The 71,755-nt window shown below is 36.1% G+C and overlaps 6 protein-coding genes, 2 long non-coding RNA genes and 1 other non-coding gene across 14 annotated transcripts; 6 read left to right on the forward strand and 3 right to left on the reverse strand.

Annotated features, from left to right (window-relative positions):
* Positions 1-7,847: 7,847 nt before the first annotated feature.
* On the forward strand, positions 7,848-8,822 carry LOC147557135 (uncharacterized). Its single transcript, XM_086658759.1, has one exon. The coding sequence runs from the start codon at positions 7,848-7,850 to the stop codon at positions 8,820-8,822; it is 975 nt and encodes a 324-aa protein (XP_086514885.1).
* Positions 8,823-9,541: 719 nt separating this feature from the next.
* Positions 9,542-10,120, forward strand: LOC147557136 (uncharacterized). Its single transcript, XM_086658760.1, has one exon. The coding sequence runs from the start codon at positions 9,542-9,544 to the stop codon at positions 10,118-10,120; it is 579 nt and encodes a 192-aa protein (XP_086514886.1).
* Positions 10,121-14,105: 3,985 nt separating this feature from the next.
* LOC147557137 (uncharacterized) lies at positions 14,106-22,459 on the forward strand. Of its 6 annotated transcripts, XR_015233864.1 has the most exons (14): positions 14,106-14,752; positions 14,882-15,665; positions 16,085-16,201; positions 16,575-16,747; positions 17,344-17,471; positions 18,785-18,869; positions 19,460-19,658; positions 19,836-19,948; positions 20,726-20,766; positions 20,859-20,945; positions 21,038-21,142; positions 21,228-21,481; positions 21,641-21,720; positions 22,214-22,459. It is a non-coding gene; the product is annotated as an uncharacterized LOC147557137 (long non-coding RNA). The 6 variants fall into 6 exon arrangements; XR_015233865.1 differs by lacking the exons at positions 14,106-14,752; positions 14,882-15,665; positions 16,085-16,201 and having other exon boundaries at positions 18,330-18,869; XR_015233866.1 differs by lacking the exons at positions 14,106-14,752; positions 14,882-15,665; positions 16,085-16,201 and having other exon boundaries at positions 21,644-21,720; positions 22,214-22,348.
* LOC147557138 (small nucleolar RNA Z101) lies at positions 16,957-17,047 on the forward strand. Its single transcript, XR_015235497.1, has one exon. It is a non-coding gene; the product is annotated as a small nucleolar RNA Z101 (small nucleolar RNA).
* Positions 22,460-26,984: 4,525 nt separating the features above from the next.
* LOC147557139 (uncharacterized) lies at positions 26,985-27,659 on the forward strand. The gene has a single exon (XM_086658761.1). It carries the CDS (start codon positions 26,985-26,987, stop codon positions 27,657-27,659), a length of 675 nt encoding a protein of 224 aa, XP_086514887.1.
* Positions 27,660-33,050: 5,391 nt separating this feature from the next.
* LOC147557140 (uncharacterized) lies at positions 33,051-35,638 on the reverse strand. Its single transcript, XR_015233870.1, has 3 exons — positions 35,482-35,638; positions 34,424-34,490; positions 33,051-33,391 (listed from the first exon to the last, which is right to left on the reverse strand). It is a non-coding gene; the product is annotated as an uncharacterized LOC147557140 (long non-coding RNA).
* A 3,236-nt stretch (positions 35,639-38,874) lies between these two features.
* On the forward strand, positions 38,875-41,135 carry LOC147557141 (protein trichome birefringence-like 42). Its single transcript, XM_086658130.1, has 5 exons — positions 38,875-39,743; positions 39,846-40,020; positions 40,106-40,290; positions 40,363-40,521; positions 40,608-41,135. Exons 1-5 carry the CDS (start codon positions 39,253-39,255, stop codon positions 40,939-40,941), a joined length of 1,344 nt encoding a protein of 447 aa, XP_086514256.1. The 5' UTR covers positions 38,875-39,252; the 3' UTR covers positions 40,942-41,135.
* Positions 41,031-44,984, reverse strand: LOC147557142 (uncharacterized). Its single transcript, XM_086658131.1, has 5 exons — positions 44,637-44,984; positions 43,380-43,501; positions 42,419-43,235; positions 41,983-42,146; positions 41,031-41,575 (listed from the first exon to the last, which is right to left on the reverse strand). Exons 2-5 carry the CDS (start codon positions 43,482-43,484, stop codon positions 41,375-41,377), a joined length of 1,287 nt encoding a protein of 428 aa, XP_086514257.1. The 5' UTR covers positions 43,485-43,501; positions 44,637-44,984; the 3' UTR covers positions 41,031-41,374.
* A 21,261-nt stretch (positions 44,985-66,245) lies between these two features.
* LOC147557143 (U-box domain-containing protein 45-like) lies at positions 66,246-69,378 on the reverse strand. Its single transcript, XM_086658132.1, has 3 exons — positions 69,164-69,378; positions 68,810-69,132; positions 66,246-67,238 (listed from the first exon to the last, which is right to left on the reverse strand). The coding sequence occupies exons 1-3, from the start codon at positions 69,245-69,247 to the stop codon at positions 66,389-66,391; spliced, it is 1,257 nt and encodes a 418-aa protein (XP_086514258.1). The 5' UTR covers positions 69,248-69,378; the 3' UTR covers positions 66,246-66,388.
* Between the last annotated feature and the right edge of the window lie 2,377 nt (positions 69,379-71,755).

Raw genomic sequence — 71,755 nt, forward strand, 5'->3', positions numbered from 1 at the left:
TTTTAAAGGTGTCCCATAATAGTGTTATGGGAGCTTCCCTCAAGACAAAATTTGTGAGGAAATGAGGCGCCTATAACACTTCTTGAAGTTGCGTATAAAACTTTCTTTTGTTAAAATGGGGGGCGGGGAGGGGGGGGGGGAGCTAGAAATATAGAAGTCTTGATAACTTCTAACTTCCCCTATTTTAAACTCTTAATTGATAGGTTTAAAAATCCTTTCACAGAGAAGCTTTAACTTCATACAGCGAAATTAGGGTTCCAGAGAGTATCTTCAGAACGAACCCAAGTGATTCTCAGTTCTCCCTCTACCAACAACGATATCAATCGTTGGATATTTTCCATTATAATGAACGTTATTGTTAGCATTAATATCACTTTCCAAATCAACCGTTGGATTAGCCATTATAACAACCGTTGAGCGATATTGTTAGTATTAATATCATTTTTTAGATCAACCGTCGGATCAGCCATATAATTCGTATTAATATCAGTCTTTATATAAATACTTAACTATTTAGGCCCCTAGAGCAACATTTGACGATGCCCAGAGCAATATTTCAGGGCGCCCAAAGTAGTATGTAGCTAAATTATTGATTTCGCCCAAATCCCTGACGCAGATATCTCACCCATTCCTTCTCCCCTCAATTTCTAACGTATATCTCTTTCATTCCTTCTTCCCTCAATCTCTAACGTATTTCTCCCAAATTAATTTTGGGAATTAGTAATCCCTTAATTCAATCATCCGATCGTTACAGAATTAAATTTAGGAAGTATTCATCCCTTGGTTCAATCATCCAAGTCCCTATAAAATAACTCACTCATCATCTAATTGGTATACTTTGATTCAGAGCTGCTTTCTTAAGGTGAGTTCCTCACTTCCTCTCTGCCTTTTTTTTTATTAGGTTTATGTTTGAAGAAGAAACCCCATGCTTTCTTTTGGTATTGTTTGTAGGTTTGAAGAAGAAATCCCATGTTTTTTGTACATGTAATTTGCCTGTGTAAAACATATAGTAGTAGTAATATGTATATATATATATATAGGTTAGTTCCTCACTATAGCATTTCGATAGATGTGTAAAACAGATAGGTGTGTATATATATAGGTGAGTTCTTCACTTCTTCTGTGTCTTTTTTTATTAGGTTTGATAGGTTTTTCTATTATATAGATTGTTAAGTTTATAGAAGAAACCCCATACTTTCTTATGATATTGTTTTCTAATATAAGCAGGTTTGATATGTTTTTTTTTAGTTTAGTTACACAGTTGATGTTTTTTTATAGGTTTGGAGAAGAATAACCCCATGCTTTCTTATGGTATTGTTTATAGGTTTGAATAAGAAGTCAGTAGTAATATGTATGTATCATTAATGAACATCATATGCAAAGAGGACGAAGACTGGTCTAGTTAGTTGTAGATATATATAGGTTAGTTCCTCACTATAGCATTTCGATTTCAAGAGAGACAGATAGATGTGTATATATAGTATACCATTTCGATTACAATAGAGACATATAGATGTGTATATATATAGGTGACTTCCTCACTTCCTCTCTGTCCTTTTTTAATTAGTAGTAGTAATATGTATGTATCATTAATAAAAATCATGTACAAAGAGGAGGAAGACTGATCTAATTAGTTGTAAATATATATAGGTTAGTTCCTCACTATAACATTTCGATTACAGGAGAGACAGAGAGATGTGTATATATAGTATATCATTTCGATTACAAGAGAAACATATAGATGTGTATATATCAGGGTCGTGGCTGAGAATTCGGAGGCCCAGTGCCAAAAAATTTTTTGGGCCCCTTATATAATCAAATGTAAAATAATGTATTCTAAAAGGAAAATAACAAACAAATTCAAAATAATTTAACCATAAAGAGATAATAAATTATTTCTTTATCAAATAACAATGTATTTGTTTTCACATGAAAACTTTTCTCCTTGCATTTTTTGAAGCGAAATCATCGATTAAACCTTCGTAATCAATTTTGTCTAAGAATCTACTTTCAATGCTAAGCAAGGCTAATCCATTTAGTCTGTCTTGCAACATGCTTGATCTCAAGTATGATTTTAAAAGCTTTAACTTAGAGAAACTCCTTTCTGCTGATGCAACTGTAACTGGTAAAGTTAATAATATTCTATAAGCAATGGTACTAGCTGGAAAAAATTCATCTTCTTCAAAAAATCTAATACCTCATTGCCTTTTGTAATTTCTACGGGTAAAATTGCTTGTAAGAGTTTTAATTCCACAAGTAAATCATCTACTTCCACATCAGAATGGTCCCCTTTCTTCAACCTATTTGAAAGATTATGACAACAAGCTTTTAAGTCATCTACATTATACCTGGATAATTTTTCCGGTCTCATCAAAAATCCAAAATTTTTCTCATATTCTTGATATTGCTCAAATCTCTTCTCCAATGAACCAATAGCTTGATCTACTAATAAAATAAAATAATAAACTCTAAAATTTTCCTCATCCGATCCCGAAATCAATTGTGATGAGCCATCACCAGTCTCATCAAAATGTCTTTTTCGACGAATTTCACACTTCTCGGAAAAAACTGGGTCAATTTGCAGTTCAGTAGCCATTCTCTTAGCTTCAACCATGTCTTCTTGAAATCCAGTTTCTCTACGCATCTTTAGATAAACAATCAAACCGTTTATCAATTCTATAGCAACATCAATGTGTATATGTCCTTTGTCTGCAAACGTTTGCTAACCTTGTTAACTGCCACTAATAACTTGCACCAAATAGTAAGACTTAGTAAAGATTCGAAATTACCAAGTTCAAATCTTGCTATTGATCTTGCTTCAGTTTTTGTTTTTAGTACATTGTCACTCTCTGCTAGTAGAAGTAAAGCTTCTCTTATTTGTAGAGGGTGCGTTATGATCGTTTTAATACTATCAACACGGCTCTCCCACCGTTTAATCGACAATGATTTCAGTGTAAATCCTTTCAGATTATCTTTTAAAATCTGCCAACATTTTGTGGAATTTGCGAACAAAGAATAAATTCGTTGCACTACTCGAAATAAATCTTTAGCTTTACCATCACAACTAGTTATATCACACAGAGTTAAGTTCAGACTATGACAACCACATGCGGTGTAGAATGCTCGCGGATTCATATCTAAAAGTCTTTTTTGTACTCCTTGTTTGCACCCTTTCATATTCGATCCGTTGTCATATCCTTGACCTCGTACATCATCAATCTCAAGATCAAAACTCTTTAACCCTGATTGTAATTCTTGAAAGAGTCCAGATCCAGATGTATCATTAACAATTAAAAATTGCACAAAATATTCTTCTATTTTGACTGGGCTAGCAGACATATCAACATACCTCAAAATCAAAGTCATTTGTTCTTGGTGATTGCTATCAGGAGTGCAATCAAGTAAAACAGAAAAAATACTTAGCTTCTCTAACCTTTTTAAGGATCGCACCTCTAACTTTAGAAGATAATAGTTGTATCAACTCATTTTGAATAACATTACTAAGATAATGATATCGAATCTCACTGTTTTGAATTCGACGTAGATGTTCTTTCATCAATGGATCATGTTCTGCCAACATCTCAACAAGTGCCACAAAATTTCCATTGTTCTTTTGACCAATTTTGTGGTTGGTTCCATGAAATGCAAGATTAAACTTTGAAAGGTATTTTACTATTGAAATCAACCTTTGTAATAGTAGTCTCCAATGTTCTTTTTCTTTCTTAGTGGAATCTTGTACAACTTGATCAATAGTACGATTCTTTTGAAATCGAAGCTGCAATCCAATCCAGGTGGCCATATTAGCTACATGGTCACTGCTAACTTCATGTTCTTTAAGCCTCTCAGTAAGATGTCTCCAGTCTCCATAACCATCATTTGCTAACTGGTTTTTTGATGTTTTTTTCTTAAACAATTTGCAGCAAAAGCAAACACTCTATCAACATCTTTTGAGTACATAAGCCAAACTCTATCATGTTTCTCTCCATTGGATAATTGTTTATTGTAAAATTCTAACGAAAATCGTCTATTTGCCTTATCTTTGGGACCTTTTTTTATTGATAGGTCTCTAATTGGACCTTTTTCAGCCAGGAGATCTCTTAATTTTCCATCAATAGTATCCCAAATTCTTGGATCATAGATATTATCTGGAATTTCAGTAGTTGGTTCATCAACGAAGTCATTTAAATCATTATTAAGAATACCACAATCAACCACATTTTCAGCAATTCCCCCGTGAACCGTATCATGGTCATCATCACTTTCGTTTTCTGCACGGACTTCAGTTGATTCTTCATTATTTTTCTCAGTTACTAACTCTTTAATTGGGATATCACCATCACTCTCTTCGTGAACAATGATATTTTCAGAACCCCCCCCCCCCCCCCCATGAACCACATCATAATCATCATTACTTTTGTTCTCCACACGGACTTCAGTTGATGGTTCATTATTTCTCTCAACTTCTAACTCTTCAGTCGGAATTGGTTGTTCTTTAATAATGAATTCATCGAGAGCTCCTCTTTGTGATTGAATAAATTTTTCTTCTTTTTTCTCCTCCTGCCTCTTCAAATTACCGGATTTGTATTTTTTTGGTGTCATTAAATTCAAAAAGAGAAAAAGAAATCTAAAGCCACACCCAAATTCAAATTCACCGAACTTAAATTCTAATGATGTTGTTTCTTCTTTTTTATAATGACTATGTAGGAATTTGTAGATTGGAGAAGACTATTGAATTTCAAGATGAACAATAGCTATTGTATATAGTATAAACTTATTATTTTTTTTTAATATAGAAGAATAAATTAGGGATTTAAGTTAAAAGAATTTATAAATTAGAAATAGTAGGGAAACATAAAAAAACGCGTAACATAAAAGAAGGAATCTACACAAAAAAAAAACATAAAAGAAGGAGGATTTTGATCAAACTTAGGTCTCTGCAGTGCTCTATATACTAAAAAAGAAACCATTAAACTAAAAAAGAAACAAATCTCTACATCTATATTTAATAGGTACTTCTAAAGGTGAGAGAGAGAAATAAATTTTGAAATTACATTTTGTCTTTTCAAGTTTTTAATTGGTCAGAGATTAGTACATCAAGATCTAAATTCGTGGGCCCCAACACCTCTACCTTCAATATGTATTTCTAAAAGTAAGAGAGAGAACCATCTCTTTTAATCCTACCTCTAGCTTTTCCTATCACCATATCTACCCCATTCCGTCAGAAGTCTATACAGACTTTGGAATCCGTGAGCCCCATTGATTGGGGGGCCAGTGCGGGCACCCCGCCCGCACTGGGGAAAACACGACCCTGGTATATATATATATATATATATATATTGGTGAGTTCCTCACTTCCTCACTGTCCTTTATTTATTAGGTTTGATAGGTTTTTCTATAATAAAGATTGTTAGGTTTGATGTAGTAACCCCATTCTTTCTTATGGTATTGTTTATAGGTTTGAAGAAATCCCATTTTTTTGTTATACATGTAATTGCCAGTGTAAAACATATAGTAGTGGTAATATGGAAGACTGATCTAATTAGCTGAAACTTTTTCATGCGAACCTCCTCATCATGTGCTCCTCATTTGCAAAATATATACTGAAGCATTTGTATTACAAGAAGACAGAGAGATGTGTATGAGATGTGTATATATATATATGTATATAATTTGGAAAAAGATAACTATATACATTTATCATCTCCTCTTACTAATATAATCAACATTAGCTTCTTAGAGATTAAAACTTTTTGCTCATGATGTGCATAATAACCTAAATACTCAACATGAACATCTCTCTGTCCTTTTTTTTACACGTTTTTTATTAGATTAGATGATTTCTAATAGTTTTGAAGAACAACACCCATGTTTTTTAAGGTATTGTTTATAGTTTTGAAGAAGAAACCCTCATGTTTTTTTTAAGGTATTGTTTATAGTTTTGAAGAAGAAACTCCATGTCTTTTATGGCATTGTTTCTAGTTTTGAACAAGAAATCCCAAATCTTTTAAGGCGTTGTTTATAGTTTTGAAGAAGAAACCCTATGTTTTTTTATCATATTGATATGTTTTTTTATTATATAGATAAGATTGTTAGGTTTGAATGAAGAAACCTCATGTTTCTCATGTTTTTAAGGTATTGTTTATAGGTTGGGATAAGAAACTCCATGTTTTTTAAAAGTATTGATAGGTTTTTTTTGTTATAGATTATCGTACATGTAAATAATATATACATTGTTTCGGCTGTATGAGCTCTGGGATACTAATAACATTTGTCTGTATTTTCAGTCTTTGAAGAGGATTCAAGTAAACACTTCTGCTGTGCCGATATACTGAGGTAACGTTCAAGATGGGTTTGGAGTGATACTTATAATAACATCGGTGCACGATATTTAATAGTAATACAGTATGATATAGTGAAATCAGGTGGAGAGGGGATGACCACATACTGTAATTGGCCTTTGTAGGACATATTGTAGTAGTAATATGTATTTGTCATTAGTGAACATCATGTGCCAAGAGGAGGAAGACTGATCTAATTAGTTAAAGCTTATTCATTCAAACCTCCTCATCATGTGCTCCTCCTTTGAAAAGTATATACAATAGCATTTCGATTACAAGAAATGCATAGAGATGTGTATATACATATATATATATATATATATATATAATTTGGCAGAAAATAACATGCATATAAACCATTTTGTGTTAAGCATCCATTCCTTTGCTTTATTTAATCAACCAGGAGGCAGTAGAGCTAACTATATACATATAAATAGTTGAAGCTTATTCAAACAAACCTCCTCATCGTGTGTTCCTCCTTTGAAAAGTACATACCATAGCATTTTGATTACAAGAGATACAAAGAGATGTGTATATACATGTAATTTGGCAGAAGACAACATTCATATAGACCATTTTGTTTTAAGCATCCATTCATTCCTTTGCTTTATTTAATCAACCAGGAGACAGTAGAGCTAACTATATACATTAACCATCACCTCCTCCTAATATACTCAACAATAGCTTCCTACAGATGTTATAATATATTTCCAGGCCCGTGTAAGGCCCAATGCGGGCAGGGCGCCCTCACTGGGCCCCTCAACGGATGGGGCCTACAAAAAAATTGGTTACTTTAATGTAAACTGAACGATCCGATTTACATTTCTATTAAAAGTAACATGCATGGTAATAAATTAGAGAGAGAAAGCGGGATAATCAATGGAGAAGTTTGTGTAATCAATGGGGCCCACAATAGTACACATTCCCTTCAATTGAGTTTGAAATTGGTTAAAGTTTTTGTTTCTTACATTTAAAACCTACCATTAATAGTAAAGAAATTTATGCTTTTCAATGTTAAATTCTCTCTCCTCCTTTCTGATTGCTAAATTTCCCTTCAATTTTCCATTAACCGCCATACCAATCGTTTTCTCTCTCTACTTTGGTAACTTTCTTTATATTTATTTTCATCTTAATCTCTCCAACATATATTGTTTGTAAAATCTAAATCTCTTTTATTAAATTCTTAATTTAGTTCTTTTAGATTAGAAAAAGGACTGAAGTTTATACTCTATAAATATGGGTTTTTACGACTTTGAGATTCAATAGTCTTCGTCTTCATTCTTCAATTTTACTTGTACTTATATACATGGCACCAAAAAAATATAAATCTGGAAATTTGAAAAGGCATGAGAAAGAAAAAGAAGAAAAATAATTCAATCACAAAGGGGAGTTCTTGATAAATTCATTATTAGAGAACAACCAATTCCGTCTGAAGTGTTAGTAGTTGAAGAAACAAATGAAGCATCAACTGAAGTCCGTGTAGAGAACGAAAGTAACAATGATCATGATATGATTCATGGGGACAGTTATGAAAATATCGTTGTTGATGAAGAGAGTGATGGCGATATTCCAACTGAAGAATTAGTAGTTGAGGAAAATAATGAAGAATCAACTGAAGTTCGCGGAGAAAACGAAAGTAATGATGATGATATTCCTAATCATGATTTCAATGACTTCGTTGATAAACCAACTGATGAAATTCCGGATAATATCTATGATCCAAGAATTTGGGATAGTCTTGATGGAAAATTGAGAGATCTGCTAGCTGAAAAAGGTCCTGTTAGAGACCTATCAATCAAGAAAGGTCTTAAAGATAAGGCAAATAAACGTTTTTCATCAGAATTTTACACAAGGCAATTATCAAACGGAGAGAAAAACGATAGAGTTTGGCTTGTGTACTCAAAAGATATTGATAGAGTGTTCTGCTTTTGTTGCAAATTGTTTAAGAAAAAATTATCAAAAAATCAGTTAGCAAATGATGGTTATGGAGACTGGAGACATCTTACTGAGAGGCTTAAAGAACATGAACTTAGTAGTGACCACATAGCTAACATGGCCACCTGGATTGGGTTGCAGCTTAGATTTCAAAAAAATCGTACTATTGATCAAGTTGTACAAGACTCAATTCAGAAAGAAAAAGAACATTGGAAATTATTGTTACAAAGGTTGATTTCAATAGTAAAGTACCTTTCAAAATATAATCTTGTATTTTGTGGAACCAACCACAAAATTGGTCAAGAGTCTAACGGAAATTTTGTGGGTCTTGTTGAGATGTTGGCAGAACATGATCCATTGATGAAAGAACATCTCCGTCGAATTCAAAATAGTGAAATTCGAAATCATTATCTTAGTAATGTTATTCAAAATGGGTTAATAGAACTATTATCTTCTAAAGTTAGAGGTGCAATCCTTAAAAAGATTAGAGAAGCTAAGTATTTTTCTGTTATACTCGATTGCACACCTGATATCAATCACCAAGAATAAATGACTTTGATTTTGAGGTGCGTGGATATGTCTGCTAGCTTAGTAAAATTAGAAGAATATTTTGTACAATTTTTAGTTGTTAATGATACATCTTGATATGGACTCTTCGAAGAATTACTATCAGCGTGAAAGAGTTTTGATCTTGAGATTGATGATGTAAGAGGTCAAGGATATGACAATGGATCAAATATGAAAGGGTGCAAACAAGGTGTACAAAAAAGACTTTTAAATATAAATCCGCGAGCATTCTACACTGCGTGTGGTTGTCATAGTTTGAACTTAACTCTGTGCGATATAGCAAGTTGTCACGGTAAAGCTAAAGATCTATTTGGAGTACTGCAACGAATTTATTCTTTCTTCGCGAATTCCACAAAACGTTGGCAAATTTTAAAGATAATTTAAAAGGAGTTACTCTAAAACCGTTGTCGACTACACGGTGGGAGAGTCGTGTTGATAGTCTTAAGGCAATCATAACGCAACCTCTACAAACCAGAGAAGCTTTACTTCAACTAGGAGAAAATGAGAATGACCCAAAAACAAGTAGTGAAGCAAAATCAATTGCAAGATTTGAACTTGGTAATTTCGAATTCTTACTAAGTCTTACTATTTGGTACAAGTTATTAGTAGCGGTTAATAAGGTTAGCAAGCGCTTGTAGGCAAAGGACATACATATTGACATTGCTATAGAATTAATAAAAGGATTGATTGTGTATCTGAAGATGTATAGAGAAACTGGATTTGAAGTGGCCATGGTTAATGCTGAGAAAATGGCTATTGAAATGCAAATTGACCCAGATTTTTCTAAGAGGCGTGAAATTCGTCGAAAAAGACATTTTGATGATACTGGTGACGGATCATCGCAATTGGTTTCACATTCAGGTAAAGAAAATTTTAGAATTCATTATTTCACTTTATTAGTAGATCAAGCTATTGGCTCATTGGAGAGGAGATTCGAGCAATATCAAGACTATGAGAAAAATTTTGGCTTTTTGTTGAGACCTGAAAAGCTACGCGAGTATCATGTAGATGACTTAAAAGCTTGTCGTCATAATCTTTCAAATAGTTTGAAGAGCGGAGAACATTCTGATGTTGAAGCAGATGACTTATTTGTGGAGTTGAAACTCTTACAAGCAATTTTGCCAGAAGAAATTACCAAAGCTAATGAAGTATTAAATTTTTTGAAGAAGATGAATTGTTTTCCAGCTAGTAGCATCGCTTACAGAATTTTATTAACTATACCCGTTACAGTTCCATCTGCAGAAAGGAGTTTCTCAAAGTTAAAGCTTTTAAAGTCATAATCAAGCATGTTGCAAGACAGACTTAATGAATTAGCTTTGCTTAGCATTGAAAGTGGCTTCCTAGACACAATTGATTACGAAGGTTTAATCGATGATTTCGCTTCAAAAAATGCAAAGAGAAAAAATTTCAAGTGAAAATTGTTCTTTTAAATGCTTTGAAAAATATATTGAAATTCGAGTAATAAACAATCCATTATCTTATTGTGGTCAAATTATTTTGAATTTATTTGTTATATGTTTTCTATAAAAAAAAAAATACGTTTCGTTATACAAGGGGCCCCAACAAAAATTTGGCATTGGGCCCCGAAATTCTCAGCCACGGCCCTGTATATTTCTCCCGTCACTGAGATCACAGTTAATATTTATATTTGGTCGAACAACGTTAAAAATGGTATTTAGCTGTTGATTTTTAAAATTCTATGTATGCATATTGGTTGCTAATACTATATGTATATCTTTTCACACCTTCACATTGTTTTTTCCTCTTTATTTTAAAAAAGTAACGTTCTTTTGTCTCACAAACACTCTTCATCTTCCATGTAAAGGTATTGTTTCTTGTGGGCATCTTCGACAATTAATATTTCGACGCCACCAAGATGCTTTCAAACGAGCTTAAAAACATTTCAAACAAGTTTCCTTTTGTCAGTAACGAAGCCAATGGACCACATGGAAAGAGGAAAAAAGATGAATTTGAAACACAAGACACGTCTTTACCGTCTGTTAATTGGTCGTCCCCGACTTTGTCATCGGTGGCATCATCACCATCCACTAATGTGCCAACATCACCATCCATTAATAGACCACCATCCCCTGAATTATCGTCTTCGTCTTCATCATCAGTGAACCACACTTCACCTCTGCATGTTGTTAAGCCACCACCACAACACTCACACCGACCTCCAACCTATAACTACTTTCGTTGGCCGCCTTGCCCAAAATGTCACGCATCGTGTCATGATATCCGAAGCTTCAAGGACGTGAGTATGACGTACATGGTGATATGTTGTAAGAAATGCCAACGAAAGTACACAGTAATAAGTCGCAATGTGAAGACTAATAAACTAAGCTACTCTCCTGCACCACTATCATCTTCAGATTAACCATGGCATTTTCCTCTAACTCACACCCGACACTTCATTTTGTAGTCTTTTCCTTACTTTAGTCAACAAGGAAAACAATAATCTTATGTGTTTTTTGTTTAAATAAAACGTGGTTGTTGGTAGAAAATTCTCATTCGTTTCATCTAACTAACTTAAGTTTCTACCCTTCATGCTCTTACTTTCTAACGATAAAATTTTGAGTGGATTTTTTCAATATTATAATATTTTTTTGACTAACTATTACATTGAAGATACCATCATTTTTTGATGTTGTTGATTTTTCCTTCCCAATGTGTACTTTATGTGATGGTTGCCGATCATCCGCCATATAAATTAAAATTGTATTTGCAAACACTAAAAAATAAAATTTGATTTTATCCCTTTTGTTAAATGTTGTTTCAACCACTTACTAAGAATATATTCATAATTCATAATCCATATAACAAAACAGAGTTTCTTAGTGATGACTGGGACAAAATAAATGCAGCTGATTGGATAAAAAATTAATTAAGTTCGGTATAATTATTGAACAAAAATAATAGTATTAACTAGGTTCATAAATATTAATTAGACTTAATGAAATATATTTAGTGTAATTTAAGTTGGAAGATTTCTAAAAACGCTCCATATAATTGTTGTATTCGCCCTATTTCTACTCCGAAGCTCCCATTGATTCCTTGCATAGGGGCAGCGGTAGCAATATTTTAGGGCATTTTTGGTATTTCTTATTAAGTTATTCCACTGGACGCACCGTCTCTTTATCTCCCTTTAACACCTCCTTTATTCCTAAAAAAAACATACCTTATGTCTCTCCTTATTCCTCTGTTGATCTTCCTTGGAAAAATAACGTATTTCACTGGGTTCTCTTTCTCATCTCATCCATCTTACATTATGTGTTTCACTCGAATCTCCTACTATTTATTTTTAATTCTTTCAAATTAATCACCATAACAGACGTCCCTTAATATTTCTTTGACGGTTATTTCTCTTTTCCTTGTTTTTTTTTGTTGTAACAACTCTTCTCTCTCTTAAAAAGACTTTAATGTTTAAATATCTTATTTAATTTAGCAGTCTGAAACCTTTAATTGTCCACTTTTTACCACCACCAGTTACAGAAGAATAAGCTATTTCTTTGAATCATTGCATTGTTGGTGCTCATCCATCACTATATAAAATGGAGTTTGGCTTCAGAGTTCCACTACTCTTCTTCCATAATTTGCAGTCACGAAAATATATTTCGGTTTAATTGGTTTGTCTCCACGAGAGTTAACATTAGGTTGGAGACTGATTGGTTTAGTTATTTAGTATACAGAAGATGGCAAGGGAGTTCTCTGTTTGAAGCCACAATTATCATTTCTTCATGTTGGAGTCAAATGTTGATTGGTGGTTTACAGTTTTATTAGTTTTTGTATTTTTATTTTCTTTTTTTTGTGGTTAAGCATACATGTTTATTTGGTTATTCTGGCTGGTTAGGCGTCATCTTTGAGACATATTGTTTGAGTAAGATGTGGGCCTCTACTTTGCTTGGTAAAATAATAAGCTTTTCTTGTGGTTGTGTTCCTTTTTCATATTCTAACAAATAACGTCGTGAGTTCCCAAAAGATTTGCCATTTTGGTGTTGTTTTTGTATTTTAAGTCATTTTCATTCTTGTCCGTTACCTAAATTCCAATTTCAAAGTGAAAACTTATAAACTATATACAAGGCGTACCCATTTTTAAGAATCGAGGTATGCCATTCTAGCATATTTGGGTTCCTTTTACTCGAATTCTAAAGAGGAGGTTAGATTAGAAAAGCAATTAAATTACTTGACATTCCAAAAGAGACAAAGGTAAGAAAGTGTTCTCCAACCAATAATGCCGCTGAATTTTCATTCTTTCTTTTCTGTAATCTACTATCTTTCGTATACAATATCATCTGATGAGGTATCATCTAATTCGTCTTGTACTTTTATTGGTCACAATTGAGTGAATACAAGAGTGTTATGTTAATAAGGAGAAAATGTGATCTAAACTACGATATCATGATGTTTATCCCAATAAGCAATATATACTATCATATTGTGTATAAGGGACCAGGAAAAGGTTGGCACATTAAAGTACGAGAATGAAGTTACCAAAAAAAGTGTAAAAGAACGATTCGTCAGGGCTCCAACTTCAAACATGGAAGGGATGCAACTATATTTGTGCGCAAATATATCTATATGGGTGAAGATAGTACGAATATGGTGTTCAAAGTCTCAAACGAGTTTGGAATCAAGTTCTTGACTCAAGTTTAAATTTATAGCAAATTCCATTTTCAATAAAATCGTTTTCATTTATGTTTTCTAATTACAAAACATGTATCCCCCGTTTTATTTTCAAGAATCTTGTGTGGGCATAGAATTAAAATGCTTTAATGCATATCACGCAACTTTTCTTCTAATTGCCCTATTTCAAAAATTCTCTGTTGTTTTTCTCTTAATCCTCCCACTAATCATTTTCATATTATATAGTATCGCGCGATCGTTACGTTATTATTAATACCCTGCAATCTTTACGTTGTTATATGGTACTTATATCTTCAATTACTTTTTAACATTTTGTTTTCTTTTGTCGACGATAAACTCCGGAAGAAAGGAGATTTTGTTTTCCTTCAAGCATAACTATAATCACACAATAAATTGGATTCTCACCGTGCCGGAGGCACGGGTTATACCTAGTATATAACAAAACAGAGTGGGTTTTGATGATTAGGACAAAATAAATGCACCATGCTGCTTACTTGGACAACCATGTGGACATCTGACTAGTACGAAGTAAACGAGGAGGATGCTACCCTCTAATCTAAGGTGGATCCTAATCCTTGATGTAATCCAACACCCCATCTACTGCCGCACCTTCTGCATATGAGCTGAAACCAACGCCAAAACCCCTCATCTCACTTCGTGCCCGATGGTGTTCCTCCGTGAACCTGCTGCTTCTTCATTATGTCTTCCATTTATTCTTCTTATGTATTTGTCTCTTCTCATCCAGTTACTCTTTGCATCCTTATATCAGAATCTTCAGGATGAATTCAAAAAGCCGGAATCAACAACCACTATTCCTTATGAAGAGTTAAGGAAACTGGAATCAACAAAGAAGATAAGGGTAAAAAACTTATGAAACAGTTACAAATCCTTTTTCTGCTTTACTTTTTTCTTCATCTTCTTATATTCCTTAATTCCCTCCCCATTTCTCATGTGTTCTTCTTAAGTGGTGGTGGTGAAAATTTATATAAAGATATAAATTTTATTTTCCCATTTGTCATTTTAACATCCAATTTGGATTTTGCTTCCTGCACCAAAGCTTATTATAATTTACCCATCCTATGAGAATCTGAAATTGGTGTCAAGATGTTTGATAAAATGCCTCAACTAGAACATGGGAAAAAGAGGAAGGTGTTTTGAAGGAAAAAGAAATAATTGTAGCAGTATTACTCAAGATGATTAAAGCGTTCCTGAAGGTGATATTACGAGAACCAATACAGATCCTAATCCTGTAACTTGAGATCAAAGTAAATAACATTGATCTTTTGTTTTGTTTATTGGTTGGCTAATGATCAAATTCTGGTTGCATTCTTAAAATTTACAAAATATATGTTTATCTCACATGTAAATCAAATTTTCTTTGATTCCAATTTCAGAGTTTACTGATGGTCTTCAAGCACTGGCGGCGATAAATTTAAAAAAATGGTTTTCATTTTTTTTCGAACAGTAAAAGAATATTGTGTTCTCTCCATCATTTTATTATTTTGTCAAGGTAGTAATTTGTTTTTTTCCCTTAGTCAATATTGTTATCTCTCTCCTTCTTTCTTGAGGTACAAATTGATTGGTCTAAGATGATACTAAGCATTCCATCCCATTATGAACTATGAGCCCCATGAAATCCTTCAGTTTGTTAGATCTTCTTGTTGGTTTTGTCATTTCTTCTGAGGTCTCTAAAAAACGATCACCCTATTTAGATTTCTCAATCCTCCCCTTCTGATGGTATTCATCCATAAGCACCAATCATTTTCCAATTGTAGTGTCTCTATCAGTTTCATTCAGTCTCATCGCCAAAACCCTTCTCTCTTCTCTTGAACTCTAATTAAAAGAAAACTATGTTAATTGAATCTGCAAAGTCAATCCTTCCTTTTTGATGGTCTTCCTCCAAAAATTCTCCGCTTCATTATCTCTTTCATCATCGCCTCTCTTCCCACCTCTGCATAAAACATCGATGCTTTCATTTTCAAAAGTGAGATCAAGCTACCCAATCGTGCAATTTCGACAGAGTTCTCAACACGTATGACCCTTCAGTTAAGTAAATTTTTCCTATTTATTTTTACCTTACATTGATTTTGCAACTTTCATTTCCTAATTTTATCTGAATGATATTAGATATTTTGCTTTGATATGGAACTTTGATTCTTCACTAGGCTTGAAATTAAGGTACAATATTGTTGGCAACTTTCTTTTAGTTCATGGTATATTTGTGGATGACATTCAATCTCCCTTTCAATGAAACGATAAACTTCCCTATATGTCAACCATTGCTCCTTTCCTGGAAAGCTGCACATCTCTCTTTTTATTTGCTATTGCATTGGGTTAGTTAACTCTGCAATTTTCATCTTCTTCTTTGCATTGGGTTAGTTCCTCTTCTGTTTTTTTTTTCCGTTTATTCATTTGTTAATTCTTGCTTATGGCTAGGGTAGAAGTGAAATTATATCATAATCTCTTAACTTTTACCTGATTTAGTTCATTTCTTTATGTTTTGAGAGTTCCTAAAATTAGGGTTCCTGGAATCTCTTAACTTTTACCTGATTTAGTTCATTTATTTGATACATCTATGCTAACAAATTTGTTATCAGCATTGAGCAATGACAGAGTGTTAGAAACCGAAAATGGGTCTCCTTGATGAGTTGCGACTGGAATACTTTCAGGAGCTCTTTTCTCAGTTGCAGTTATCGAATCTTCTAATCTACTTCGTATGTAAATTTTTCTTTTCTTTTCTTTTTTTTTTACATTTGCTGATGAATTATAGAATTCGATCTCCATACTTGAAATCTTTGTGAAGCTCTTTAATATTCAGATAAGTTAATGTTATTGTGGGAGATAATTGGTCTGGATACGCTTAATCCAGTTAAATGTCGGGTATTCAGAGAGTAGAACATTTCAAATCTATCAATAACCATCAAAAGAGGATTTATGAACTCGACGTCAGTCTGTGGTTCCTTGAGAACGAGCTAATAGTCGGATCTATCGTGTATCTATTAGTATCAAATACTCCTTTCATGGTATTACTCTAAGTTGCATCATAAATTACTAATAGTTCTTTTGCTGCTCTTTTCATGGTTGCAGGTACTACTTGTGGCACAATCTTTACACCCGCTACATTTTTTAGGGGTTCAAGTCCAGCTGTTGGAATGAATGAATGGACCTTGGAGGAGGTATAACAATGACATATGATTCCTTTCTGAACAAATTTAGAGAGGAGATAACATACCATAAGGACATGTGAAGAAATAGCTCAGGTATCTTTTGCTTACTCTAGGGATATATATCATTGAAAATCCTCGGAATGTTTATATGATGATACTGCAAATCAGGTGTTGTAGCTTGAGAAGATCTTATTCGATGAATATAAAACAAGCAATTGTAGAGGTGATCTTTTATGTAATCCCGAAGTACGCTTTCGCCTCGTGATCTGCTATATGTTTAAGATGTTGATTGTTTTATGAATTTAGGGCAGATGAGGAAATCTAACTTCTTAATGGGTAGTTTGCTGCTGAAATTTTATTTATGCTAACACATTGGTGATATGATTGCTCTCTTTCGTCTTCACTTTCCTTTGTTCTTTTTCTGTTTTAGCATGTGGGTTTGAATTGAAACAGAGAATGAAAACATGATTTGATTAATTTCCATATATTGTTTGATCGCCGAAAAGATGGCTACTTTGTATTACTGAAAACTGTGAGGTGAGTGAGGTCAACCATTAAAAGTTGACCAACATGCTCAGTCATATATATTTTATTACATGTCCAATCCTTGAACTATTAGATTGCATCACTTTGTGCTTAATATATTCATAAATTTTCTTTCATCATCCCCTGAAATGTCATTTTGCTAGGGTTGAATATCAATCAAGACACAATACCGGCGCGTCTTCATCTAAGCAGCTGATTGCAACGCTATCACTTCATGTGCACTCTGTCTACTATCGAGATGGGATATAGAACATCTCGTCATCGCACTTAGGTACTAATAACCAAAAGGTTCTTATAACATCATATCATTTTATTCTGTTGAAATCCTTATTGACCATTCACACACACGTATTTTTTCTTAGTTCCGCTCAATCTTAGAATTATGAAACTCAATACCTAATGCATTTACTGTGCATCAGTTGTTGGATTTATGTACCTTAGAATCTTAACTATAAAATTATCTTCAAGTTTGTTCTTTTATACTTGGGTTAGTTCATCTAATACCTGACTAGGTGTGCTTTTACAATGGTTGAGATTCTAATTGGTTCATGTTATTTATGTCTTCAAAAGATGAACTTGTATGTACTCATTGTGGATTGGCATATAAATTCCCTAACTTCACAAATAGATGGCTTGAGTATATCATGGGTCTCATAGTTTGATTTAGTTTTTAGTTTGATTTTTCCAGTATTTTTGGATTTTCTATTAAACTTGGGTGTGGTTCAATTCTGTGTCACTTTCTTTGTTTCGTATAAATCATTTCTCTTTTTTTTAATCAAGTGAAGAAATTGATTTCGTATTATTTTGGGCCTATTTTTTTTCGTGAAGCATATGTTTGAAGCCTAATTAAGCAAAGGTAAAAAAAAACAATATGTTCTCAATTACATACGGAGTCATTGTAACTGTAGAAACCAACCTTCAGCACTGAGTCAAGAGTTACAAATTTCAATAAAAAAAAAGTCACAAGGTACAATATTGTCTCAGACTCTCACAGGAAGGATAAATGATAAAGGCATTTTCAAAAGAAACAAGAATAACTGAAGTTGTATCTGGCCTGATGTTAGTATTCTCCTTACATATCCTTTTAGCATTCCTATATCTCTTACTCTAATGGTTCACAACTTTGTAGGTTCAAGGCATGCACTAAAACATCCTGTAAATGTTCAAAGCATTTTTTTTCGTTGAAAAGGGCATTTTTGTTTCCTTTGTAAGAGATGCGCGTAATAGGATGGGGAAGAAAGAGGTCTACCAGCAAATTGCTGCTATATATCTTGGTTTCGTTTGGTTATCGTCAACATCGACTTTGTGAGGAGATGCCTTGCCATCTTCTTGTTGATATTTTCTCAAAGAATACTGGTTGAGATCAAAGAAGACTCTAATTTAATTTATCTTGTTTTGCTACTATTTTCTCATTAATTCCTTTACTATGTTTCTAATGTATCAACTATCACCTTTTCCTTAAACACAACTATGAGAACAAATGGATTTTAATAGACTGTGTACAGCTATAATGGCCTTTTCCGTGCCCTTAGGGCACGGGTTATACCTAGTTCATATACGAATCACTAACTTTATGTTCTTTAGTTTGTTGCAGTGTTTTATATCATAAACAAAGTTGGTATTCTAGAGAGCTACCTTTTACAACATTCAGACACATTTCAAGCTTGAGGTACGGTAATTATCTTTCTCATCCTGACCACTATAGATAAGGAATATATAAATGTTAGATACATTTTTACTACCGTTTCCAATTTTTAATCATTTTCATATCAGTTTTTTAACCAACACAAACCATAAGTTTACTCTGTTAGAATACCTCTATATTAGTCCCACGTCTCAATAACATATCTCATAATGACATACACTACAAAAATCCGGCCCTTTTGTAACGCCTATTTGTAACGGCTGTGACGTAAGCCGTTACAAATAAGTCAGATATAACGGCTGTCAGCTTGCCGTTATAAAACTTGGCTTATATATAACGGCTCGTCCCTTAGGTAGCCATTATAAAAAACCCAATTGAGTTGGCGCGGAAGTTGACGCGTACATTTTTGTTATTGTAACGGCCTTCGTAAAATAACTCCGTTACAAAAAAGTTTTAAAAGTACAACCCTGGGACTTTGTGTTATAACGGATACCAAGCCGTTACAATATCGTGTAGTTGTAACGGGCTTTCTATTTTCTGGCCGTTATAACATCTTTAAGCCCTAATTTCTAAAATCAGGAACTGTTCCCTCTCTTTCCCGTTCGTTTTTGCAGAGAGAGAGAGAAAGCGAGAGAGAGAAAGAACAACTGCAAGGAGGAATCGATCCCACCACACCAGCAAGGAGGAATCGATCCCACCACACCAGCAAGGAGGAATCGATCCCACCACACCAGCAAGGAGGAATCGATCCCACCACACCAGCAAGGAGGAGTGAGAACAAGGATTTCTCGTGAGTTTTTACTGTCGATTCTGGTGAGTTTGAACTATCTCTCTCAAGAATTTCTGCAGGGCAACTAGGGTTTTATAATAAATAGATTAGATCTTATAGAATCAGTAAATCAGTAATGGCTTTTGATATGCTAGTTGTTGATGATCGGATCCCTCAATCAGTTATTTTATTTCTAACACTGATTATTCTTTGATTTTTAGGGATTTCTGATAGGGAGACTTCTCAAATCTACACCAAACCAGCAAGAAGGGGGTTTGATCTCTTTGTCTCTCTTCGGGTTCTTCACTTTCTCTCCCAAGGATATGGTTGAGCTGTATGTAGCTGTTTCAAAGTTTTGGTTCTTTTTATTGTTCTATTTTCGAAGTCAGATATGACTATAGATTCTGAATAATTGATTCTGAATAGCTTGTTTCCTTTCATAGACATGCTTTTAATCAGTAGACTGATTAATGCTCGATCTTGTTATATACTTCCTTTTAATGGATGTTTTAACAACAATACCTTTTCTTCCCCAATTCTTCTTCTTGCTATTGAATCACTCTATAATGCTTTAATAGTAGCTTCAAATCTTCATATCCAAATCAAAATATCAACTCCTCATATCTCACTTCGCACGACCATGTGATATTGGTTGACTTAAGCACTTAGCTACTTGATTGAAAGGCATTAGAGAGACAAGAGCACAACATCTCCTACCATCTAAGCATAGTGTACAGATTATAACATTTTCGTTAGTGTTTCATCATGTGATGGTTAAATCTATACTGTTGTTGGCTGTTTGTATTTGGTTGTTTTACCAAATTAAGCATAAGTATGACAAAGAAGAATACATTTGATGAAAACAAGTCGAAAATCTCGGAAAAGATAGAGAACAGTCTGTTTCTTAATGTTGCAACTTCAGTAGCTTTTGTCATTGTTCTTTATGTTGTTCTGTTTATGAAGTCAAATCTGACTTCAGGTTCGAATGAACAACTTAGATTTCAAAATATTTGTTTTTGGCTGAATCTTGATGCTTATAGATTCTGAATCTTGATGCTTCATTTTAGATATCTAGATTAAACACTGAAAATTTCAATTATCTTTTACTTAGAAAACTCGGAGCGAAAATCTATGGCTCAATATCGCAATGAGGTAGCATTTTCAGTTTCATTTAAGCTTTTTGGTTCAATTCAATTACATATCGTACCTAAAATGATGATTTTCATTTACTTTTTACATTGCAGTATAAAAAGAAGCATGACACTGTGGCTAGTAGATTTCAAGTTTTCAAGACAACTAGATTAAGAAGTGATGGAAATTATCGCAATGAGGTAGCATTTTCAGTTTCATTTAAGTTTTTTGGTTCAATTCGATTACATATCGTACCTAAAATGATGATTTGCATTTACTTTTTACATTGCAGTATAAAAAGAAGCATGGCACTGTGGCTAGTAGATTTCAAGTTTTCAAGACAACTAGATTAAGAAGTGATGGAAATTATGTTAACCAAGACACGGCAAATTTAGTCGTAAAGTTTTAATCAAACTTAATTAATGTTTTTAGTTCATATAACGTGCTTTTGGTTAATCATATCAAGTGTTTTACATTAACAGGAGAAGTTGGATGGAGGTTTGGAGCAGCAGCGAAGTGAGAACACCTCAGAAGGCGAGTTTTAAAAAGCCAAGTTCTAGTGGCCTTTCAATTCTTCAAAACGAAATGGCAAACTCAGAAAGGAAGTTGATCAGCTTAGGGAAGACCACACTGCGATGCGTGAAACGATAGAGAGACAAGCTAGAGATATGGCTGCAGTGATGGCACTCTTGAACCAACAACGACAACCACCTACTTCAGAATCTTCACAATCTAGGTAAGCTTTTATCCATCTATTAGAAAACTGATAATTATTAGGTTAGAAACACAATTGCCGAGTAAGTTAAAAAAACAAAGTTCAATTGCTTGTTATTTTATATGTGCTGAACGTGTATTCTAATACTGAGGTTCTGATATGTACCCTCACCATTTGCAGCAGCAACTCTAATGAAGCCCATGGAAGCTGAGATCGACCTTGTGGTGCGCATCACAGTGGGAATTACTCAACATGACATGGTAAAGTATATAAACTTGTTCTGCTTTCATGTTCTTGTTCTGCTTTCTATTACAAAACCAACGACTTTTTATTACCTCATAAACCTTAATGCCTGATAATACAACCGAATGAAATATGAGATAAACAACCATTAGGGAAATCAGACAAGAGTCCTACAACAGTCGACCTTGAGTTCATTTCGTAGGATCCACCAAACTTTCCTAACTCAAACTCGTAGCATTAGAGTCAAAAGAACTAGTACTACTAGTTATTAAACTTATTAGTTATTGAATACATGTTGTCTTGACCGAGACCGAGATCAACTACACAGTCACTTATACTCTATACTGTTATGTTTTATTGATTTCTAACTAGCATTTTCTGATTTATTGATGCTGGATTTGAAATATTAGAGCTTAATCGAATTAGTGTTTCCTCTTATACTCGATATTGTTATCTCTTATACTCGTAGCATTAAATATTGATTCTCTTTTTCTTTTATTTCTTTTTCAGGATGAGAAAGACAAGAAAAATTGAGATCGTTGGAGCTTAGTCGAACTAGCATTTATTTACTAATGTTTTGGTTAATTTGAATCATTTCTTTTTAGTTTAGTTCTTACATTTATGTGTTTAGGAAGTACTATGAAGTGTTATATATATATATATATATATATATATATATATATATATATATATATATATATATATATATGAAATCAATATTAAGAGTATGAAATCAATATAATGTGTTTTGTTTGATAATTTGTTTTAGTTTGAGTTATCTTGTTTCAGTTTTCTGATTTTCAAACAGGACAACAGTAAAAGCTGTAAAATATTGCCGCTGGATACCACAGAATTTAACAATTTTTTTTTTCAGAAATGAGCTACTTGTAACGGCCAAAGTTTTAAATCTGTTACAAATAGTAACATTTGTAACGGCCTTTTGTGTCGAAGCCGTTACAAATAGGCATGCAAATTTGGCGCCATCATATTTCCCGCCAGTTTGATGAGCTCTTGTATAACGGTTAACCCACACAAAGCCGTTACAATTGTATTTGCAACGGGACTTTTTATAACGGCTCGTTTTTTTTATATAACGGTTTATAGCCGTTACAAAAGGCTTTTTGTAACGGCCTTTCGAGCTATTTGTAACGGTTACGGCCGTTATAACTGTGACGTGTTTTTGTATTGATAAGAAGTTTTTCATTATTAGTGCCCCCATACCGTATTTATAACCCATGCCACCAAATAAAAGTGATCTTAAGGTTTGTGTATTTTCATTAGGTTTGTTTTCCACTATTGGTTAGACCATCATTTCCCTTAATAACATTTTATAAATAATCATACCCAATTTTATGTAGAAAATGAAGAGGAAATGTGTGTCGGATCAAAAACCAAGAGTTAAGTTCTGTAAAGAAAGAATTACCTTCAAAAGAATTACCTATCAAGGCCCTAAGTCCTCACCTAAAAAGATGGACAGTGAAAGTCAGAGTAACAACAAAAGGTCCCCTCAGAACCTACGCAAATGCCCGCGGATCAGGGAAATTGTTTTCATTTGACGTCTTAGATTCCGAATGTGGTGAACTACATGTTACCTGTTTTAACGATGTAGTCGACAAATTCTACGCTGATATAGAAGCTGGGAACGTTTATTTGATATCTAATGGAGTATTGAAATCTGCCTCGAAAAATTATAATCACCTGGGAAATAATTACGAGTTATATCTAGAAAAATACTCTAAAGTTCAGAAATGCCTAGAGGATGACCTGTCTATACCTAAACATCATTTCATGTTCTTACCCATAAATGAGATTGAAACGGTGGAACCTAATGCATTTGTTGATATAATTGGGGTTGTTTCGTATATAAATGTCATTAAACCTGTAACGAAGAAGGATGGTACTCAAACCCAAAAAATGACTTTATGGTTAAAGGATAGTTCTGGCTATACTGTAGAACTAACTTTATAAGGTAAATACTGCGATGAGGAAGGTCATAGGATCCATCATATGGTCGATTCTGGAGTATTTCCTGTTTTGTCTGTGAAGTCTGGAAGAATTTGCAATTTCAATAGAAAATCAGTTGGAATGCTCCCATCAAGTCAATTGTTTGTGGACTCAGATATTCTATAAGACCGTGAATTAAAAAAATTGGTTTACCACAACGGGAAGCAATGCTCCGTCCATACAAGTATCGAAGGGTTTCTCAGGAACGTTTAATCCATGTCGTACCCATATATCCAAAATCAAACATGATCAACTTGAAATCTCTGATAAACCGGACTTCATCATTATCAATGCCACAATTTCATCCATCAAGACTGAAAACTTCGCTTATAACGCTTGTCCCCTCATGGACGGAACTCGCCATTGTAACAAGAAGGTAATTATGAATGACGACTGTCAGTGGCATTGCCCTAAATGTGATAAGACATTTGCTGAATGCAACTTCAGATACATCTTGTAGTTAAAGCTGCAAGATCATTCTGGCACTATATATGCAACTGCAGTTCAGAAATCTGGTGAGGAGATAATGGGTATTTCAGCAGAAGATTTGTACAATCTGAAGAAGAGGATGAGGAACAGTTCAATTACACTATCGATAGTGTTATTGGGAAATATTACATCTTAAATCTCAAGGTGAAGGAGGAAACTTATAATGATGATAGGCAGGTGAAGGTAGTAGTGATGAAAGCAGAGAAATTAAATTACGGTATAGAGTCCAAGCTTCTTCTTGATTCAATGAATGTCATCGTCGCTGGCTCTAAATCTACGAAGTGAAGTTAGTCTATTTTTAATAGTGTTTTAATTGTTTCAATTTTAGAAAACTCTCTTGATTGACCTCATGTCATTTTTTTTTCCTTTATCAGTTTTAATTTTAATAATTGATTTGCAATAGTTTGGATTTATTTTGATATTCGAATATTTTCAAATTTTAAATGTAGTAAAAGCATTTTCATTGTCTGTGTGATGGGTGATCATTCGTAAAAACTTTATTCTTATCAGTTACCGTTGAAGTATTAGAAGACTGTGTAGTTTTCATTTGGCTCTACAAATTTTTCATATAATTTATTTAACTTTGGTGTTGCTACTAAGTATTTACCTTCTCAGTTAATAGATTCTAATATGACTCTTAAAATGTGTAATTGTTTCATTCACTTTAAATTACATTAACAATTGTTTCTCACTTGATACGCGTCTTTACGATATAATTGAATGCAATTAATATTTTTTTTTGCAGTTGTATTTGGTCTTCTTCTCGTAATCTTCTTCCATCAAATCCGATGAATAACTCCCCTCTTAGGCAATTAGCTAATATTGAGAATATTGCGTCAGATAACCCGAAATCGCCACAATTAAGTGTATGATTCTAAATGTTTTTGAAAAGTAATTTATTTAGTGTACGAATTAGTAAAGGTAATTATTGCTCATTCATTTGTTATTTAGCAGGCACGAACATTAGCTCAACGTCAAAGACGTGAAAGGGAACGTGCATCACGTTCGTTGACAGAGACGTCTGAAGTAGTTAACGCATCTTTATCGCCTTCTTCGGAGGTAAGATTTTGTACATACTTCTCATATTTAAAATAAATAATTATATTATAGATTCCAACTAATTTACTTAATATTAATGTAGAATCGACGTACATCTCAACGCATCCGTCGTCAGAATGAGATGGTGACACGTCATAGAATTGAAAGAACAGTAGAACATCAGTCTGAGGTATGTCAACAAATTATATATTTCTTTTAACCTTGATGCATAATACATTTAATTTTGTTTTCTTATATTTTCTAATCATAAAAATTACATATTGTCGGTATAACAGTAGCACCACCATAATCATATATATTGTTATACATTTAGTTCTATGAAGATATACAAATAACAAACATTCAAGTATCCTATCATCATATATATTCACTTGAATAGGGAATCATCACCACAAATGAGCATACACAAATGGCTAAGCGTGCAAGATTTAATGGTAGCACTTATGAAGAAGGTGAATCGTCTAGCCGCCCTCAAAATACGTTTGTTAATACGGTCAGTGAATATCCTCCACCGACACCTTCATTCGTAGAACGCACACCCACTGAGACACCGTCACTACCTGAGATTAATGGATGTTAAATGCTCCCATTGCAAAGCACTTCATTGGCTTGATGAAAAATTAGTTAACTCTCGTGCAAATACTCCATTATTTGGAACATGTTTGCAAGGAAAATTCGATTGCCACAACTGCGTGAACCCTTTTTGCCGTTAAAAGCATTGAATGATAGAATTGATGATAAATCTAAAGCATTTCGATGTAATATTCGGCGCTACAATGCATCAAATGCTTTCACAAGTCTTGGATGCAACTTAGAGCGCAGAAATTTTAATGGACAATGTCCTATCTCATTTGCTATACAGGGAGAATTGCGTCACAGGACTGGATCATTCATACAAGAAGATGGAACAACTCCCTCCTATGCACAACTTTATATTTATGATCCATCAATCGCTCTCAACATCCGTAGTCGTAGAAAAGATGACTTAGATGTTTCAATCTTCCAAATTATCCAGGACACTTTGGTAAATCATAATGTATTCTTCCCAATTTATCGTCAGGCTCACGCAATTTTAATGCAGTTGAATTCTCTAGACAAAGATATACCGGTTAGTCTGCAATATAGTGCATCAACTGATAGACGACGTTATAATGTACCTATAACTGAAGAAATTGCCATGATAATTCCTGGAGATGGTACTGAGGTAACTTCATCTCGTGATATTATCTTGCACTTGAATGGGGGTAATGAACTAATGAGACTACCGGATTGTCACCCTGCTTATTTGTCCTTACATTATATTTTGCTCTTTCCTTATGGAGAGTTGGGATGGGAACCCGAGCTAAAACAACGGGATGCAAAATTGACCCGGATAAGTAGAAAACGCCTAACTCAGATGTAGTTCTACATCTATCGTGTATTCCAGCGTCCTGATGAATATTCAACTGTATTAAGGGCATGTAATTTATTCCAGGAGTTTTTTGTAGATGCATGGGCCTTAATCGAGCAGAACCGTTAATATTGTATTAGACTTCATCAGAGCCAATTGCGTTCTGAACTATATAGTGGTCTCACAGATATTGCAAGTGATGGGCTGCGTCCTGATCAAGTAGGTCGCCGATTTATTTTTCCATCCTCCTGCACAGGTAGTAGTAGACATTTGTTTGGACTCTATCAAGTATCTATGACAATCACACGTTACCACTATCATCCAAATATTTTCTTAACAATGACTGCCAACCCTAAGTGGCCAGAGATAACAACTGCATTATTACCAAAGCAAACCGCTATTGATCGACCTGATTTAGTTATGCGTGTATTTGAGTTTAAGCGCAAAAAGTTAATGAGTATAATTAATAAAGATGGTGTATTCGGAAAAGTTGTGGCTCATGCTTACACAATAGAGTTTCAGAAACGTGGATTGCCCCATATGCATGCTCTCATTTTTCTTCAACAAAAGTACAAAATTCATACCCCTGCTCAGGTAGATAAATTGATTTCTGCAGAATTTTCAGATCAAGATACTGATCCCCTACTTTTTGATACGGTTAAAAATTGCATGATGCATGGTCCATGTGGTCTACGACATCCTACGTCACCGTGCATGATAAACGGAAGATGCTCAAAAAGTTACCCCCATAAGTTTGTGGATAAAACAACTATAGGGGAAGACGGATACCCAGTATATCGTCGCTGTAATGATGGTCGTGTTTTCATCGTTCGAGGTCATTTAGTTGATAATAGGGATGTGGTTCCTTATAATCCTCACCTCTCCAAATTATTTGATTGTCACATTAATGTGGAAGTTTGTGCAAGCGTGCGATGTGTTAAATATATAAACAAATATATTTATAAAGGAGATGATCGTACTACAATGGTTGTGGGCGCAATAGATGAGATTTAACAATATCTTGATTCTCGATATATTGCACCACCGGAGGCGGCGTGGAGATTATTTGGTCATTTACTGCATGAAGAATATCCATTTGTTGTTAGGTTTGCTGTGCATTTACCTGGTATGCATCATGTAATTTTCCAACCTATGGATCATCCTGATGTCGTTCAGTATGAAGCTGGTAACGAAATTTCCACTTTCATTGCTTTTTTCTTCCGTTGTGGCAAGGATGAAACTGCAAGAAATTACATTTATCAAGAATTTTCACAACACTATGTGTGGGACAAACAATCTAAATTGTGGGTGAAACGGAAAAAAAGTTTTGCAATAGGAAAAATATATTTTGTTAATCCTAATAAAGGGGAAGATTCTATCTACGGTTAATGTTAGTCGTTGTGAAAGGTCCAGTGTCATTTGAATCGTTACGTACAGTAAATGAGATGGTGTATGACACATTCAAATTTGCATGTATTGCCCGTGGACTTTTAGAAGATGATGGTGAATGGGTATTATGTTTAGAAGAAGTTGCGGTTATAAACACAGGTTACCAATTACGAAGATTGTTATCTATCATTTTATTAGAATGTACACCACTAAATCCGTCTTCTTTGTGGGATGAGTTCGCCCTAAATATTTGTGATGATCTCGCACATCAACTTCGTACTACACGAGGTATTACCGAACCAATAAACTCTCAAATACGAGATTTTGGATTAACCTCCTCAACGAAATCCTCTTAGAGTAAGGTAAAACTCTTAAAGATGATTTTCCATCTATGCCACAACCGCATCAACAATAGAATCAAATTTCAGGCAATCGATTAATTTGGGAACACATGCAACTAGAAGCATCAATTAATGAAACAGAATTGATTGCAAAAGTTGACCTTCTCAATAGTGCACAAAGACACGCTTTTGAGTCTATTATTCATTCTGTAAGTAACAATGAAGGATTATTATTTTTTCTCAACGGTGGGGCTGGTACAGGAAAAACATTTTTGTACAATACAACTGCAGCAACGTGTCGGAAAAATGGCAGCATAGTTATTACTGTTGCTTCATCCGGTATTGCATCTTTGTTATTGGTCGGAGGGAGAACAGTTCATTCAACTTTTCGAATTCCTCTAGATGTGCATGAAGATTCTATTTGCAACATTGTTAAGAAAACTGCACTTGCAGATCGACATTAAGATGTTGACCCTATCACAAAACATGCGGCTTTAATCGGAAGATGTTGACAATCAAATGTTTTGGACTTTTCTTCAACAGGTATGCTCCTTAGTGGGTTTTCATATTTAATTTTTTGAGATTTATATTATAAATTTTCACATGTTTAGATGGAATCGTTGTAGGTAGGGACAAATGACTCAGAAAATTTGCACTTACCTTCTTACCTAAATAGATGTCATACTCTGGTGGAATTCATAAATACAACTTATCCAGAGTTAAATATGGTTCAAAATCTTAAAATCAGTTATCTTACACAACGAACTATTTTGTCTGCACGGAGTGAAGATGTATCAACAATAAATACATCAGCTTTAAGCATAACTCCGGGCGAAATGATCACCTATATGTCTGCTGACAGGATGGATGAAACTGAAGATAACGATTACTCTTTAAGTTTTCGTTATCCAACCGAGTTCTCAATTCGCCTAATCCATCTGGATTACCTCCATTCAAGTTGCAGTTAAAAATTGGTTGTCTATTATGTTGCTAAGGAATCTCAAGATGGACTACGTAATGGGACTAGATTGATGGTTGTCAACTGTGCAACGCGAGTAATTGAAGCAAAAATTCTAACTGGAGATAAACGTGGTAACATGGTGTTTATTCCTAGAATCTCTCTAACACCAAGCTCTTCTGGGTTAAACATCCAATTCACTAGGCGTCAATTTCCTGTTCGATTATCGTATGCAATGACAATAAATAAGTCTCAAGGTCAGTCAGTCACACATGTGGGAATAGATCTGCGATTTCCAGTATTTAGTCACGGACAATTATATGTAGCTCTATCTAGGTGTACTAACAGCAAGAGGGTTCATATATTGTCTCCTGAACAATCAGATATCTTTAGTACAACTAATGTTGTTTATAATGAAGTTTTATTGTAATTCAATTTAAATATAAATTTTTGATAGCAAAACAATTATGTATTTGACTTTTATCATCTTTATGTAATAATTTTTAATATCAGACTTTTCTCTTTATTATTATGTAGCTAAGAAAATAATTTAATACTTCTAATGAACACAAAAAGCGCTCAATCTAACATGATTTGTTCACCCTCGCGTTAAATATACGTAACAAAACGATTAATCTGCACCGTTTACGTTTGTTAATCTACACCATCCAATTCTTCCTCCAACTCGACCAAAGTTCTGCTATCTTTCTCCTTCCAATACCTGATCGGTTCTTTAATACTCGAGATTAATGTGAAACCCTTACCTCTGCTATGCCTCCTTATCCTCCTTCCGTTACCAAATTCATTCTTCAATAGACGAGATTAATGAGGAACCTTTACCTACTCATATTAAAAGTGCATCCCTTCAAATCTCCAGTCTTACACCCATTCAACATAAGTTGGCTTTATACATTTTCAGTAATGGCGTCCGTTACGAAATTTGAAAAGCATTTCCATGTTGGTGTTCATCAAGGTTATACATTGGCTATATACTTCAGATATCCACACCTTTCTTCTTCTTCGCTTCTAGGTATTTATGGTAGTTCTTCTTTTATATTTAGGGTTGCCTGCAATTATCAACATTCTCTATTTGTTCGGCTTCTTTTAATCTCGACAATTCGGTTGGCTTCTCGACGGTAAACCATTTCACAGTATCTTTGATCTAACTTTGTTTGTTATGCGTTTCCCATTTTAATGTTTTTTAGTAAAAGAGTTTGATTTTTTGTCCACTAATCTTTGATCAAATATTTTCTTAAAAAGTGTTTGTTCGATTAAATATTAAAGTGAAGTTAAAATTATCTTCTGTTGGGAGTTTTTTTTATTGTTGCTTAGAAAGTGTTTGAGTTAATGTCAGAGTGAAAAAAAAGTTTGTCACTTATCTTTTATCTAATATTTTCTTGGAAAGTGTTTGATTAAATGTTAAATTGAAGTTGAAATTATCCTATGTTTGGAACATGGAAGTTTCCTCTTGGTTTTGTTTTAGTTATTGCTTCGAAAGTTTTGAATTAATAATAGAGGCGAAAATGAAAATCGATCAAGTTAGTTCTTCTGGAAAATAGTTTTTGAATCAATGTCTAGAATTAAGGTCATATTTGATCATATACTTCATGGAATGTAAAGAATTATAGAGAGCATGTGTTTTCAAGCCATGTCAAATATATACCAAGCCGTGTCTATCACAATATATGCATGAATGCTCAACATGGTGGTAAATCTGGTGATATTGTCTTAATAATCTTCTTTTGTGGAATTCATCATATATCTCATAAAATGCATGATACATATTGTAAATATGACGGTTATTAGTTTACTCTGTAAAAGAAATTTTTTTCCTGTTTTCTAATATATTTTTTTTGATTCATCAGGTATCTCAGGTAATGTCAATAAAATGCTTTAGTCCTAGCACCCAAGTGCGACTATGAACTTCAAAGTTGAAGTTTACGTCCTTTGATGAGATCTTGCTTGCTTAGCTCCGATTGCTGCGAGCTTGATCGAAAAAAAAAGACCTGATTGAAAAGATGTGAGGGGTAACTTAGAAACTGTTACATCCTAAAGGTTTTATCCTATGACAAAGCTAACCATACAAAGCAGTAGATAATCATTAGTTGGCAATGATGTGTTTTGAAATAGTTATTATTAGATCCTATAGGTGTTTGAACTGCTGTTTGTGGTTTTCTTTCTCAGGTTGTTAGCTCAGAACTGATCCTCCTATAAGGGGTTCTTTGATTCTCCTGGTACTAGGAAAACTTTACTGGCTAGAGCTGCAACCAACAAAGTTGATACTTGCCTCATTCATGTTATTGGAAGTTAGCTTTTATAGACTTGTATTGGTGAGCCTACATAACTTTTCCAGGTTATTCGTTGCTAATTATTCTAGATAATCTTTTTCACCCAGAAGTTATTATAGTTTACTCTAGTTTAATGTTACCATTGTGCGTGGCTCGTGAGATAGTATTTCTTATTTAATATCATCCACATGTAAATTGCCCTCTCGAAGAAAGGTTGCACGACCTTCGTCGTTGTGGTAGATGCCACCAAGATAATGAGATACTATGTATTATGCTTGAAATTGTGAAATCAACTTCATGCTTGACTCTCGAGGAATCTCAACTTAATTTTGGTTTTTTGTACATCACAATTTGATACATGTTTCTAATCTCATTCTAGATCTGACGCTTTGGATTCATCACACTATGTCTTGGAGACTTGGACGATTAGATCAAAAGGTCGAATTCAGGTTACCTGATTTAGGAACAAGACACATATTTTAGATCTTTAACTAGAATAATGAATTGTGAAAGAGATTTCATGTTTGAGATCTAATCTCGCATTCATTCAAATTTTCAGTGGTAAGTTATCTTAGTTCTTTTGTTTGTAGTGTCATTGTCATATCCAATACCACAACTTCTCTACAATTTTCATATAAGTCTGTTTGATTTGACGAATCGGGAACAAACATAAGAAGTGTGTGTGTATAAAAGGAGGAATGTATGCGATTAGAGCTCAAAGAGAGACAGTCTTAAAACATTTCTTGAATACGCAATGATGGTGAAGGGATACCAGAAGCTTGGTTCAACTCCCAAGTCCCAAATACATGGTTTACAACTACTTTTTTCTAATAACTTTGAATTTGAAATCTACTATCGGATATATTGTATGTTACATTTACTTTATATTTTCGATAATATGTTGACAACCTAATTTACGCTTCTTTTGTTTTTCGTAGTCACACTATAATGAACTTCTTTGTTTGTTGAAAAATAATGAACTCAATTATAGTAAGTATAACATTTGACATTTTTTACTTATGATTTTCCTAAGAGTACTAAAATTGAAATTTACACTTGGATGTATAATGTTACATTTAATTTATATTTACGATGAATCTGAACTACTTTGGTGAAAGGTGTTTGTGACGGAAAAGGAAAAAAAAACTACCATGTTACTATAGGAGGAGAAGTGTGTTTATGACGGAACATGGAGTATCACAGTGTTTTCTTGTCGAGTAATTTAGATCCCTATAGTACTTTCTTGTGATATATAACCTACTTATGTGACGCCCCGCGTCCCAAAATAGGCACGACCATGCCCCGACAACTCACAGACGAGATAAAAATCCGACAAAATCTCCTATGTAAATCAAACTGGTCGCACCTGTAAACCTGTCATGCAAACCATACATTCGCATACACCAAAAATAAACTATGGAGCGGAAGCTAAACAGACTCAACTCAGTTTCGGGTCGAAACCCGAACCATACAAAAAAACTACCAAAGCCTCATTAACACCAATACAACTTATAAACAACTCTAAGTGTTGTGTATATACATATTCGAGTTTGGTTACTGAAATAACTACATAACTTGGAAATAACGATAAAGCCAATCAACGAAAACCAAAGAAAACGACGCCACGCCACTAGCCTCGTCAGACAATATCACCGGTCGGAATACACACTCCGCCTCGAGGCTACACAAAGCACTTGCACACTAACAACTGGTAGGGGGGTCAAAGTACTCACCGACACGAGTTATTCTGGTAGAAGACCAATCCAAAACCTATCACGTTTTCAAAAGTTCACTTAGTGAGTTTTAAACATCATGACAAAAAGGAGTTATCAAACCAGTTACTATATATACTATATACAAAACTATTTTCCTTAATCTAGCAAGCAATAGTAGTGATTAGTTGCCCACCCACGGTGCGCTCCCAATTAAGAGGGGAGTTCCTCAGGCAATCCTAGAGTGCGTTAGATAGTACCAGCCCATTTAGGCACTAGCCTAACGTCTCCTCGAGAAAGAGACTTACCCCTAGTCGGGAAGCCCCTCTCCCACTAAGGAACTCCGCAATCATTGAAGAGTTTACCTCATGATATATATATATATAACTTAAGTATCTAAATATGTTTTAAATCACCGAGTTCGAATAAGAGAGCCGTCCCCCAATACCCATGGAAGGACTAGAACCTCATTCTCTTCGGTACCCTATCATGCATCTAATGCAATCTTTCAAAATCAGTTACGTCCATATCTCAAAACCAATATTCTCATTCAATCTCAAAACCCATTTTCCCATTCATATCATTATCTTATCAAACAAGAAAGTGGAACAACCAATAGCCATTTCACACACAAAGCAGAGGGATTCCCAATCAATGTCACCTCACAGGCGAGCGGTCAGGGTGTACGGCCTTGAGCCTCGAGATGGAGGCACGTGCACCAATGACCAGCAAGTGAAGCACTTTACTCCCACTGGTCTCGTGACTAGTGTCGCACCACCTCACCGGTCTCACACGGGTCACACCCCATGTCCACATGCCATCCTAACCTCAATGGCTACGTGCCCGTAGGATGACATAATCCGCAGTCGGGTACATACAAGAAACCCCAACTATTTCACAATCATCGTAAAAATTGTTCGAAAGCATTTCTCGTATCACAGCAAAATCATTCCAGCATATTTCAGTTCATCACTAAAATTGAGTTGCATGCTATCTAAACTCTAGTTATAATGGCGCATATATAACTATATGACTTAGCACATTTCATTATCTATAAAACCATGCTGGATAAAGGATTCAAAACCCCTACCCCAGTCCTTGCATCACGAAAGACCTCCCGCCTACCAGACGACCAAATTCCTCCTCATTCGCATACTCTGGGATAAGGAAGAATAACCAAAACCGAAAAGAAACATTAGGTTCTTATACTAAGAACCTTCGTAAATAAAAAGAAACATTAAAACAAAACCATGAAAAACTTAAAAGCAAACTCGCTAACTTCGGAAGACTTCAAGTATCAATCGAATCGATCTCTAACTTTCATAGACACATCCACTTAATATCAATCCTATACCGTTTGAAAGGTACTTCTATCCTTAACATTTGTTCATTGAATGTCTATGTCAAACTCCGAGTGAATCGCCCTCGAAAGTTACCACACATACACAACAATACCATAGATATCCCTAACAGCGCAGTACGCACTATAACAATCACAACTCTTTCATTCAAGCTCCAAATAAATCGTACTATACATTTCTGGGATCGTCACAAGACAAGCTACAATATCGATGAAGACTAAAAGAGGTTTTGGAACCACTACGACTAGCTAAAAAAACTAAAACAGTGAGCAGTTCTCGGGTTTGCTGAATAGCGCGCTGCTCGGTAAAACAGTCTTAACTCTCTCGTCCGAGATTGAAACGAGTTGTGCCATACCATTCTAGAAAGCTAACACCCTAAGCTGTGACTCTCGTGTTCGGAGAAAAACAGTTTGGACACTCTACAAGGCCCAGATTGTACGACAACAAACTGCACTGTGCAGTCCTTCGAAATTGTCGTTTGATCATTGAACTAACCAATTAACTTCTCTAACTTGTGCATAAGTTCCAAAATTACATGATTCCAACAGCATAACCCTAGAATTACCTGAGCTATGAAAATACCCAAATTTCCAGATCATAAAACCCTAGGATTTAAGAACAATCAATTAAATCATCAAAACCATAATTTCTTACTTGATTTAGTTGTTCTTACTCTACTTGTTCATGATTTCATTCCAAACTAATAGAAATTCGAAGTAGAAACAAGATTTCATCAACCAAATTCAAAAGAAATTCGGTCTAGAGAGAGAAAGGGAATTTTACTTACCAAATTATCCATAAAGACTAGCTCCAATCACTTCCCAATACTTTAATTCAACAAAAACAAGATTTCCTCCTTGAAAATCAACCCAATTCACTTGGTTTTCGATTTTCTTCCACTCAAACCCTAACCCTCTCATGAAAATCGAACAGAGAAAGAATACAAGAGAAGTCGGTTCTGAGTTTCCCCCCAAATAGCCGAAAATTTTAAATTAGTCCTTAGATTTGTCCTGATTGCATAATACCCCCCCCCCCCCCCCAAATTGCACTCTTTGCTGATTTAGCTCCTCTTTTGACTTGACCCAAATGTCAAATAGTCCTTCAACTAATCTTGAAAACATGGGATGTTACAACTTATAAGTGATATAAATAGTTTGTACTAATATGATGGACTTGCTTGATATGTAAATGAAAAACTATGCAATAAGAAAAAATACTTGAAATGGTGGCTTTAGTTTGTCCGTTGCTTTTTAGGTTTTCCTCCTATGATGTGATAAATACACCTACCTGTGCCCTATGGGCACGGGCTATACCTAGTGTGATACAAAAATAAATGTTGGTGAAGGGACTCGAACACGGAACCTTCTGCGCGCTTGTTCCACCTTCGTGCCAAGATGACAACCTACGTGGTTTTGAAATAATCTACTCTTCTATATATATATATATATATAGAGGTTCTTTCTTGTAATTACTGAAAAGGGGGGCCCTAGAGGTGAGGGGGCCCGGTGCGGTCGCACCTCCTGCACCCCCTCACCCACGCCCCTGGGACCTATTACACATGAATGTGTTTGAAATTTGGCTTGGGAAGGAGACCCAGAGAAATAATCTGAGTCAGCCTACAGAACCACCCTTTGTTCAGTTACAGTTGACTATGACTGAGCAGCCTAATAATGCAATTTAGCTGATCACAAACCATGAACTAAAGACTAACGAGCAGTTGAGAGAGAAACTCAGATTGAGGTCAAAGGACGAAAATCTCCCAATAACCACCTTCATTGTTAGAACTTCGAGAGATAAAGAGATGAATTTTACATGCGCACAGTGGTAATTTATTTCTCTTTATCAACAAACCTAATTGTCCCAAATTTAATATAATCCTGTTAATTTCTAATCTATTTGTTCTGAAAATTATATCTTAGTTTTTCTTTCTGTTTTTTTGTTTTGGATTTTTGGATTCCCACCTAGGTTCATAGATTTGGCCCTAGATATTTGTAAAATAATACAATTTTTCAAACTCTGTCTTCGAGTTCTCAAAACCCTTCAAATGGGAAGGGTAATGGGTTGAAATTGTTCGTACGTGCAACTTGCCCAAATCTAGGAAGTAGTTGTAGGAATTCCTACAGAGGGAGGTTTAATCGAAGTTTCTTAAAGAGCGAAAGTTGTTAACGTTGATTTAGGTAAGTTACTCTTTTCATTGACATGTTCTTCTTCTTCTTCTTCTTCTTCTTCTTCTGTTTCAGGAATTACGCAGGAAATGACGTAATGGTGATTATTACAGGACTTAACAAAACCACAAAGAGGGATGTAGCAGTTAAGAAGAGCTCTAGAATCATAGATTGTTTGGTGTGGGTGAAAATTCGATTTTATATTTTGAAAATTTTAGGTTTATCATCTTCGTACTCACTTCTAACAAGATTTTTGAAACTGGGTTGTAAGTCTTTTGCTCATTAATAGTAAGTTTTGTACAAATTATGATTTGACCAAGGATTTGAAAAGTATTTTGTTAGATTTGGTAATGAAGTAGAGGAATATCTATGTTTAAAGTGGCTTGGGTTAAAAAAAAGTTCTGAAAAAAAAGGGTTATTTCCCAAATGGCCCCCAACTTTGTGACCAACTTCTTGCCTGGCCCCCTACTTTACCAAATATTCCCGTATGGCCAGGCAGGAAGCTGGTCACAAAGTTGGGGGCCATTTGGGAAATAACCCAAATAAAAATTGAAACTCCATACATGGTGGTCAACGAAAGAACAAGAAGAAATGGATGAAGTAGATGATGGAAGAGAATAAAGATAAGGAAGGAAGCTCGAAAAAAAAAGTAAATGAATTAAACAAGGGTGTCTTTGGAATTTAAAGGAGGGTCTTTCTGGAAAGTCTTAGAAAAAGTAACAGTCAAGGACGGAAAAATAAAAACGGAGGTCGTCCGAATATTTCGCTAAACTAAGGGGCTAGCCAGGAAGCTGGTCAGAAACTAAGGGCCATTTAGAAAATAACCCTTATAAATTTCCCTTTCGTTTTAGTATTCATTTCATATGGAAGGAGAGCATGTCTTGGATCTTTCTGAAAGGAAATTCAAGAAGGCGCCTCCCTTGTTTACATTAGAGGCGCACCTTCTTGTTGTAGTATTCCTGTGCCAAATTTTACAAGATCAGTGAGTATGCAGTACCGAAGACAGGAGGCGTATTAGAATTTTCTTTTGTTTAAAATGTATGGTGCATTAATTGATGTGTATAACAAAGGAGGAGGATGTATTTTGTAGTATATACATTTCTTTTAAATTAATAAGATTACACTTCTCAAACTTATCTCTAAAAGTTAGATTATATTGTTCAAACTTACCTTTGAAAATTTACACAAAAATGTCGCTCCCTTTGATTTTACAAAATCTCACCAAACTCAGTCCTCAGACTTCTCTTTTCAATTTCAGAATTTAATTGAATTGTTCGTTCTCGAATGGCACAGGTTATACTCTCGTATTTAGATAAGTAGGGATGGTAGGAATTGACTCTTGAGATCCTTGATCATTGCTTGAGCATGCCAATGACCGGCTACAGCTTTCTTTGTGTTTGTTAGGGCTTAATATTTTGTAGAGCTTGATTATCTCTTTTTTCTTTAGCGTAACTCGAACCATTGACCACTAAGATGAAAGACTGAACCTTTTACCATTTCAACCAAAAGTTGTTGGCTTGACGATCTGGTAACATTAGATATAGTTCAAGTTGTTTTGAATTACTTAATGAATAGTCTATATAATAGTTTCCATTTCACTTCCCTTTCGGAAAAACAAACCAATATACTGCACGTATTTAAGGGAGTATAGTCTTATAAATGTGTTCGAAATTTGGCTTGGGAAGGACACCCCGATAAATAATCTGGCCCGCCTATAGAATCACCCTTTGTTCAGTTACAGTTGATTACGATTGAGCGGCCTAATAATGGCACTTGGCTGATCAGACAGTAATTACTCACCATAACGATGATAACGTGATCAGCTAAAAGTCAGATTTTGGCTGCTCAAAACCATTATGACTTATCAAAAATGGAAATATAATAAAAGTCACTGTTTAGTTCCAGTTTTAGTGGTTCATGTATTTATGATGCCAAATAGTTCACCCACCCAATTAGAATTTTATATTTCATAAGAGAAAAACACTCTAAAAGGTTGTAGTTTACCCACCCACCCCATAATTTGTAATTTTTCAAGCTTGCACTTAGTTAGAAGTTTGATTTCCTTGCACCAAATATATCTCTCTCTCTCTCTCTAACTTTTTCTCTCTCTAAACCATAATAACTTTCAAAATAGAAACACATATAGCTAGTTGTACTAGTAGAACTCATGTAGGTGGTGTGATTTTAGTCATTTTCAACCAAATTAGGGTCTTATGGGTAGCATGGCTCAAACCCATACAAATAGAGTTTATAAGTTTGAAAAACGGCAACTTACTTTTCATTTAAGAGCTGCACCAAGGCAGAGAGACTAGAGAGAGTAGAGAGAGGGAGAGAGAAACCAACCTCTCACTGATAAGAATTTTAGAAGAACAACAACCCAAAGACAACCTTCAATGATGGAAACGGCTAGTATTACCACCACTCTCATAAAGCAAAGATGGAGACTATGTATTTTTGTAAGCTCACTAGGTTGTTTGATTCTAATATCACTTCTCAAGTATCAATATCAAGATCCGAATCGATCGCCTTTTCAAATCATAAGATCAACAAGAACAATAGCATCAACAACAGAAATCATTACTTCAACAACTATAACAAAGTCTCAAGATCTTTCTAGTACCTATAAACACACCATAGATAAGCATCACCAATATGTAAACCATACATTTAACCACAAGTATGACAAGTTATTGATGAATGAATCGAAAAAGGAGTGTAATATCTTTCAAGGTAAATGGGTTTATAATCCAAAAGCAAATACTTCATATGTAGAATCGGAGTGTCCGTTCCTTAGCGATCAAGTGACATGTCGAAGAAATGGAAGGGTCGATTTCGAATATGAGAAATGGATGTGGGAGGGTGAGGGTTGTGAGAATATCCCTAGGTAAGTTGATAAGTTCTTGTTATTTGAGTTTATTACTGACTTGAAAACCTTTTTATAGGATTGCAATTTGAATACCTCTGTTATGGATGGAAAACTAAACAGGTGGAATGGGAAGGAGATATTGGAGAGATTAAGAGGAAAAAGGGTGATCATAGTTGGAGATTCACTCAATAGAAACCAGTGGGAATCTCTCTCTTGTCTTCTTTATTCTTCTATTCCTTCTAAAGGTTCATATGTACATGTTGGAAATGGCAACTATAAAATTTTCAAAGCCAAGGTACATTGTACTTTTATTTCTTGTTCATGTGTTCTTGATGAAAATAGGCAGAAGGAGAGAGAGTGATTTGGTTGACGTTTAACAGGATTACAACTGCACTGTTGAGTTCTACTGGAGTCCCTTTCTCGTCGAACTAGAAGAGACCAAACCAAATGGGCTTGCAGTTCTAAAGCTCGACACAATCTCACCCTCAGCGAATCAATGGCAAGGGGCGGACATTATGGTTTTCAACACTGGACATTGGTGGAACCACCACGGGAAACTCCAAGCGTAATTTCACCCTTCACATCAACATTCGTACACAAATGAACAATGAGTTCTTATGTATGAAAAATTTTGCAGGTGGAAATTATTCAAGCACAAGAACAAGTTTTTACAGAATATGGAAGTGGAATTAGCGTTCGATATAGCCATGAAAACGTGGGCTAATTGGGTCGATAAGAATGTTGATTCAGCCAAAACAACTGTTGTTTTTAGGAGTATTTCTCCAGAACACAAAGGGTATGTGGTTATTTGAATGCATGAATGGTAAAATAATCATCCCTAATTATGTGACTATTTGAACTCTTGAGATTTTTGAAATGCAGGGAGCAATGGTGTCATAATCAAACACAACCAATCCAAGACAACTCTTATATACCTATATTCCCAAGACCCTTACTCAAAGTTGTGGAGAAAACAATCAGAGAAATGCGAACGCCAGTTACGTATTTGAACATCACAAAACTATCCGAGTACCGAAAAGACGCTCACCCGACAGTATACACAAGCAAGCAAGGGAAGCTATTAACAATGGAGCAAAGACAAAAGCCAGAAGTTTATGCAGATTGCAATCACTGGTGTTTGCCTGGAGTACCTGATACATGGAACTCACTTTTGTTCACTTCTCTATTTTTTGACTCATCTAGGGACGTACTATAGCCTAAAATGTACTTCCAGGTCTATTTTTATGCTTAAATGTCCTCGCCATATAATTCATGTTTTACTCGTAAAAAGTACTGCGATAAATGTGAAGCCATCCTGATAACAATATATTTCATTGCAGTTGGTGTCTGGTTGTGCTCGTAGGGCACAGCTTATGCCTAGTAAATTTACAAGAGAAGACGGTTTCTATATACATATGTATATACAAGGACATGTAACTGTGTGGAAGATAAGGAGTTCATACCAGTAGAAATGTTGTTTCACTAATAATAATATCTATTACTTACCTGATATGGACATCTTTGAATAAACCAAAATGCTAGAGATACTGAAACAGCAGAAGCATTTTCTTCACACCTTTTTGCTGGGCGGATAATGATGAAAAACTAGAACATACCAGCTTATTTAAAGAGTCAACTTACTGCTATACCTAAAGAACTTCCCATTCACATATATCCTCAGTTGATAAATTCTTCGAGTCCACACTTGTAGTAAGAGTGGAAGAAGTGCAACTTCTGGTTATCTGTCTTCCAGTTTCGCCATCAATGCCTGCGTGCCAAATTGCTAGCTGCTCATATTCCTTCTTTTTCGATAACCCTATTCTTGAAGTGAGAGCATGACAGATTTTTTTCTACAAAAAATAATATTATCAATTGGTTTTTGTTATTTGAAAAACTATGAATTTAAATATTTAATCAACCTCTGAATTTTATTTGTGCATGTGTTTTTACTTGTTAGGGGGATACCAGTGGATCAATTCCATCTTCTTTCCAAAATATATTAGATAGTCTGGTTTGGGTTCTACACTCATTCCATTTCGTGCCAGTTAAGTAATCCAAAAGCAAGTGAAGTTGGCGCTAGGTTGGGCAGGTGGGGAAGCCCGAGTGGTCGAAGGCAAATTTCTATACGAAGGTAAGATCTTGTAAATGTCTAACTCGGCGAAGTGGGCCCCGAGGACAATGTGGCTGGTACTAAGTCGAGTGTTAGATCAGCTTCAAATTTACCCATCGACACCATCTAGAGATAGAGAGGGTGTACCTTGTAAGATTTTTGCCTGGGTACACTAGAAGAAAGGGCGAATGGTTGCACAGTTATACAACTATCTTCAAGCTTTACATTATCGAACTGTTCGATATTCTCCATGCCCGGCCCGAAAGCATCAGCTGAATTTTGAAGTTCCGCACCACCATCATCAAATCTTCCTGTAATAAATTGTTCAGTTAAACAAATCTGGTAATCAGAAAATGTTTTGCGTGCATATAGATAACGTCACAACGAACAAAAGTTTTAATCTCTTCACAATTTATTTCAAGGTTTATCTAGCCTGGGGAACTCATATTTTGAGTTTACTTAATTGTTGGGGCTAAACTCTAAAGAGGAACACTATTAGATATCAGCGAAATTAACATCATGTATGCAAACTAAAACTAAAGAACTAGTAGGATAGTCACTATTCGAATGATTGCCAAGATACCTTTGGACGGAGTCAACGGTCGAACCTCCATTGCTTCTTTCTCGCATAATACAACTGAAGAACCTAAACGAGTATTTATATCTTCAGAAGCCTTGCCCAAAATGTTACTATCATTAGTTCCTCCGCATTTTGTGGAGGTGATCTTTTTCAGTGCACCAGATGATTTTTCATCAATTTCGTCAAATGATATATCAGAAATTGATCCCCAACTTGAAACATTGCCATATGAATCTCCTCCATTAATTACCGAGTTTTGACACTCCTCAACATTCTCATTCTGTTCTGTGAATTTAGAACTTCGCTTTTTAACAGTATATGCAGGAGAGGAAGAACACAAACAATCGTTATCTTTAGTTCCACGAAGCAGTGACGGTTGAGTTGAACCTCCACTAATAGAGTCGATGACCTCTGAAACATAATGAATTGTTGGATTCTCCTCTACAGGTTCATGTTTAGTTGCTAGCTCTGAATTCTTAAGAAAATCAGTACGACTTTGTTCAGAAAAGTCGTAGTCGGCAGCAGCCCTAGGAAGCAAATGAGTTATTTGAGGAACTCCACCTAAAAATGAAACTAGACTTGAATCTTTTACTGCAGGTGCAATCACCTCCAAATTCTTAACTGGAACATTCTCTTTTCCAAGATTATCCTTCGACTTTACACAGCTCCTAAATTCAGCGTCTACCAATATATCAGACCCTATCATTTTGACACATTCTTCTGAAGATGGAGGAAGCATATCATTCATAACTTCTGTACAGAACTTTTTAATATTTCCGCCCGCCCTTTGCACCTGGTTTTCGAAATATTTCGTTGTTTCCTGTCCAAAATAGTGAAAGATTGTTAGAAAGTTGACAGCTATAAGTAAATTAGGAGAGATTATCTGTTTATGAGGTTTGGGCGAAAATGCAAATTACCATACTTTCAAGATTCTATCGATGAACTCCTTTTTATCAGTACATACCTGGTTAGTCAGAACATCCTCCACTTCATTGCACATAGCTTCAAATTTATTGTATACGTTTCCAACCCAGGTTATACCTTTAGATTTGAAATCCATATCGAACATATATACAGGTACAAGAGCTGTGAAAAAAAAGTAATAAAACCTTAGTCAAAATGAAACAAATGGCCACACAATGTTAAAACATGACTCAGAATTCAACAAATAAATCAAAACACAAACTTAAGTTTTTGTAGCAAGTAATTCACTATATCAACTACATAATTTCCGCCATCCACGATAAAGATAGAAAACCAAGATCACCTAGTCCTTAACTAATTTTTAAATTATCAAGTCGAAAGGTGTAATTGTTCAAAATAATTAGAGAGTCTACAAGCATATTATAATTATATATAACCTTATGAAATATCATATACATTTAACAAAACCAACTCTAGAGTCTAGACGATTCTAAACGGCTCTAACACATAGAAAGAATTAGAGATAAGCTCCTAGATATGAGAAAGAATTCCTAACTTGAGACGATATGTATTATACTTCTACACCAAATTATGTGAGATACCAAATACATTATCGTTATTATCTTCTCAAGCAACTTTAAACTCACTCCAAAATTAAAAAAAAAAAACCCCAAGGAAAAGAGAGGTTTTGCTCAACAATGTTATTCTTTATTGACTTAATAAGATACGACATTTTTGTGTTAGAGTAGCCAGGAGGTTACTTATTTGGATTGTTAGGGCTCGTAGTTTACTTCGGAAACAAACCTACCCCAACATTTCTTCTGCAAAAAAAAATTCGGATTTTGCCTAAAGCTGTATCACCTGAAAATTCTTATGTTACTCCTAAATACAAGGTATATCATGAAGACAGATAATGAACAAAGGGTATAAAGAATCTTCAACTGTCAAATATATGATCAAAAACCATAACTAGAAACTCTAGAATCAAATTACATGATCATGGCATCAACTAAAATTTTAACCTATACAAAATAAGAAACATAATCAACCAATACCCAAATCAACCAATACCTAGGTCAACTAGGTAATCAGCATAAATTCCTAAAACCCTTCATATCATCTGTTTTCCTCTCTCACAAACAAAAAAAAAAAAAAACCCAATAACCCATAATGAAAGAATAAGAATTAAAGAGAAACAACTACAAAATCCAGTATAATCAATAGGAATAAACCCAAAAAACATTTCATCTTCATCTAAAAAGGAAATATAAACTGAGAAGGCAAGGTAATTACTAACCGAGCTATGAAGAACCCAAACTCCTAAAGAGAAGAAAAACTTTGAAGGATTATAAAAAAGTTTCTGTTTTGGGTTTCACAAGTAAATGTGAAAGAAGAAGATGGAAGAAAAGATTGTTTTGGTGGAAGAGGTCGAAACGGTGGAAGAAGAGATAGGAGAGGGTTCTAATGGTTTGATAAACAAGTTTTGAGAAGAGGAGTTCTATAGAATAAGGTTTCTTTGACGTAAGTTACTCCACCGGTATACGAAAGAAGCCCCACTTTGACACCGATTCTGATTTCCTAAACGCCACGTTTAAATATTTTCCTTATTTTTGTGAGGGACAACAAAACTAGTCTGGGCTGGGTCATTAGGTAAGTTACTCCACGAGTATTTGATGAGTCAAATTGGTCAGTTTTGACCTATTCAAAAAGTTACCAGATTGACCTGGATACATACTGATGATCCAAAAAATGATCATTAGTTAACTATTGTCAATGAGTCAAGAGAAGACTAAAAGTTCACCGAGTCAGTCCACGTCAAGTCAACAGGGAGGTGAATCCGAATGAGGTTAGCAACTCCAACCCAGAACTGGGGGATCAGCACGATAATGTTAGGCGCCTTAAGCTCTCCCCAGACTCAAATACAACTAGGTTTGCTCTGGGACTTGCGAGAAGGATAAGGAAGTCCATGTAAGCAAGGATGATACCTTAAGCCCGAAACATGGGAAGGTAGAACCGTGTTTCAAACTCGCCAACTTAATCCTGAATCTAATCAAAGATCCCAATCGGTGAGGATCTCCAGTATTTGCCTTACTTAGGCTTTAAGAGTCTGTAAAGGAGGAAACATCTCCTAGAGGATCTATCAGCTCGGGAAGATATCTATCGAGGATCCTTAAACAGAGGAACTCCTAAATATCAAGGATACGAGATAACTCCAAAAGCAAACCCAAAATCTCTTAACTATGAAAGAGAAGTTTCAATCCCTAATGGTGGGTCTCAACCGCCTCATCATCACCGTCTATCAACGGTCGACCAAAGCAGCCTATAAAGAGCATCAACTCGGCTTAAACAAGGTACGTATTCCAAGGTTCACTAAATACTCAAATTTTTTAACTACAATGGCAATCTGACTGTCTTGAGCGTCTTGTTTAAACGAAGGGTTTCCGAGCTCCTTTTTTCCCCCAGTTTTTAGGAGCGGGAATCAGCGGAGCAGGTTGCTCAATCACGACGTGATCTGACATTGCGGTTTCACTATTCTGTCTGATAATAGGGTGACAAATTTTGACATCAGCACATATAAGTTGACTCGTGTCCAATTCACCAGGGACGTAGATCGGACGGAGCCCTATAATCTAAGCCTTGACATGGGAGGTTGGCATGAACTTCCAACGCGCCTTGAACCCTCCTCTGGCTTAGATCAACGCTAAGGATAGAAACCAAGCCAGCTCTGGAAATAGTACTGCTTTGGTCTAGAAATGGTGAAGGGATGTATGGGGAAGTGGCATCTTAAGCCCCGTACCTCCTCTAGGCAGAAGTAGGTGGATCGGAGTCAAGCTTCACTGAGCCCTGGTCTGGCCGAAGACACGAAGTAAAGAGTTCTAGTAGAGTGAGCTCGGTTTCTCTAAACTCTACTCTGCTTGAAGAAAACACCAATCATATGGAAAGCTAAAACGATCTAACAGCATAGTTTCTATACACAAATCGTTAACTCTCAAAGGATCTGTCACTGTCAAAAGATATACCATCATCATGTAATATCCTCCTAACGACTATCGACACCTTGCTATCATCAAGGCAGGTGTTTTACCAATGCATCATCTCAGCTGAGCATCACCACAAATCAACGAAACCTATATAAGCATATCAGGTAAAACGGGATAAAAATGTCTATTTTCTTAGTCAAACTTTGAATTCATTTTCTTAAACTGCAAATACACTCTACTGACTTGAGTGTCAGTGTGGTTTCCGAGTTTTTTGCAGGCTTTATTTCATCAACCACACAAAGAAAGATCATCATATTATCGTAGATCTTCATCATCAGGAAGATAATGGAGATGCAATTTTTCAGCATCATTAATTTGGCGCTAAAAAGAGGGACTGGCTGTAGCAATCTCATAACATTTGTCAAACAATAAATTCAACAGTTTCTTGAGTACAAGAACATTAGTCACTTAAATTCCACCATGTCTTCCGACGAAAACTTAGCGTCTGAAATCGGGAAATTGAGGGAAGAGAAAAAATGAAACACCGACCCAATTTACAATCCACTCTTCTGAAACTATAGAAAGAGATGAATCAACCAAAAAAGGTTAGGGAGATAGAAGAGTGGAGAGAACCATTTCAGTCCCTCACAAAAAAACTGTTCGGAACTACACCTGGTACTTATACCCCAATCCTCGGAAGCAATAAAAGTGTTTGCGGTCTAAAGGTCTATGCTCAACAGATCAACAGACGAGGCTAATGAGTTGAGTCTACATTCGAGCATGTATGATCAAATCTTGTATTGGCAGGCATCAACAACGTCTGCGAATAAGGAAAAAGGAGAAAGATCGTGAAACCATAAGAAACCGAGGTAGTGGTGGCCAAAGGAACTTTGGCGGTCTAGTTAGTGATGTGAGTAGAAAATAAGTAACATAATTAAAGTAAGGGAAAAAGTCACCTTTGGTAGAATGAAGATTTACTCCCAAGGTTAGACCCTACAAAGTAATTTTATTACTGCGAGGAGACATAGACCTCTATAGTGATCCCTTACTCTCAATGATTCCTTGCTAAAGGTAAGGATGAGAGTAATCTAAACACACTAGGATATGATGCGACCATATAACCTCTTCGAAGAGAACTTGAGTTACATTAAGTTTCTAGAGAGAAAGAGGGAGATGTTAAACTTTTGTCGTGTCTCCCTTCCTCATGTGACTCCTCCTCATTATATAGAGGTAAAGAGGCCTTAATGATGTGAAGTCGAGTACGACGGTGTTACTAGGTAAAGTTCGAGGATCACGAATCTTTAAAACCCTTAATAGGTACTTTAATTGAGGGGTACCTAGAAAGGCTGTAATCAGACTTCTAAAGTAGACTGGGCGATCATCGAGGGACATCTGACCAAATGATGGTCCTTCAGGATAGTTACGAGGGTTATTTCTCGATTGACCCTAAAGAGTGACCATCTTCTCACTTGGCCTCCTAAGTTTGCATAAATGCCGAATGGGCCACTTTTGTATTTTGATGCATTGACTAAAAAGTCAAATTTAAACTTTCAGATTCAAACTTTTTGTTTTTTTCCTTCTTTATTTCTTTTTTGGTCCCTTATACTTTTCTCTTTTAACTTTTTATCTTCAACTTGGGTTATTTCTCTCTCCATAAAAATGGAGTTCTTCAAAATCTTTTTTCCAAATTGAAGTTAATTAGAAACACTTAGTTTGTTCATACTCTCTGAAATTTCACCCCCTTCTCCTAAAATTCTCTCTTTAGTCCTTCTCCAATAAACTACTAAAACGAAACAAAGAAAAGTAACTACCTTAGTTACCTCTTGCTGATGTCTAAAAATGACCTTAGGTTATCATTCAGGATAAAAGAGATCGCTGCTTCGAATTGCTCCTCGTTGTTTAGGGGGAAAACTTGCTACAAGGAACTCGGAAACCTTTCCAATGCTCAAGTCTCTAAAGGATTTTTTAAGTTAAATAATTGAGTTGAAACTCCAAGTTAGGGATTGAACCTTCGATTAATTGCCCCCTTATTTTAGGGCAAACATGTTGCTTTATATAGGCTTGTTTAGCGGACTGTGATAAGTGATTGTGATGAGGCGATGAAGATTCATTGGCTTATGATGAAATTATTATTTAGCAGTTCTAGTGAAATAAGCTTCCTTGTTTGTTGATATTCTGTACATTGGACAAATCATTTTGTCAATCTTACAGCTTTCGTGGGGAAAGTTTCTTCCTGAGGAATTCTTGAGTTCCAAGTTACTTAGATTCGTGAGAAACTTTCTGTCTCGTATCTTAGATCTTATTTGGGCTTATGTTAGGAAAGTATTAGGCACCCTTCTACCCCAATATTTCAGGATTAAGGTAACGACCCCACTTCCGCAGACATCCCTTCTCCGAAATCCAGGGCAGACATGATTATATTTAGAGCTACGCAATGCTTAGGCGCCTAGGATAATCGTGTCGACCCCCTAGTTCTGGGCTTTAATTGCAGAGCTCTTTCAGATTCACCTCCCTAATGACTTGACACGGGTTGACCCGTTAGTTTCTTGGTCTTTCCTTGACTTATTGACTTAGTCAACTGATGGTCAATATTTGGATCATCACGAGTCCCGCCACTCCTTAGTCAAAATAAAAGAGACTGGTGAGTAGAAGAGCTTATTGTCTTTTCTTGTGCAAACTGATAATTAAGAATTAGTCAATAAAAATTGATTTAGAAAATATATTCTTTGATGGGCCTAGAAAGTTTCCTAAATAGGTCTACACCCGCAAGTGCACGGGTGTCAAGTAGTAATAAATTCCGGTAAGACCGGTTCGTTCCTCAGAGACTTAGTCAAACTCAAATTCTAACCTTAATTCTAACTTGGATTCTAACTTGGTTTTGATGATATAATTCAAATAAAGATAACAAATAAACTTAAATGGTATAAAATTCAAGAAATGGGAGAACCTAGGGTTTTCGAATCCGTCCTCCTAACAATTCTAACGACAATTTATTTGGATTTAATTAGCGAATTCCTTATATAACTCAGATTCTAGTCCATGAACGGTCTAAAAATCCGGAAGATTTTATCATTAAAAACAATTAAAACTTGTTTGTAAATTGCATCGAGAAAATAGTTATGATGAACTTCACCTAAAACACTAGATAAAAGAGTTAGTTACTCATGTCAAATCAATAAATGAAAGAATGAGATAAAGAGGTAAGAAAACAGAACTTTTTCTCGCTGGAAATGGGTTCTGTCTGATTTTCCCGTGTATCCGCCAAACGCGCCCTAAGGGAACAGTTTTCTCGTCTTCTCGAAAACAATTTCTCTGTGGGAAAATAATTTTCCACGAATTTTCTCTCTTTCTCTACCGTTTCTGTTTTTCTCTCTCTCTTTTTTTACCAAATAAATAGATAAGAACAGATTCTCTGTTTTCAATAATAATAGGAAAAGGAGATTACAGAAGGAAAATGAAGAAGGAGTAACAAGATGTATTGATTTTATGTCTCTCTCTCTCTCTACAACTTCTGATTTTTCTGAAAACAGTAATGAATCCCTCTCTTCAACTCTCTGTTTATTACTAATCTCTCTACAACTTCTCTTAATTTCTCTCTCTCACTAAAAGAAATTCAGAAGGTGAAGATGGTAGATGTCAGTCAAGTGATGATGAATTGATAGCTCTCTATTTTTCTCTCTTAGCTGTGAGGAATAGATAATCACAATGGTTCTCCTCCGAAAATTAGATGATAGAGATTAACCGAATTGTCTCTGTACTATTTCTGTCCCAACCGAGAGATGATTCTTGCTCTCTGTTTCTCCTCTTTTATAACCAAACCCCTAACATCAAATAATAGAGAATAAAAGGAAACAAAAATATCCCATCTCTCTAAAATATTCAGCTCAAATCTTCTTTCTAAACTTGCTGTCTCTCCACTGTCCTTAGCCGCGATCCCTTTCTATACACGGATTGATCCTCAATCCATCTTCCCTTTCCTTCCATCAAAAACTCAATATCTTCTTCCCTTGTTTTTGAACTTTCTCAAAATTGCCGAGAATCATCTCTTCCTATCTCTCTTAACCGAATGCAATCTGTTACAAGAGAACTTCCATATATCTCTTTCTCTCTTAAGAGATTTTATAATCCAAGAAAGAAGGAAACAAGTAATAAGACTTGCCCTTTCTCTCTCTAAACTAAATCCGAGAAAAGAAAAAAAATCAAAGCTTCCCATTTAGTTGCAGTAATTACCGTTGAGATGAAGGCTTTCAATTTGAAAATGATCCAGTGTAACAACACCTACTTGATTAAAGTGCATCTATAAAATGGAGCCGTCTGATGCACCCGAAAAGGTTGCACACCCAAGCGGAGGTATCAAGTAGTAATCCGGCAAAGCCGGGATCGATCCAAGGATAGGAAGGTAGTTTGGATATCGAAGGGTCTTATCCCTCGGTCTAGATATTAAAAGCTAACTTAGACTAAAAAGAAAAGAACAAGGATAAATGGAGGGTTTTAGTATGAATAAGTAATAAAAGAAGAAAACAAGTAAAGCTAACTAGATAATCTAATGTAAATGGGTGAGAGAGATTCGAGAGAAGTGTCGGAAAAACAAGAGTCGGGAGGCAACAAGAGTCGGGGGATAAATAAGTGAGAGATGTGTCGAACCGAGAATCCGATAATGATAAACCTACAACTATGTATGGTCCGACCTAATGTTCAAAGTATAACCGATGTTCGACTCCTAAGGTGATGTCTATAAGCACTACGTATATCTGGAGATCATACTTAGTCAAACAAACATCATAATCGATTAATCCCGAGTCAACGAAAGTGTTGTCTAGTCGCCTAACTATGTGAAGTGCATGACAAGACACATGAAAATATGACTTAGACTACGATCGATATCGAATACTTCGTTTCGTCTATTAACTATGCGAAGTGCTTGACAAGACACATGAAAATACGATCAAAACGATAATCGAATTAAATGAACATCAATTCATAATCAAAACATCAAATCATATTAAACATAATCACGAATTCATTACATTTCAACTCATATAATCGACACACTAAAGTTAGCTAACATGGCGATTAAATAAGAAATGGAAAGGAAATGGTGAGAGAATCCCCCTTTTTCGATGATGGTTCGAGGCTAAGATCGTCGGAAAATATGAGTCCTTAAGGTTCAGCCGATCTCCCCTTAGCAAATTCTGGGTTAGCCATAGCGACCACCATCATCTTCTCCATTTTGAACACAACCTCCATTAAAGCTAACCCTAGCTTTCTCTCTCTAGCAATTTCTAGCTCAAACCAAAATCAAACAACAAGGGAAGCAAGGCAATGACATGGGGAGTAAAAGCCCTATGATTTCCGGCCAAGAAAGTGGCCGGAAATGTCAAGAAAGATCCGGCCAAGATAGGAGAAATTCGGCCAAAAGCTTGAAGATCCGGCCATGTATGCACTGTCCCGAGCCAAAGGTTGCTGTCCGAGCTGCAGGTCCGAGCTGCGGTCGCGTCCTCCATGCCGAGTAAGAGCTGCTGCTGCCCGTGCTGGAAGCTTCCATGGCCGTGCTCTGTTGCTGCTGTGCTGAAGACCGAACAGCAGCTGCTGTCCCGCGCGCGCCCGGAACCAGCAGCTTCCGTCCGTGATCTGAAGCAGCAGTGCTTCTATTCCGAGTTGTGGACTGCTGCCGGTTACTCACCCGAGCTGCTTGTTCCGGCCAAAGCTTTGGCCGGTCTCCTTCCTTCTCTCTTATTCTCCTCCTCAAACCCTCTAAAACTTCAAGCTCTTCTTTTGGTGATGAAGAACCCTAGCCCCTTGCCTCCTTTCCAACTCTCTTCCTTCTCTTGGTTCCTTTCCAAGGTTGAAGATGAATGAAGAAGAAGATGAATAGTGTCTTTGACCCCCTTTTCTCTAACTTGAGTCAAACCCTAGACTAAGTCTTTAGATCACAAATGGGTGCTTATAAAATCTCTACCCAATTCTTCTTCTCTTAATATTTCTTGGGCTTGGACTTGGTTTTGGGCTTTGATTTAGAAACCAAGAGAGTGCCTCCATCCTTGTCTCTACATCTTCAAATTCTTACAAAGGACTAGAATACCCTCGGACTTCTTTCTTCCACATCTTCCCCGTCCGAACTCCGAATTGAATACCGCTTTCACCGTCGGACTCGTCATTGACTATACTTGTTATTTGATTTGCTTGAAGTCTTTTACTCTCATTTTCGGCACATGAAATGATAGTGATAATTCGCTCCTTTTATTCCGAATCACATGCTTAACTACAAAATAAGTACCTAACATGAAAAAACATAAAATATTATTGATAACACTCAAAAAGGACTAATTACTCTAAGTTAGGCTCTCCAAATGTGACATTTTTGTGTCACATCACCGTCCGATCAGCATGCGGGTTACCGAGTTCGTCAGATGTACGTGGGGATCACTGAAGTTTGAGGGTGCACTACACAAGATCATATTTCAATAAAATTTCCCGAGCGCCGTCCCACTCCGCCAGAATGTATCCCGCTTACGATCCGTGCCTTAGATCTGTTGCACTCTTGCGCGCCACGTGTATGAGGGAGTTCTTTGCTGACTTTGGTCGACTCAGCTTGACTCCAACTTAAAATTTCCCGAGCGCCGTCCCACTCCACCAGAATGTATCCCGCTTACGATCCGTGCCTTAGATCTGTTGCACTCCTGCGCGCCACGTGTATGAGGGAGTTCTTTGCTGACTTTGGTCGACTCAGCTTGACTCCAACTTTGACCTGCTCCATTTTTCTCATCCGGACCCTGATTTGACTTCCGCTTTCACCGTTGGGTTCCGCTTAGACTCTACTTCTCATCTGAACGTCAACTTTATCCAAAATCACCATGCTACCCTCGTCACCAAATGACCAAAATGCCCCTCAGGTATGTCTTTATCCCGATTTTATTCGTTTTCTCATCGAACTCCGTAAATGAGACCTGAGAAAGAAAATCAAACAAATCATCAGAGTAACCGCTCGAACTGGACTAACTAATCCGAGTTAAGAGATTCAGATGGGACATTTTCATGTCTCATCATTCTTCTTTTAATCCAAAAATTGACTTGATCAAACATTGCCCCCTAATTTTCATCTTCTTTCTCCCTCTCCCCCCTCTCTCTCGTTCTCTTACTTACTATCTCACTCTTGTTCTCTTACTTAATATCTTTCTCTCTCCCACTGTTCCATATTATCTCACTCTCTCTCGATCTCTTCCCATCTCTCTCTCTCACTATCTCGTTTCCTCTCACTGAGTATCTCTTTGTCGTTCTCACTCTAACTCTCTCTCTCTTTCATTGTAGATCACTCCCATCTCTCTCGGTGTAAAATATCTCTATGTAGATTCGTTTCTTTTTTTTCTTTTTTCTCTCGCAGTCCTTTATCTCACTTTCTCGCAGTCTCTATCTCGTCCTCTCTCTTGCGATATGTATAGATCTCTCTGCGGAGATCACAGAATTCGTGGCCATGAAACGTTGTGTGTCCACGAAATATTTTGTAGCCACGGAACGGTTTGTGGCAACAAAACTTTTTCGGTTTGTGGCACGTGACCAGCCAATATGAGTATCATTTCGGTTCAGACCAGACAAAACTTTAATTACTTTGTCGATACATTTCGCCTCGACTGTTGCCTCACGGTCATACACTCAAAAATTAAAGTCACTCAAAACTGGTTCATTCAATGTGTGAGTATGAGTATGAAGGAAAAACTCAACACATTACAAAGGGGAAGCTTACCAACTCTTCTCACTCGATCCACTTTCTAACAATGCTTCCTAGAAGTCAATAGACACGAATGATGATGTGACTAGAACTACTGAGAACTCGACGTCTTCAAATCTTCAAGAACTACTTCAAGGGATAAGCACTGAAATACCACTAAACAAACTATATATATATATATATATATATATATATATTTTCATATGACTCATAATACAAATACTACTTTCTTGACATTATTCTTTCCTTGGTAATATTCTCTTCATTTTGCTTCATGCCTTATTCTCAGGGTTCTAAATGATGGATGAGGTTCATATCTTCCTCTAGTTGACACTGCTTTCAAGTTTCTCAGACAACAAGAGCAAGGTTCGCTTCCCGATGACATCCCTAGTAGTTGTAAAATTTGAACTCAAGAGATCAAATGAGTTCTTCTTATTGCGAGGCTGAGTAGCTCTTCATTCTACTTAGAATTAGCTCAGAAGAGATCACTCAAAATAACAAGAAAGGCTCAGAATATCACATAGGCTAAGTCTCCACTAATGATCGATTAAGTTCTCTCAGAAAAGTCAACTCTTCACCTATCTAACACTCACATGGCTAGTGCACAGATAACTTCAAGACTCGAAATTCGTGGAAAAACCTTTAGTAAAAGCATAGTACAACCAACTAGACTCTATAACTATTAACAAGCAAAAACAACTAGACTCACCTTTTCAATCCAAAAATTAAAAATTTTGAAAAATTTTGAACCTTTTTGAATTTTTGAAATAAGGACTAAAAATTCAATCCCCTATCCCCAAACTTAAACCGAACATTGTCCTCAATGTTCTGAAGACTATGCAAAAATAACAGGATGTAAGGAAAGATGTTACCAGATTCAGAAGTCCTATGCATGGGTTGCCTCCAAGAAAGCGCTAAGTTTAACGTCTTTAGCCAGACAAAATTGATCATAGCGGATCAGTTTGGATAGACAGGATCTTCGATAGAAACATCCTCTGCATCAGTTAACATCTCTAAAAATGGTTTTAACCGTTGTCCATTCACTTTGAACACACAACCATTTTTGTCTTCAATGTCGACCGCACCATAAGGATACACAAATTTGACCGTGAAAGGTCTTGACCATCTAGAATGGAGTTTACCAGGAAATAAATGCAAACGTGTGTTATATAATAAAACTTTCTGACCCGGTGAAAATGTTTTTCTTAAAATATTTCTATCATGCAATATTTTCATCTTATGCTTATACAACCTAGCACTCTCATATGCATCATTTCTCAACTCCTCCAACTCACTGAGTTGTAACTTACTCTCTCTACCCGCTTTGTCAAGCGAAAAATTCAATTGCTTGATAGCCCAATATGCTCTATGCTTTAACTCGACGGGTAACTGGCATGCTCTGCCGTATACTAGTCTATATGGAGACATTCCAATAGGGGTCTTAAACGCTGTACGGTATGCCCATAGTGCATCAGTTAGTCGTAAAGACCAATCCTTCCTATTAGTGTTAACTGTTTTCTCAAGAATGCGTTTGATCTCCCTATTAGACACCTCGACTTGACCACTAGTCTGTGGATGATATGGGGTAGACACTTTATGGGTTATACCATATTTTTTCATTAAAAGCTCAAACTGCCTATTACAAAAGTGTGTGCACCCGTCACTAATGATTGTCTGCGGTGTACCAAAACGTGAAAGTATGTTTTCTTTTACAAACTGGATCACAACTTTGTCATCATTGGTTCTACAGGCAACCGCCTCTATCCACTTAGAGACATAGTCAACTGCAACTAGGATGTACAGGTTTCCAAAAGAGTTCGGGAAGGGACCCATGAAATCAATGCCCCACACATCGAAAATCTCAACTACCAATATAGGATTAAAGGGCATCATGTTCCTACGTGAAATGCTTCCCAACTTTTGGCATCGTTCACACGCCAGACAATATGCATGGGTATCCTTAAAGATAGACGGCCAGTAAAAACCACATAATAAAATTTTTGCGGCCGTCTTCTTACAACTAAAATGCCCTCCACATGCATGATCATGACAAAAGGAAATGATTTTGGACTGTTCAATATCAGGAACACACCGCCTAATGATTTGATCGGGACAATACTTGAACAAGTATGGATCGTCCGAGAAGAACCATTTTACCTCAGATAAAAATTTATCACGATCTTGCTTGGTCTAGTGTTTGGGTATTTGACCAGTAGTAAGATAGTTTACTATATCAGCACACCAAGGTAATTGGGAGATACTAAAAAGTTGCTCATCAGGAAAGCTCTCTCTTATGGGTAACTTGTCTTTCACAGACTCGACTACAAGTCTTGACAAGTGGTCTGCTACTAAATTCTCGCAACCCTTTTTGTCCCGAATTTCTATGTCAAACTCTTGTAGCAGTAGTATCCATCTAATCAACCTAGGTTTTGCATCCTTTTTAGAAAGGAGATATTTTAATGCAGCATGATCAGAGAATATGATGACCTTAGAACCCACAAGATATGATCAAAACTTCTCTAGGGCATACACTACAACTAACAACTCTTTTTCGGTGGTAGAGTAGTTTAGCTGTGCATCATTCAACGTCTTACTGACATAGTATATAACGTGAAGAAGTTTATTCTCACGTTGACCTAACACGACTCCAATGGCATAATCAGATGCATCGCACATGATCTCAAATGGAGTACTCCAGTTGGGAGGTTGGACAATAGGGGTGGAAGTAAGCAGAAGTTTGAGTTTCTCAAAGGCTTCTAAGCAAGGCCCATCGAAGACAATTTGTTTTCTTTTGCCAAAAGATTACATAGAGGTCTAGATATCTTGTTGAAATCTTTAATAAACCGTCGATAAAATCCAACATGTCCTAAGAACGATCGAATATCTTTGACCGTTTTAGGGACTGGGATGCTTTTTATCAACTCAACTTTTGCTTTATCTACTTCAATGCCCTTTTCACAAATGACATGCCCTAGGACTATTCCTGAGCGAACCATAAAGTGACATTTCTCCCAATTGAGAACTAGGTTCTTCTCTTTGCATCGAATCAACACGAGTGTGAGGTGATGCAGACACTGATCGAATGATGAACCAAAGACTGAAAAATCATCCATAAAGACCTCGAGAAACCTCTCTACCATATCTGAAAATATGCTCATCATACATCATTGAAAAGTGGCGGGTGCATTACACAACCCAAAAGGCATCCGACGATAAGCATAAGTTCCAAATGGACAAGTAAAAGTGGTTTTCTCTTGGTCCTCGGGGGCTATCGGGATCTGATTATAGCCTGAATAACCATCTAAGAAACAATAGTAGCTATGCCCAGCTAGTCTTTCTAGCATCTGATCAATGAAAGGAAGAGGAAAATGGTCTTTCCTCGTGACCGTGTTCAATTTCCTGTAGTCAACACAAACACGCCACTCAGTGGTCATCCTGGTGGGTATTAACTCATTTGACTCGTTCTTGACTACAGTAATGCCTAATTTCTTGGGTACAGTTTGAACAGGGCTGACCCAAGTACTATCTGAAATAGGGTATATGATACCCGCACCTAACAATTTCAGGACTTCAGCTCTAACAACCTCCTTCATGTGAGGGTTAAGTCTACGTTGCATTTCCCTTGACGGTTTAGCATCTTCCTCTAAGTAGATATGGTGCATGCAAATAGAAGGACTTATACCCTTTAAATCAGCTATTGACCACCCTAAAGCCTCTTTGTGGTTTCTAAGGACATCTAGCAGTCTACTTTCCTGTTCTTTTTCTAACTCAGAAGCAATAATGACAGGTAAAGTTTCAGATGGGCCTAGAAACGAATACTTTAAGTTGTCAGGCAAGGGTTTTAATTCTAAGGAAGGTGGTTTCTCTGTGGATGGAAGAAACTCTGGGATAGAAGGACCACTAGACTCACTGGTGGATGATAGTTGATTTATCTCTACAGTAAGCGAGTTAATTAGCTCGGACAAGATGAGGGGTTCAACTTTCGCTTTCCACTTATCAGTATCCAGTAATGGGGTAGAATCCAGCAAACCATTCACCTCATTGATACTTCCCTCCTCATCAAAGTCTAAGCCAAAATGAGCCAACAGTGTTTCTAAAGGATCCTCGGATAAAGTCTCAGGTTAAGAATCCTGAACGAACATATCTATTAGGGTCATCTCGCTAAAATCATCAACATCATCAGGGAAAAGTCCAGCATTAAAGATGTTCATCTCTACAGTCATGTTTCCAAAAGACAATCTTAAAAGTCTACTCCTACAGTATATAGCAACGATGATAGGAAAAACACTTCACGGTCGATGTTCCTAGGTGAGAACATTAAGTTGTCTTCAAACCAGTCAATTATTTGACTGTCAACCATCCAGTGTACAGGAAATCGACTGGTTTATTGCTACTATTTGGTTGTACCAGTACACAGTAAAATTTCCTAGGAAATTCCTCTGTGTACAATATACAACTTTATAAAAAAAAAATTACAAACCACTCACATAAGAAAGAGGTGAATTTTCTGGCGATCATCTGTGTGTTTTATAAAGAAAACTTAATGATGGAAACCATCCAGTGTACAAGAAATCAATTGGTTTTCTGCTACTATTTGGTTGTACTAGTACACAGTAAAATTTCCTGGGAATTCCTCTGTGTACAATATAGAACTTTAGTAAAACAAATTACAAACCACTAACATAAGAAAGAGTTGAATCTTTTGTAAATCATCTTTGTCTTACATACAGAATGCTTAATGATGGTAACCATCCAGTGTCCAGGAAATCAACTGGTTTACCGCTATTATTTGGTTGTACCAGTACACAACTTTATGAAACAGATCAATGTATAGGAAAAATAATTATGTACTAGGAATAAGTTTATGAAACAGAAAATAATTTAAGTTTTTCAATAACATACCTTTTTTCTAGGGCTCATTCTTCGTGTCGCTTGTTCTTCAAGAACTGTTTTCGATCTGCTTGATCGAGTTTCATCAATAGTTACTTTCTTAGTTGCTTTTTTGGGGGTATTAGGCTTTACCATCTGTCCAACATAAAGTAATATCACACAGTAACGAAATCTCTTAGCTTATAATTTTTGAACTTTAGGGTTTATTGACCGAAAAAATGGTAGAGAGAGAAAGAGATTGAGAATAAACCTACATTTTGATTGATCAAAACCTTCACAGTTGTACACTGATAGAGAGGGAGTTGTTGTGATTTCGAACTTGAATCAGGTAAAATAAGTGATTTGGAACCTTTGATGGTTGGTGGTTTTTCGGAGTAAATTGAAGAAGGTTTTGGGAGAGGGAACGGTTTTGGGAGAGAGAACAGTTTTGGGAGAGAGAATGGTTTTAGAGAAGGGTCATGGAGTAAAGAAAGTGATTCGAATAGGCGTGGGAGAGGAATTTATGGGGGATGTGACAAGCCAGCTGCAACGGTCTGATCATCACTTCCTGACGCACGGTAGTCTCGAAATTTTTTGAATTTTTGGCGCGTTCCCGCTGAAATTTCAATGGCAAGTTTCGTAAATTTCATAAGAAATCACGGGTGTTGCGGTAATTTCCCCTACTGTTCTGACGCATTGGACCTCTTTCACATGTTCGGTCATCATTGGGTTGGGCCCTTATTTTCGGTCCCTTTTTGGACGTACCGTCCATTCCCTCATATTTAAACTAACCTACCCCACCATCATGCATAGATTAATTACTCTTCTAATTCTTGTTTAAGAAGAGCAATATCTTCTTTCACCTTCATTCTTTCTTCATAAATCCTTTTGTCATTTCTGCTCAAGTTATTGATGACAGCAATCCTAGCCCTATCGATACTTATAACTGCAGTGTGATTAGCCGAAGCTAGCGAAAGAAGAAGTACCATGGATTGTTTCAAGTTGGCGTTCAAGCAAGAGAATAGCATTAAGACTGGGTGTTTTAGACCATGTTGCTGAGAGGTCATTTAATGGAGACCATCAAGATGGACCTCACGGCCGAACTAGTTAGAGGACCTCATGGCCGAGTCCATTAGGGTTAGAGTTTAGGAGTTTCCATGTTTTAGTATTTCCTACTAAGTCTAGGTTTAGAAGTTTCTATATTTGAGTATCTTTGATATTTAGGAATCCTAATTTGAGTCTATCTAGAAGTTTCTAAGTTCCTATAAAAGGAAGTCAGGTCTGTCCTTGTAATTCAGATCAGAGAATATTATCAACCAAGTTTATTATTAATCAAGTTTATTGTTTTATCAGTTTTATTTCGTTAGTTTAGTTTATTAACAATGGTGGATTCCATTACTTTTACGCTTCCGCAACAATCTACATCAGCTGGTATTCAGAGCTTTAAGAATCTGGGAACAGATAATTTTTTTGTAAATACTTATCATCCTGAATGTTGGAATAATCTTCCGCGTTTAGGTTGGGATCCTTTAAGAGATGCACAACAACTCTATGTTGATCGAAAAGATCAAAACAAAATTAATGTCGATTCCAAAATTCCTATGTTTGATTATCAATATCATATAGATTTTTGGATTCAACAGATGGAAGATTGGTTTCTAAACCAAGAAGTCCATGACGAAGATAAGGTTTTTGTCATCGAACAACACTTGTCTAAAAGAGTCTATGAAAAATTCAACGAGATGCAATGGAGACTCATTGATCAAGGAAAAAAATTCGTCGACGATTGGACAACATTGAAAAGCATCTTTAGGTATGTTTTTCTTCCTTTAGATGAATATTTTTCATATGTGGGGACAAAGATTGAATCTAGTAGACAGTTCTCGAATGTTACTTCGGTCACCGTGTTCGATGGTATTGAAGAAGTTCTTGACAAAAAAATAAAATTTTCTCAATGACGGAGGAACAAGAAGAACAAAGTGAATTATCCTCTTTTAGCTTGAAAAGGTTAGTTCATTCTAGTTTAGATTTGATTAAGCCATATTCGAGTTTGGTTTATAAGCAACATGAAGATGAACGTGGGAAGATCGTTCAAGTGAAGAAATTCAAGGTTGTTTTTTCCATAAAATATTATGTGGTGTTTGTGGTCTTCTTTATCAAATTAAAAGATGACGGGAGATGTTGCAATTTGTTGGAAGTTTCTTTCCCACATTTATTTTTGCAAGATTCTTTGCACTATGAGATTGAAGCTAGTGATTTCGTCCAAGTGGGTGTCCTTCGACCCCAATGCACCGTTCGCTCAAAGTGGGAATTAAGGATTGCATTGTTGAGTCTCACTTGAGGGCAAGTTCGTTCTCGGTCGGGGAGTATGATGGAGACCATCAAGATGGGCCTCACGGCCGAACTAGTTAGAGGACCTCATGGCCGAGTCCATTAGGGTTAGAGTTTAGGAGTTTCCATGTTTTAGTATTTCCTACTAAGTCTAGGTTTAGAAGTTTCTATATTTGAGTATCTTTGATATTTAGGAATCCTAATTTGAGTCTATCTAGAAGTTTCTAAGTTCCTATAAAAGGAAGTCAGGTCTGTCCTTGTTATTCAGATCAGAGAATATTATCAACCAAGTTTATTATTAATCAAGTTTATTGTTTATCGTTATTTTATCAGTTTTATTTCGTTAGTTTAGTTTATTAACAATGGTGGATTCCATTACTTTTACGCTTCCGCAACAATCTACATCATCATTCAAGCGTTGTTGTAGTAGTATTAACCTCTCTGATGGTGGTATCTCAACTCTCTTTCTTGGTGCCATTTTCTTGTTAGACATCAATTTGTTGAAATGATAGGAATGAAGGAGAGAGTAAGATTATGATAGGTTTTTGTATCAACTCTAGGGTTTTTTCATATCGGAATATTGAAAGAGACTAAGATGCTTTTATAGATGTTCCTACACAAGAAGACAAAAGGTATGTATGTAGAAGAGATGATGGATGACAAAACGTGTTTTTTCTGTTACTTGGTAAATAAGTTAAAATCCCATTAACACTCAAACAACTAACACTCGATAACAATAAATTGACACTTCGTTTACACTCTGTTAGGGTTGAGGTGAATTTTCACATACATGCATGAGGTGTTGGTTTCCCTTCGCAATATACTAGTAGGAAGTTGAAAAAGGGTAGTGTCTTTTGGCATGACTGATGTTAGGGTCACACCTCGGTCAAAAGTAATTGACCTAGAAATAACATATCTAGGCATAGGTAGGGGCATGTGCCGATCCAAAAGTTTTAGTTATTCCGCACAAACTTAAAATGTGTTGTGTGTTAAACTAAGTACAAAACTGTCTTGGTTCTTGTTACGCCCCAAGCCTTAGCAGTTATCGTTATTGTCCCCGCTTTAACCACCTCACATAGGTACGAGATTTTGTTCTTGGCGAAGGCACCACAAGCCTACCGAAAAGGCCTGGGTACTTACTAAGCTCGACGTACACCTATAGCCCAGTCTCTGGACACTCTAGCGAGCAATGTGGGACTATTACAATCCCCCACCCTCAGCGAAGAGTCGTCCTCGGCTCTGATACCACTTTGTAACGCCCCAAGCCTTAGCAGTTATCGATATTGTCCCCGCTTTAACCATCTGACATACCTCACACTGCCTCACATGCTCAGCAACATCTTTCTTCATTCCGGACCACCAATACTGCTTCTTCAAGTCTTTGTACATCTTTTTATCCCCAGGATGAATAGTATATTTGCTCCGGTGTGCCTCATATAGTATATTTCGTCTCAACACTGGGTCTGCTGGTACAAATAATCTCCCTCGAAATCTGAATCCGCCGTCTTGACCCATGCTGAACTCAGTATCCATCTCTCGCATTAAAGATATCTGTTTCTGACACCACTCATTACCCATCTGTGCATTCACTATACGACCCAACAAAGATGGTCTAACAACCATACTACCCAGAAATACTGAGTCAGCTCCTGTCCCAACAACATCAATATCATATGCCGCCACATCTTCTAACATCTTCCATTGATTCATCATCAATGTTGCTATGATACCCCTCGGTTTTCGGCTAAGGGCATCAGCTACCACATTAGCCTTACCCGGGTGGTATTGAAGCGTAAACTCATAGTCTTTCATCAACTCCAACCACGACGTTGGCGCATATTCAACTCCTTCTGAGAAAATAGATACTTAAAGCTCTTGTGGTCGGTAAAGAGATAAAACTTTTCACCGTACAAATAATGCCTCCAAATCTTCAGAGCAAACACTATAGCTGCCAACTCCAAGTCGTGAGTCGGGTAATTCCGCTCATGCGGTCTCAATTGCCTCGAGACATAGGCAACCACCCTATCACTTTGCATAAGAACACAACCCAACCCCTGCATAGAGGCATCAGTGTAGATCACCAACCGAACACCACTCTCAGGAATGGTCAAAACTGGTGCAGTAGTCAACCTCTTCTTCAGTTCTTGAAACGTCTGGCCACACTCGGCAGACCGTCGAAATGGAACTTCCTTCTTAGTTAGGTTGGTCAATGGCCCTACAATTGATGTTCTATCAGTCCATCTAGTACCAGTCGTAAGTGATCTTCATGTTCCTCCTTAGTTCGGGAGTAGATAAGGATATCATCAATAAATACAATGACAAACGTATCTAAGAAATCCCGAAACACCCGATTCATCAAATACATGAAAACTACTAAAGCATTGGTCAACCCAAACGGCATAACCAAAAACTCATAAGAACCGTAGCGTGTCAAGAATGCAGTCTTAGGAATGTCCTCCACTCTAACCCGTAACTGGTGATACCCTGATCTCAAGTCAATCTTCGAGAACCACTTGGATCCTTTCAGTTGATCGAATAAATCATCGATCCTCGGTAAAGGGTACTTGTTCCTCACCGTAACCTTATTCAACTCCCTATAATCTATGCACAACCGCATCGACCCGTCTTTCTTTTTAACAAAAAGAACAGGCGCACCCCACGGGGAGCTACTCTGGCGTATAAAACCATAGTCAAGTAACTGTTGAATCTGATCCTTGAGCTCACGTAGTTCAATTGGAGCCATTCGGTAGTGAGTTCGAGCTATCTGTGCAGTACCCGGTTCCAACTCTATGCAAAAGTCAACCTCTCTGCGTGGTGGCAACCCTGGTAAATCGCTGAACACCCCGTGGTACTCACAGACAACATCAATCATCTCTAGCGTCTTACCCACTACCGGATGCTCTATCAGTTCTACGTTCCCAAGTGCATCTGCCTCATCTGTCTCGTCAGTCCAGACACAACCAACGCCTCTTCACCCGGAAGAGAAAATGTGACAGTCTTCGCAAAACATTCCACAAGTGCATGATATGAAGCAAGCCAATCCATCCCCAAGATGACATCATACCATACTAACTGAAGTACAAAGAGGTCTGAAGCAAACTCTCGTTCACCTAACTTGATAATGCACCCCCGACAAATATGGTCTATCAATATAGACCCACATCAAAGTGATGACACAACCAAAGGGACCACACATCGATCTAACACTATAGGCAAAGTGCGAACAAAAGAAGTAGAAATAAAGGTACCCATTGCACCAGGATCAAATAATACTCTTCCCAAATTGCTATGAATTAGGAAAGTATTTTAGACTCTAAAATACTTAAAAGTTACAAAATGGGGCTTATTATGTATTACATACAAGATTAACCCCCAAAACATAAAGAGTTAACGTTTTATTTATGATCACAACTTTGGTCAGCATATCTCAACGCCATCTCCTATCATTATATGTGGTCCCCGTCTTCGGTCACTTTCTTCAACGAGTCCCCAAACATTTCTCCCCCTTGCCCTCCCTCTCTCTTCCTCGCGTTCGCTCGGGTTTCCAGAAAGTTGATTTAAAAGGGGCTATATCGGAAGCTTGTAATCTTAAAGAAATCATTTTGATAATTTTGTCGTCTTTATGGAATCAAAATACAAGTAGCTCTTATGGTGTGTTTAGTTGCAGGATTTCTATCAAAAGTGGGATTTGGTAGGATTCAAGAATCATTGTCTATTTGGCTACCAAGAATCCTCGGACTCTTGAATCCTAATTCCAAAATTTGTATTGGACCAAAATTCCACCCTACCCCTTAGGATTTGCTAGGATTTTGGATTAATAAACCTTTTAAACTTAAAATCAACAAAAAATATTTCCTTTTACAAAATAATTATTTTTGTTTATTTATTTTTTTCAACAATCTTTTTTTTTTTCCAAAAAATATTTTTCCCGAAATTCATTTTTTCCTTCAAAAAAATCAATTTTTTTTCCGACAAAACATTTTTTTCCAAAACCCGATTTTTCCAACAACTGTTTTTTTTTTTTCCAGAAAAACCGATTCTTCCCCAAATAACTTTTTTTTTTCTCCCAGGAAAAAAGGGTTTTCGAGGAAAAAACATTTTTTGAAAAAAAAAATTTATTTATGGAAAAAATTGGAAAAGCGGATCTCGAAAAAGATATTATGAAGAAAACGAAGAGTTCTCGAATGAAACGATATTTGAAAAAAGGATTTTTGAGAAAAAAGTTTCTTCAATATTCTTTGAGTTAATTCCTATTTGGCCCCTACCTTGTGACCAGCTTCCTTCTTGGCCCCCTGTTTCTTGTAAATTCAAATTTGGGCCCCTTTTTTAAGATAAATTCCTTAATTACCCCTCCTACAAATTATATGTTTCAAAATAAAAATAAAAATAAAAATAAAAAACCCTCTATCTCACCTCCCTCCACCTCACCTCACTCTCTCTCCACCTCACCTCTCTCTCTCTCTCTCTCCACCTTACCTCTCTCTCTCTCCCCGCCCCTCTTTCTGTCTTCCTCGACCTGGAAAGACTAAAAAAAAAAAAACTTTCACACTCTCTCTCTCTTTAGAAACTCCGGCGAAGGGGTTTCCCTTCGCCGGAGTTCTGGTCTGTTGAAGAACATATCGATTTTCTGGCCGGCGACCTAGTGAGGTAGAGAGAGAGTGAGGTGAGGTGGAGGGAGGTGAGGTGGAGGGTTTTTTGTTTTTATTTTGATTTTGAAACATATAATTTGTAGGAGGGGTAATTAAGTAATTTATCTTAAAAAAAGGGGCGAAGAAGAAGCTGGTCATAAAGTAGGGGGTCAAATAGGAATTAACTCATATTTTTGTAAAGAAGCGTTTAAAAATACTCAAATAAGATTAAATCATAGGATTCTTATTAATTGCCAACAAACCAAAAAATATTACTTAGAATTCATGAATCCGAAGGACTCTTCATGATTCCGTCATCAAAACACACTAATATGAAATTTATTTTGTTTGCACGCATGTCACTATCTTAATTGAAAATATGGTTTATCAATACAAACAAACTCATAATATGGTTTGTTAATACAAAAACTCGGATCTTCCCATTTACAAGCATAATACACCCTGTTTCCGAGCAACAAACAAAACTTCAAAGCTTAAGTTTTTACCCAGAGCCCTAATAAGGTAAGCTCTTAGAACTTGAGTTAAAAACCAAAGCCTTCAACTTACAAGAGTTAACAGGCCCATTTGCTCTCCTAGTAATCAATTCCATATTCTTATTCAAACTTTGTGTTACCATTTTCTTAATAATTTTTTTCCCTTCTTTAGCTTCTTCTTGAGTTATTGGCGAACCGATATTAGCTCCTCCTCTTGTTTGTGGACCGGAATGAGCTCCAATTTTCACTTGCCTTTCATCTTTAAACCATTGAAGTATTTTGAATGCCCTTTTTTGAGCTAAAGAACTCCCTAATAAAGCTACTTCAAGAAGAATTGGAACTATTCCTAATGAAGCCATTTTTGTTCTTTGTTCTGAACTTTGATGTGCAAGAATCATCAAAATATAAGCAGCTAGTTCTTGGCATTTAGGTCTATCTTCCCATGTCATTATTTCGATGAAGTTTTCGGGTACCATTGGATCATTTTCGATTGCTTTTTTCCCCGATATTGTTACTACCAAGTTACCTAAAATCGCTAATGCTTTATCAGATGATTCTTTTTCGGCCGATAAGCCCATTAGGGTTTGGACTACACCATTGGAAACTAATGGACTAACATTTTCTAAAATGCTAGATAAGTTGAATATAGCTTCTAAACAATTCGTCTTAGTGTCTATACTAGAATCTGAATCAAGAACTCCTATTAGAAATGGAAGTATTTCTGTAGAGGAAATTTGGAATGAAGTATTGGCTAAAGACGATATACCAAGGATTAGTAACGAGAAATCATGCCTTGTTGATTTATCAACGAAATAGATGTTTTTCGGCAATTTCGAAAGCATTCCAGCTTCCACCATTAAAGCTTTGTTACTGAAAAGATAAAAAATGCAGAAAATTTAATTAAGAACTGATTTTCTTGAGTTGACTATTAAAATAAATTAAGAATAGATTAAAGTTCAAAAACAAGTCAATGGGTTTAACTATGAAAAGTTTTAAAAATTGTTCTCAAGATTTCTGAAATCTCCAAGAAGGATCTGAACTAAGAGATCTCATCTTCTAATATTTAATTGCTGCAAGATTTAGATTAAATAAATAATTTGAACTCTGAGCTGAAATTATTTTGTCCCAACAATTTTGCCAGAAACAAGCACCATAGTTAGTGGTCGCACATATCAAAGTGTTTAAGTACGTCCTGAATAATCATATCGGGCAAAACCATATATGCTAACTCACAATAAATTAAACTTTTTTTTGTTAAGAACAATAAATTAAACTTAACTCAAGAAAAATGAAAGAATTGAACTTTTTTGAATCTTGGGCGGTAATTAAGTATATTTGATGTAGAACCTAGTTTCAAGAATAACTCCTTAAAAAAGATATTCTATATGCATATATGTGTACTAAAATAGTTATTCATAGTATATGCTAAATTATATAACGGAAATGCTAAATTGACTTAATTTGTAATGGGAAATGATAAAGTTACAAAAGATTTTGACAAAAAAATGTTTCCAGCTGATGTGGCGGGTGTGGTTTCAAACTTTGACTAAATCTAGGCTATTGAAAGATGAAAATCACAACTGCCACATCAGCTGGGAACTTTTTTTTGTCAAATTTTTTTGTGATTCTAGCATCTCTCGTTTGTAATTTGCTAATTCCTTTTTACTAAAATAACTATCCAGATCCTATTAAAACTATAAACTCCTTTGTGTTTGAGTGAAAATCATCATCCACCAAATTAAAATTTAAATTAAAAAATTTGTGCACATAGCACTCCCGTGTATATAGACAACTTTCGGGTATGTTTGTTTACGTGGACAACTATTACTTTATAATGTATAGATATATAGTGGGTTGGGTTTTAGTAGCCCACCAACTCTTGTACCTCTCATCCAAAGGTCCTTGACAATCTTATCGTCTGTGAGTAATACTATCATTATTTCAAAGTTAATCCAAAATCTGATTTCAATGTATCAAGGACATAATATGCAACTTTAGTTCATGTTAGAGAATAAGAAAAACTAGGCAGATTCTAGACATAAATCATACGTGATTTGTCGTGATTTGTCATTTATTGGAATAGAATCATCAAAGGTACGAATCATAACAATCCATATAAGAATTATGTCTGTAATGTGCGAAGTTTTCTTGTTTCCTAACATTTTTCTGCAAAGAAAAATGAAAAGTTAACTGCAATACGCAGCGTGCTCACTAGGCACTGTGCACACCATAAAAGCAAAGGTTTAGGGTTTCTCATGAACCACTGGAAGGATTCAAGCAAAATCAAAATTCCGAATTAGATCAGAAGTAATCAAAAATGGAAAGGTCGAATTGCTTATATAAAAATAAATTTGAGATTAAAGAAGGAAAAAACAGAACCAGAATACAGAACAAAACAGAGGATTAAATAAAAGAATCAAGAAATGGAATTGAATACTTACGTATAAGTTCCATTAGCAAGTTCGATTAATACTTGAATAGCTAATCTTTTCCCATCTGAAACTTCCGAATCAATCATCGAAATCAGAGGAGGAATAACACCAAGTTGACCTAATGATTTTCTTGTTTTAATATCATCTTTAGCTAATCTTTTGATTTCTTTAGCTGCAATTTCTTTCTCTTCCCAATTTCCAAAGTGAAGTAACTTAACAGATCTCTGTAATACAATCGAAGAAGACAAAGAAGAAGTTTGATCATCCATGACTTCTTCTTCTTCTTCTTCTTCTTTTTGGGGATTGAAATTGTTAGTGATTTTTGGTGATGTTGAGAATTAGAATAGAAACAGGAAGAATTGAATTGAATTGAATAAAGTTTTTGATTTGAGAGAAGAAATGGAGTTTTATAAAGTAGTAGGAGAACCAAGTGGAAGAATCTTTCATGGTGGCGGTTTTGTTGTTATGTTTAAAGTTAGAGCAGACAATGTCTAAGAGACTAGAGAGAGAAAGAGTGAAAAAGGCCTTCCCCTTTCTCTCGTTTATTTTTTAGAGAGAGAAAATGGAGAGAGAGAGAGAGAGAGTGAGAGGACAGAGAGATCACATGCATAGACAAGGGAGAGAGGGAGAGAGGGAGGGAATCAATCTCACTTTATAAAATAAATTCGTTCATTTAATATTATGGTATGTGGAATTTGCTCTGTACCATAACTACGCCACGTGTTTGACTTTAAATGATCTAAAATGAATATACAGAGCTGACATGGCCTTCTCAAGCTCCGGACCTTGAGGTGAACCTCAACCTCCCACAACTTTGTCCAAGAGGATGGGCTGGGAGAGTGTGTTCGAGATGGAATTTCTATACACGGGTGGAGAGGTCGCGATTTTGGGCATCCTAGAAGTCTTCAAGGAATAAAGACTTTTGTCAATTAGATTTGACTTAGGGTGCATATACGTTTTAAGTCGAAATAATGATTTTTTTTTTATTTAAAAGTCGGTCTGCAATTTTCATCTCGTTTTCTGTTTGGGTTAATTCCGTTTTCGCTCTCAAAATGTGTTCAACTCATCGTTTTGGTCCCCCATAAGTGTCCAGTAATTCGATTTGATCCCTTAAGAGCAAATACAATTTCAACTTTTTCCTGAATTACTCCTAGGGGAACAAATAGAATTTAACCAAAAAAATTTAAAAACATAAACTCCACCTTATCTTTCCCTTTCCTTCTATTTCATCACTTCCTACACTTCATTTCTTTCGCCACTACGTCGTCTTCTGCGGCCGCCCATTCCCCAACCAGCGACCTTCAAACATAAAAAAGAAAAGAAGTTCTTCTTCCTCTCACTTCTTCTTCTTCTTCTTCATCTCTCTTTTTCTTCTTCATCTCTCTTCTTTTTCCCCTTTTTTTTCTTCTCTTTTTCTACTCCCTCTCTCTCTCTCTCTCTCTCTCTCTCCACTCATCATCTGACGAAGGGGGAGGATTCCTTCGTAGGATGTGTGGTTTCCTAATCTTCACGATCTGGAAATCAGACATTGAAGACTGGAAACCAGTTGATTATGACCAATGAGTCAAGAGGAAATCAAAAGCCCAGCGGACCAACCCGTGTCAAGTCAATGTTAGGTTATGGTGTTACCTAGTGTTCTAGGCGGAATCTCAGACGTCTAACACTAGTTTCCAGGATCACATGCAAGAAATAAAGATGAACTAGAATTGGTTACAGGATTACCTTAATCGCTTTCTCACGAATTAAATCCGATGTCTTTTTCCGAAGATAAGAGCTCCAAATTGTAGCTCGTCTACTTGAGAAACCCGAACAAGTTGACTTGATCTCCCTTCTTTAATGTCAGCTAGGACTTCAATGGAAGGTTGAGAAGAACTCTTCTTATTTGACTAGATTGATAGGTTGGGAGTTTTTTTTTTCCTAAAATCTACTTTCTAGTTGAAGTTGTAGAGATAGATTTTCTGTTGAGAAAATTCCACACCTTTTCCGTTCTAATATGAGTACTGACACAGAGAACCCTAGAGTAGGAATCATATTCCAATTAGGATTCAAATAAGAACTCCACAAAAGATAAGACTCAAAAACCTTTTCTGAGTTTTGTATATGGGATTTATGTCCCATCTTGGACTATGGCTGGACCATCTCTTTTCATTAAGACCTTCTTTCGGGCCCGGTTCTTCCTATCTTTTGTCTGGAATCTCTCCTAACTTTTTAGGCTTATTAAACTGGATCTAATTCAACCTTATTCCTTGTTCTCTCTAGTCAACTCTCTCCGATCAAGTCACCACTTTTTAGTGTAACCCGTTGTAGGATCCGATCGATATTAGCCGCGAATCACCGAAGTGGTCCGACGATCGTAGTTGGCTTCTAGCTAAGCATTACAACCCCTAATTCGACCGAACTATATGATCTTTTGGATAAAGTCATCGTAATTCTATTCGATAGATTGAGCCATTGTCATCTTGGTCGAACGACACCCCTTCAGAAGGACATCTCCTTCAGACCGAAAGGACATATCCTTCAGCCAATAGAGAGGTGAATCCGAAGGAGGTCTGCAACTCAAGCCCATAACTGGGGGGTCGACACGGTAGTCCTAGGTGTCTTGAGCTCTGTCTTGACTTTAACACAACTAGATCTGCTTTGGGATTTGCGAGAAGTGCAGGGGGTCCACATAAACAAGGCCGATACCTTAATCCCGAAACATGGGAAGGTAGAAGCGTATCTCATGCTTACCGACTTAATCCTGAATCTTATAAAAAATCACAGTCGGTGAAGATCTCGAGTATTTACCTAACTTGGGCTTTAAGAGTCTCGAAGGAGGAAACATCTCCTCGAAGATCTATTAACTTGGATGGATATCTATTAGGGATCCTAAAATAGAGGAAGTTCTAGATATATCAGAGATACGAGATAACTTCAAAGCGAAATCCTAAATCTGTTAACACCGAAATAGTAGTC

Source organism: Eschscholzia californica, unplaced genomic scaffold (assembly GCF_041429995.1).
Source record: "Eschscholzia californica isolate CP2 unplaced genomic scaffold, dmEscCali1.0.p SCAF_2, whole genome shotgun sequence".
Classification (NCBI taxonomy): Eukaryota; Viridiplantae; Streptophyta; class Magnoliopsida; order Ranunculales; family Papaveraceae; genus Eschscholzia; species Eschscholzia californica.

Coding starts and splice junctions, on each gene's coding strand:
- LOC147557142 (XM_086658131.1), bottom strand. CDS start 43,484: ATGTTCGATATGGATTTCAAATCTAAAGGTATAACCTGGGTTGGAAAC. Junction 42,147..42,418: donor ACCGTTGACTCCGTCCAAAG/GTATCTTGGCAA, acceptor AATTTATTACAG/GAAGATTTGATGATGGTGGT. Junction 41,576..41,982: donor CCAGGCAAAAATCTTACAAG/GTACACCCTCTC, acceptor TATTTTTTGTAG/AAAAAAATCTGTCATGCTCT.
- LOC147557141 (XM_086658130.1), top strand. CDS start 39,253: ATGATGGAAACGGCTAGTATTACCACCACTCTCATAAAGCAAAGATGG. Junction 39,744..39,845: donor GGTTGTGAGAATATCCCTAG/GTAAGTTGATAA, acceptor AAAACTAAACAG/GTGGAATGGGAAGGAGATAT. Junction 40,291..40,362: donor CACCACGGGAAACTCCAAGC/GTAATTTCACCC, acceptor AAAATTTTGCAG/GTGGAAATTATTCAAGCACA.
- LOC147557139 (XM_086658761.1), top strand. CDS start 26,985: ATGACTGCCAACCCTAAGTGGCCAGAGATAACAACTGCATTATTACCA.
- LOC147557136 (XM_086658760.1), top strand. CDS start 9,542: ATGTATAGAGAAACTGGATTTGAAGTGGCCATGGTTAATGCTGAGAAA.
- LOC147557143 (XM_086658132.1), bottom strand. CDS start 69,247: ATGAAAGATTCTTCCACTTGGTTCTCCTACTACTTTATAAAACTCCAT. Junction 69,133..69,163: donor AAAACTTTATTCAATTCAAT/TCAATTCTTCCT, acceptor TTCTAATTCTCA/ACATCACCAAAAATCACTAA. Junction 67,239..68,809: donor CTTGCTAATGGAACTTATAC/GTAAGTATTCAA, acceptor TTATCTTTTCAG/TAACAAAGCTTTAATGGTGG.
- LOC147557135 (XM_086658759.1), top strand. CDS start 7,848: ATGATTCATGGGGACAGTTATGAAAATATCGTTGTTGATGAAGAGAGT.